Genomic DNA, 72,089 nt, shown 5'->3' with positions numbered 1-72,089 from the left:
CAAACTGTAATATACTACACTGAAGCACCGAAGAAACTGGCATAGGCATGCGCATTCGAATACAGAGATATGAAAACAGTCAGAATATGGCGCACGGTCGATAACACCTATATAAGAGAACAAGTGTCTGGCGCAGTTGTTAGATCGGGTACTGCTGCTGCAATGGCAGGTTATCAAGATTAAAGTGATTTTGAACGTGGTGTTATAGTCGGCGAACGAGCAATATGATACATCATCTCCGAGGAAGCGATGAAGAGGGAATTTTCCCATACGATCATTTCACTAGCGTACCGTGAATATCTGGAAACCGGTAAAACATCAAATTTCCGACATCGCTGCGGTCAGAAGAAGATCCTGCAAGAACAGGACTAAAGGACTAAAGAAAGCTGAAGAGTATCATTCAGCATGACAGAAATGCACCGCTTCCGCCAACTGCTGCAGATATCAATGCTGGGCCATCAACAAGTGTCAGCTTGAGAACCATTCAACGAAACATCATCGATACGGGCTTTCGGAGCCGAAGGCCGACTCGTGTACCCTTGATGATTGCAGGACACAAAGCTTAACGCCTCGCCTGGGCTCGTCAACACCGACATTGGACTGCTGATGACTGGAAACATGATGCCTGGTCGGACGAGTCTCGAATCAAATTATCTCGAGCGGATGTACGTGAACGGGTATGGAGAAACCCTCATAAATCCATGGACCCTGCCTATCAGTAGTGGACTGTTCAAGCTGGTGGAGACACTGTAATGATGTGGAGCATGGGCGGTTGGAGTGATGTGGGACCCCTGAAACATCTAGATAAGACTTTGACAGGTGACACGTACGTAAGCACCCTGTCTGATCAACGGCATCCATTCATGTCCATTGTGCATTCCGACGGACTTCGGCAACTCCAGCAGGACAATGCGCCACTCTACACGTCCAGAATTGCGACAGAGTGGCTCTAGGATCACTCTTCTGAGTTTAACACTTCCGCTGGCCACCAAACTCCGCAGAAATAAACGGTATTGAGCAAATCTGGGATACCTTGCAACGTGCTGTTCAGGACAGATCTCCACCCCCTCCTACTCTTAACAGATTTATGGGCAGCCCTGCAGGGTTCATGGTGTCAGTTCCTTCCAGCATTACTTCAGACATTAGTCAAGTCCACGCCACGTCGTGCTGCGGCACTTCTGCGTGCTCGCAGGCGCCCTTCACGATATTAGGCAGGTGTCCAGTTTATTTGGCTCTTCAGTATATTTCCACTGTTGAAACTGCTGTATGGGCACGTTCACGTCCCGAAAGCCAATAAATTCATGCTGTTGCGGCACCGCTTTGTGAATGCGGTATCAAGGAGGACGTGAACCACTTGTTCATTGGTGTGACAATCTAAGACAACAATCCGCGACTTTGATTCTATGTCTAGTGGCATTAAAATGTTCTTTCCCAACGTCTGTCCTGACACTTCTGGATACGAGAGATTACTGGGTATACAAGAAACTCTTTTTCTTCCTGTACGGAGAAAAATTAAATACGTTATGTAGATATACGCAATCAGATGAATCAGTGTTAAATTCAAGTTGAAGAAATTTGTGAGTCTGAATTTTCCTGTTAATTTGCAGTTGACTATAACTGTCTTTCCTAGGACCTTTGTAGTATGTATATTTGTAGTACATTTGGCAGTAATGTAAATTCATTAATTATTTAATCATGTAGTGTCTTCCTTCCATCAAGCTTTCATCTCTCACTGTTTAGTTTTAGCTGACGTACTATTTAATTCTAAACCTGCGCTCTAACTAGTAATATCTCTCCATATACTTAAGCAAAATTGTTGTAGCGAACCTACCTAGCCCCTGTAAAAACATGCTGAGAAACTGTAATAACTCAGTTCTAAAGATTATAAATTGTATGTAGACGGCTGTATGGGTAGAGACCTAAAATCCAACAAACAATAAAACAAAACTTTTCACACGGATCAACAGTGCAATCAGTCTTAGCCTAATCTAATAATTTTCGGCCCGAAAATTACTGGAATAAGAAATGCGCCGGGGAAATTTCAGAGGCTACAACCTTAACCTAAGCGTTGAGTTTCATTAAGACGCAGTTTCTACGTTTTTTCATACTTTGGGAGGAGCATTCTGCTGAGATACTGATGAAGAACAATAGCTTCTGAACCGACAATGAGGGGACGGCTATATAGGGTATCCCAAGAGGAATGGTCAGTGTTCAGGGATATGGCAGGAACGAGTATTCGAAGCAAAAGGGCTAGTAAACATGGGATCTGCAACAAATACCTTCAGAGCTATGAGCACTTCTTCATTTTCTAATTGTGAAACAAATCTCTTCTACTGTAAGCTCTTTGCTTTCCATATTTAGAAAGGTGGTAACATAGATCACAACAAGAAAAAAATTGTCTAGTAATATGGACTCTAAAGTGCATACTGTTAAGAGCTATAATGCTTGTCCAGTAAAACAGATGTGTTCTACAGTAGCGAAGACGAACAAATGCTCATAGCTCTTAAGTTATGCACTTCAGAGCCCAAGTTTACTGCACATTTTTTTGTTCTGATCCATAATACCATCTCTCAAAATATGGAAAGCGAAGAGCTTGAAATAGAAGTTTTTTTTTCCATAGTATCGTAGATGAAGAAGTGCTCACAGCTCTTAAGGTATGCATTTTATAGCCCATTTGTTAGATTTTTTTGTTCGAATAATCGTTCCTGTTATATCCTTGAATTATGACCATTCCTGCTGGGACACCCTGTAGACGGTATAGTAGCTCTTGCATCGTTGCCCGTCTATTGGACCACGGTTTGTAACAGAATGTGAACTCAGGTTAGGATAGTGTATGCTGTTTATCTTTTGCAGTTCATAAGCATTCTTTTATCACTTTGGTGAGTTTTAAGTTCTTTTCAACCTAATAATTGGCCAAAATTTTCCCTGTGAGACGGGGTTGAAAAGATCTTTAGGCTCACCAGGATTATGAAAAAGTACGTAAGAACTCCAAAAGAAACGCGACATTTACCAACTACACTCCACCGTAGTAAAACGGAAACCACGAAATGAAATTCAGAAAACACCGTTTTGGCATTGGATTATCCTGCAAGTATAAAGGTGCCATAAAGATTTACAAATACTATAATAATTTTAACAAAAAAGAAGAAGGGCTAAGTTAGATAAAATATGGGCGACTACTTTGGGCCAAAATAATGACGGTCGAGTACTTTTAATCGAGATCGACGACATCAGCCAAAATTTATCATGCAGTCGGCATCATGTCACAAATGGTGATGCTCTATATGTAGCTCAATAAATTCAAGGTCGCCTTGAAGCCGTGATGTATTTACGGTATTACCTCCGAAGATGTCTCCCGCAGCTGGAGACGGAACGCCAGGAATTACTTTTATAAGTTTTAACTGAAGAAACAGAAAAATGCTTCATTCAAAAATTTAAGTATTGAAGTGGCGATAAGGGTGGTTAAGAGCTGTATTTGGAACGTAGCATTTTACAGCTGTGAAACGTGGACAGAAACAAAAATTAAAACAAATATCTTTAGGCATTTGAGATACGGTGCTGAAAACGCCTATTAAAGATAAAATGGACAGATAATACCACCAATCAGGAAGTCCGACTATATAGCTAAGTAGACGCGAGTGGATTGGTCACATAATACTGTAAAACAAAAACAGTTCCTTCTAAATGACCTATAAGGAACATTAAAAGGGAATATTGTTCGAGGAAGACTACGAATGGCGTTTTTGTAACAAGCTATACATAATGCAGTAGTCTCTAATTATGCAGAAATGAATAAGTTAGAGCTTCTAATACCTCCAGATCTAGGGCTCCCAACCAAGCGAAAGGCTGATGATCAATAAGAAGTACCCACGTTAGATCCTTAATACGAAGATAGGTGAAGAGCCCAATTCCAGGAACACTTCAGAGATAGTGATGAATCCATTTGGCCTACATCATCTGGCTCTTGCCTGTCGCTCCTTGCATTTAGGCCCAATTTGTTTCTAATCAGCATTCCTAGAAATTCGGTAAGACTCTTAACTAAAGCTACCAGTGTAGATAATTTAAAGACACCGATCGTTATTGTTCACGGCATGGCTGATATGATCTTTCAGCACATCGGTACTCTATATTCCGACTACTGTATCTATAAATGTTTTTTTAGTCGTGACATAACAGTTCACATAACTGTAAGAGCCGAGAAGGGAGTAATACTAGCTATGTAAAATGCGAGAATGTATCACGGCAGATCGGTGACAAGTGGCTGGGTAAGTCAATTGGAACATCTTTGGCAAGATGGCTGCCGCGTATTAACTGCGCATGAATTCTCGTGAAATAATTCGCCGCGACTCATGGGAGCGTGATTATTGAAGTTCGTCTTGTTAGAGGACAAAAGCAAACGTTAGTCCGTGTTATATTGTTGAATTATTACACAAGAAGCACCAGCGACTGCAGTCGCAGTAAATTTATACTGCTGGTTTCCACATCCCAGCGTCGCCATGGACGGCGTGGCGTACACCGGAGAGAATATTATTTCCACGGATAAAAATAGTGTTATTGCTCCTGTGGTAAGTACTATGCATTGTCTGAACAGTGAAATAAGTAATTTTGTAGCTGAATGTGACTCAACAATGTGTCAGTATCAGGGATGTTGAAGGCTATGACAAAAGACAAACTTTAGATTTCATAGAATAGATAGTTTTACGTGTCACTCTCAGTAGCGATAATAATGATGGTGTTCGTGAATATATGATGGAAAAACAAACATGTGTAGACCAGGCATCGTTGCCGATTTGCCGATTGATTCAAATGTAGAAACATCACCACGAGAAAAACTTTCACGGGCTTTACATAAGTCCACAGATAAAAGGCCCGTACATAATGTATTTAGAAACCAAAGAAGATGAGGAACGAAGGACACATCCCACGGCGTTAGGAACGGTTGTATGCCAAGGATCCTTGGCCACATAGTCAATATCTCACAGACGGGCAGAAGTAAATTAAAAGTGGGTAGGAACTGATTAAAAATTAAAGCCAACTCCACAGCAGATGCAAATTGCTTAGCACAGTCAGAAAGGTAATCTGAGAAGAATTTTGAGATATTTATTCCAAAGCATATGGTGCTGAAACAACGAGTAATTCGAAGAGTCTGTACAGAACTTCCTGAAGCAATACCATGCAATGTTCATGTCATTAGAGTAATGCGAAAGACGAAACGTATCAGCTAGAAAGATGTACACCGTTTTATAAATTTGCGGGCCTGAATCCTGACTTTTGACTCAAATACTTCCGCAGCACGCGCTGTGTACGTTTCAGGAGTGAAACAATGTTTCCAGTGTTTACGTTTTTTTCACGTGGATAGAAAGTGTCGTTCGTGTCTATGTGGCGGTCAACATACTTGAGAACAGTGCAACAACGCTAGTATTTCTTACGTTCATTGCGAATGCAGGCACAAAGCCACGAACAAAAAATGCAGGGTTTCAGTAAAATTACGGTTAGGAAGACACCAACGGTACAAAAGTTTTAAATTACAAGCGAATGGGGAGTAACAACAAAAACTTTTTGAAGGCGCGTCAGAGGGAAAGCAACATTCGTTACTGTGGGTCGATACGAAAAGATATTGAAAAGATACCAGAATGATTAATGACTGGCTGAAAATCAAAGGTTTCAGAAATGGAAAATCAGGTAGGGAAACCATAGAGTGACAAATGCTTTTGTTAGAACCTTTCTTGGACAGAACTGTAACAGCTTCAATCAGTAACGAAGATGATTAATTTCATGGAAAGGAAACAGAGAATGAGTTGTGTAACCATTTTACAGAACAAGAATAGATTTTCCTTTAAAGCATTCCAGCCAGCACAGCACTACTTATAAATGGAGTACGTTATAACATGATCCGAAACTTGCCACCTGAGGCACTTTCTATACTACGAAGGCTGTACAATGAAATATGGATAAATGGTCCAGTTCCGCAAGAATGTCCGGTGAAATTATAATTCCTGTCCTTAAACCAAACAAAGATCCTGTTATCCCGTCGTTCTACAGCTGGGTACTACTATCTTCATATTTATCAAAGACGCTTTAATGAATGGTAAAAAACAGATTAGAATGGTGGAAGGAGGGCAATCATGTTCTTCCCAATTCGATTTAGGAAGGCAAAGAGCGCTCTAGACAGCATAGGGATTTTTGACAACTGATGTACAACGGACTTACGTAAATAAATATGCCTTGTTTTCGACATTCTGTTATACAACTGGAGTTTAAGACAATGTGAAAATTTCTGGATTGCCAGCAAAAGGTATCTGTGCAATTACATCTTTGCAGTCATAAAGACGAATCTAACTACGATGGAAATACCCTGAGGCCTTGAATAGTCAACAGTGTTCTCCCTCACTACAAGGAAGGCTATGGGATTTCCAGTATGCCTCGTTTTCATTTGTGACGTCTCGTCACCTAGGTCACTGACCTTGAGATGAAGTCTTTGACCTTTCGATGACCATAAACCAACTTCTCATGTGTGGTGTCACAAAGATGACATCACAGGTCACACCACTTTTTTGATTGCGTCATCAAGAAAGAGGGAGGGAAATTTCAAAATTGGTAGGATTTTAGAAATGAAAGACGGCTGTGGGTGGTAATCTTAGCGAGCACACACACACACACACACACACACACACACATGAATATTAGCTAGAAATTTAAATACTACATTTTTGCAACTAATCACAGCACCTCCTCCCCACCCCCTCCCCCAGTCCCCCACACCCACCCACATACACAAACACACGCATACAGACTTTTTTTTGGTGAGCTAATGAATAAGAAAACAAATATGCAATTTTGTCATATGATGACATGGTTGGAGACCGTGGCTGTTTTTTGAAGAGAAATGTTGATGGTGTTGAGACAGCAACCAGCCACAAATTTATTTTCAGCTCCTTTATTCAAAAGGTACCGTTACCAGTTTCGAATCATCACGATGCGTCTTCAGGCGGTTTTATGCTTTCGTTAAACGTGTGGTGCGTTTTTTTACAGATTAATTGTTGTGAAATGTCGGTTTGGAGTGTGTGTTATCATCGTTTTCGTCCAACAGATGTGAATACATTCCCCCTGTATTCTTATCGTTGCACACGTAAATTTTTCTCACTGAACACTTTAGATTTGTCAGAGAATAGATTTCTAACATGCACCACATGCTTTTGATACATACAATAGATAGATACAGAATAGATTTCTAACATGTACCACATGTTTTGATACATACAAAGTATACAGAATAGATTTCTAATATGCACCATATGCTATTGTATGTATCAAAACATGTGGTGCATGTTAGAAATCTATTCTGTGACAAATCTAAAGTGTTCAGTGAGAAAAATTTACGTGTGCAACTATAAGAATACAGTGGCAATGTATTCATATCTGTTGGACGAAAACTAAGAAAACAAACACGCCAAACCGACATTTCATGACAATTAATCTGTAAAAACACGCACCACATGTTGTAATGAAAGCATAAAACAGTCTGAAGACGAATCGTGATGGCTCGAAACCGGTAACGGTACCTTTTGAATTAAGGAACTGAAAATAAATTTGTGGCTGGTTGCTGTCTCAACAACATCCCACATTTGTCAGGAAACAAATATTCCCGAACAAAGACTCCTGTTTATGATAATTGACATGTCTCTGTAGATGATGACCTTACAAAGTAGCCAAAATTGAGTAGTTGGGTAATTGTGAAAAGTAGCTGAAACAGGGTAGCTGAAAGCGCAGCATGCCCCACTTTGTGCCTATATGAAACTGACTGCTTGCCAGATGCTAGACGCAGCACGGCAATGGCGATTGCCGGCTTATCACTTAGCGTGCCACCAAGCAGCGTGCAACCTGAGCTCTGCGTCTGTCAGTTCTTTAGTTTAAAAGGCATCACGCACGCTGGCCCTGTGCAATCTTCCACTAGTGTAGCCACATTTTTTCTCGAGTGCACCTTCCTGTATGTACAAATCATGTTATATCATGCAGACGTGACCAGAGTTCTGATGCCTGTGGCCACATTGAAAGAATTTGCACTTACATCTGTTGCAGTGCAAACTTGCCGCTTGCAGAAGTAACTGAGCTCTCCTGACGTAAACATTGTGCTGTTATTGCTTCTTTGCTGAAACACAACACTCCTCGCCTTCTTTTACAATGGTGGATCCGCCTCTTGCGATTTTTTTTATTCAGCTGTCTTTTGACTGGTTTGATCCGGCCCACCACGAATTCCTCTCCTGTGCCAAACTCTTCATCTTAGAGTAGCACTTGCACCTACATCCTCAATTATTTGTTAGATGTATTCCAATCTCTGTCTTCCCGCACAATTTTTTCCCACCTACTGCTCCCTCTAGTACCATGGAAGTCGGTGTCTTAACAGATGTCCTACCACCCTGTTTCCATATACTTCTTTTCTCGCCGATTCTCCGGAGAAACGCCTGATGCCTTACCTTATCAGTCCAACTAACTTCCACCATTCTTCTATAGCACCATAGCCGCGCGGGGTTAGCCGAGCGGTCAGGCGCTGCAGTCATGGACTGTGCGGCTGGTCCCGGCGGAGGTTCGAGTCCTCCCTCGGGCATGGGTGTGTGTGTTTGTCCTTAGGATGATTTAGGTTAAGTAGTGCGTAATCTTAGGGACTGATGACCTTAGCAGTTAAGTCCCATAAGATTTCACACACATTTTTATAGCACCATATCTCAAATTCTTCTTTCCCTGTTACTCCACAGTCAGTATTCCACTACCATACAATGCTGTGCTGCAAACGTACATACTCATATATTTTTTCTTCAAATTAAGGCTTATGTTTGATACTAGTAGGCTTCTTTTAACGAGGAAAGCCCTTTACTCCAGTGCTAGTCTGCTTGTAATGTCCTCCTTGCTCCGTTCTCGTGGGTTATTTTGCTGCCCAGGTAACAGAACTCCTTGACTTCCGGATCACCAATCCTGATATTAGGCTCTCGCATCTCTCATGTCTGCTGCTTCTCATTACTTTCGTCTTTCTTAGATTTACTCTCAATCCGTATTTTGTGTGCATTACACTCTTCATTTCATCCATCAGATCCTGTAATTATTCTTCATTTTCACTGAGGGTAGCTGTTGTGTTGGCTGAAGAGCCAACACCGTGTTACGAATGGAGGCCGAAATGCACGCGTTTTAGCTCACGCAGGCTGGCATGAGGAGGGAAGAACTATACCGACGTGAGGTCTGGAACATGACAAGGAATTAGAATTCAGAAAGCGGACGTAATTAGTTTGATACTTAACTTTAATCCATTAATGATGAACGTCGCTCTTGACGGTACATGATTCACAATATTATCTGTTCAGGATGCATAGTAACTGAATATGGCGCCTTGCTAGTTCGTAGCAAATGACGTAGCTGAAGGATATGCTAAACTGTCGTTTCTGCAAATGAGAACGTATGTAGACAGTGAACCATCGCTAGCAAAGGCGGCTGTACAACTGGGGCGAGTGTTATAGAGTCTAGACTAGACCTGCCGTGTGGCGGTGCTCGGTCTGCAATCACTGATAGTGGCGACACGCGGGTCCGACGTATACTAACGGACCGAGGCCGACTTAAAGGCTACCACCTAGCAATTGTGGTGTCTGGCGGTGACACCACAGTAGCAATATCATCAGCGAATCTTATCATTGATATCCTTTCACCTTGAGTTTCATTTCCACTCTTGAACTATTCTTTTATTTCCGTCATTGCTTCTTCGATGTATAGATTGAACAATAGGGGCGAAAGACTACATCCCTGTCTTCTACCCTTTTTAATCCGAGCACTTCGTTATTGGTCTTCCACTTTTATTGTTCCCTCTTGGCTCCTGTATGTACGGTCTATTATCCGTCTTTCCCTATGGCGTACCCCTATTTTTCTAAGAATTCTGAACATTTTGGACTATTGTACATTGTACAACGCTACTTCCAAGTCAACGATCCTATGAATGTGTCTTGTGTCTTCTTTAGTCTTGCTTCCATGATCAACACCAACGTAAGAATTACCACTCTGGTGCCTTAACCTTTCCAAAAGTCAAACTGATCGTCATCTTCTTCTTTCTTTTGTATATTATTCTCGTCAGCATGACCTATTAAGTTGATTGTGCGTTAATTCTCGCATTTTTCGGCTGTCGTAATCTTCGGTATTGTGTGGATGATATTTTTCCAAAAGTCATATGGTATTTCACCAGACTCATACATGCTACACACTAACGTGAATAATCGTTTTGTTGCCACTTCCTCCAATGATGTTAGAACTTTTGATGGAATGTTATCTACCCCTTATATCTTATTCGATCTTAAGTCTTCCAAAGTTCTTTGAAATTCTGATTCTAGTACTGGCTCCGTATCTCTTCTATATCGACTGCCGTCTTCTTCTATCACATCATCAGGTAAGACTTCATCCTCGTAGACGCCTTCAGTGTGCTCTTTCCATCGATACCCTCTTTCCTCTGTTTTTAACAGTGTAATTCCCACTCCAGTCTCTATGTTACCACCCTTGCTTTTAATTTCAGCCGGCCAGTCTGGCCGAGCGGTTCTAGGCGCTTCAGTCTGGAACCGCGCGACCGCTACGGTCGCAGGTTCGAATTCTGCCTTGGGCATGGATGTGTGTGATGTCCTTAGGTTAGTTAGGTTTAAGAAGTTCTAGGGGATTTATGACCTCAGATGTTAAGTCCCATAGTGCTCAGAGCCATTTTAATATCACAGAAGTCTATTTTGACTTTTCTATGTGCTGAGTCAGTCCTTCCGACAATGATTGTTTTTTCGGTTTCTATTTATTTTATTCGTAAGTGTTTTGTGTTTCAGTACTCCCGAATTTCTCTTAACGTTTTTGTACTTCCTTCTTTCGTCGATCAACTGAAGTATTTCTTATGTTACCCATGGTTTCTCCGCAGTTACCTTCTTTGTACCTATGTTTGGCTTTCCTACTTCTGTGTCTGCCGTTTTTAGAGATTTCCATTCCTCTTCAACTGACCTAACTACTGAGTTATTCCTTATCGCAATGTCTATAGCCTCAGGGAACTTCAAGCTGATCTCCTCATTTCTTAGTAGTTCCTTATTCCACTTCTTTGCGCATTAATTGTTCCTGACTAGTCTCGTAAACTTCAGCCTGCTCTTCATCACCACTAAAATGAGATCTGAGTCTGTATCTGCCTCTGGATACTCCTTAAAATGCTGTATCTGATTCTGGAATTTCTGCCTTTCCATGACGTAACCTAACTGAAATCTTCGTGTATTTCCCGGCCTTTCCCAAGTATCCTTCCTCCTCTTGCAGTTCTTGAACGGAGTATTCGCTGTTATTTTTGGAAATTTGTGGAAAATTCCTATGGGACCAAACTGCTGAGGTCATTGGTCCCTAGGCTTACACACTACTTAATTTAACGTAAACTAACTCACGCTAATCTGAAGATGGTATCTGTTCTTTCGGACATGTCCGAAAGAACAGATGCCATCTTCATATAGATAAGGCTTACGGCCAAAGGTCTACTTCAGTGCGGATGCAGTCACATAGCCCGAACTCTTACGGGAATCGGTAGATTGACTGCCGCGAGTAATGAGTATAGTGGGCAGGGACACTACAAATGTAGTGTGTGGGCAGTACGGTGGAGATATGGGTCTCTCGGGAAGCGAGCCAGAGATAAGTTCCTGCAGTTTCACTATTCTCTACGTCCTAGGTGGCTCAGACGGATAGAGTATCTGCCGGGTAAGCAGGAAATTGCGGGTTCGAGTCCCAGTCGGAGCACACATTTTTAATTGTCCCCCGCCTGTCAGCAGCTAAAGGTCCGGATTTCACTGTAATTTCATTCAACTTACGCTAAGGACAATACACACACACACACACACACACACACACACACACACACACACACACACACCCATGCCCGAGGGAAGACTCGAACCGTCGACAGGGGGAACCGAGCGAACCGTGGCAAGGCGCCCAAGACCTCACGGCTATCCCGCGCGTCCTATTCACTGTTATAGGGGGAAATGTATTGCGGAACTCAATTAGTCTTTCTCCTCTCTCGTTTCTAGTGCCAAGCCCATATTCTTGCCGGCCAGAGTGGCCGAGCGATTCTAGGCGCTACAGTATGGAACCGCGCGACCGCTACGGTCGCAGGTTCGAATCCTGCCTCGGGCATGGATGTGTGTGATGTCCTTAGGTTAGTTACGTTTAATTAGTTCTAAGTTCTAGGCGACTGATGACCTCAGAAGTTAAGTCCCATAGCGCTCAGAGCCATTTGAACCATTTGAACCCATATTCTTCCGTAACTCTTTCTTCTACTTCTTCCCCTACAACCACATTCCAATCCCCTGTAACTATTAGATTTTCATCTCCCTTTACATACTGCATTACTCGTTCGATATCCTCATATATGTTCCCTATCTCTTCATCTTCGGCTTGCGACGTCGGCATGTATACCTGAACTATCGTTGTAAGTGTTGGTTTGCTGTCGTTTCTGATGACAATAACCCTATCACTGAACTCTTTACGATAACTCACTCTCTGCCATACCTTCTTATTCATGACGAATCCTAATCCAGTTATATCATTTTCTGCTGCTGTTGATATTACCCTATACTTATCTGACCAGAAATCCTTGCCTTCTTTCCATTGCACTTCACTGATCCCCACTATATCTAGATTCAACCTTAGCATTTTCCTGCTCAGATTTTCTAGCGTCTCTACCACGGTCAGACTTCTCACATTCCACGTCCCGACTCGTAGACCGCTATCCTGTCGGTTATTCTATGTTTTTTTCATCGTCACCTCCCTCTTGGCAGTCCCCTTCCGGAGACCCGAATGGGGGACTATTCCGGAATCTTTTGCCAACGGAGAGATCATCATGACACTTTTTGAGTTACAGACCACATGTCCTGGGGATACACATTATGTGTCTTTAACGCAGTGGTTTTCATTGCCGTCTGCATCCTCATGCCGTTGATCATTGCTGAAGCTTCTACATTAAAGGGCAGTTTCGAACGTCAGGAGCAAGAGAGTGCCCTGAACTACTGTTTACTCCTCCGCCCTCTTTGAGAAGGCCTTTGGCTAAAGGAGGGTGACTTCTTATAGCGGAAGTCTTCGACCGCCATTGGTGATGATTTTTATTCATAATTTAAGCGGTGGGGGGGGTTCGAACTCGTGACCGATGACGTGTTGAATAATAATAAAAGATGCTACCCCTAAACGACGGTATAAAGGTCCTTTTGGTTATATCCAGATACATATATGTATTACGGAGTTAACCACTTGAAAACCTTCTCCTGATATGTAGTGATTCATCCCGCATTACATGTGGATGTCTGGATACTTTTGATCAGACGTAGTATATTCCCGTTTGTATTTCTTTGGTAGGGCTGTCCATAGTCTTATTTTCTAATATAATCTTTCTAGTACCTCTTCATTTCGCACTTCATCCTCCCTATCGTTCTGCAACACATTTTAAATGTTTCCACTTTCTACATCTCCGGTTTTTTGACGGTTACATTTTATTTCCATACATTGAAATAATCAGAGCTTGCCATTAAATGTGGCTTCTTCCACTCTGTTTAAAGATTATGTTTCTGCAGAGTTATTTTATACAGAAAAGGTTTCTTTGCTGGGGCAAATCACTTCCTTGTCATTTTACAACGCTTCTGTCGCTTATTTGATTCAAAATTTGTCCTAATTCTTCTTCATTTTTGTATAGTATAGTTATGTCATTTGCGATAACTGTTTCCATTGCCTATTTTTTATTAAAGGTTTGATATTTTGTTCCATTTTCTTCGTTTTTGCTTCGACTTCGCTCCAGCCTCATCTTTGATACTCCTTAAAATGACATTTTTTTCTCGGTATACCACTTCTGTTTGAAACTTTTTACATGTAGACATTATATTTCGCTCACCATCACTTCGGGACTTCGAACGTCATTTTGCACGTTACATTTTCGGTGATGTTATCTAAGGTCAAAAACTCTCATGGAAGTGTCATATTATCATCATTCTTCCCCCTGTTACTAAGCGTAATGTCGGAATAACTTCTTTTACACGTCCCGTCAGCCGATTAATGTTAACCCAGGAACTATTCAATATTTATTTCTACTACCTTATGCACGATTGCTTGAGATTACTATGAATGTTTTCGTAAACGAAGGAAAAGTACAGCCAGCTACACTTTTTGAATGAATCAATTATTTCACCGTAACTACCATAACAATTTTTGGACCTTGATCAGAAAACAGCGATGACTTCTCCTACGTGTTTCAAATTTATCCCACAATATCACTGAATATTCGCGCTTTTGTGCTTTACAGAATATGTAAGGTCTGTGAAGAACAGCTTTACTTAATACATTACAGTAGAAAATGTCTGCTTCGTTGACGTGTGATTTAGTAGCCTTGCCCGGGGAATCGAGATGGATGCTGGCATGGGTACGACAGCAGAATAGTGCAGAAGGCTGGTGCGCGCAGTATGTTCGCGAAGTGTTGTATGGGCTAGTATTTACATGCCGGCGGCAGTTCTTACGCGGATATCGACTACCTCTAACCTGGCACCCGCCTCACGCCGTACTCTGTTTCCTGTGTCCTTATTTTATTCTGTCGCTCGCGCTGGTCGCGTTGTTTGCTCCATGCTCGTTTCTACACGATGTTGGGGCACTCTGCTCTCCCGTAGGTTGACTCACACGTCTGGTTTCGTTCTCTCTTCCCGGTTTCATCTCCTAGATCTCGCATGGAACCACCATCGGCTAGCGTAGTAATATACACTGAGACAAAAAAAGACGTATCACGAAGGAATTATCCTAATGGGAGGGATATCGATAGATGTGATATGCATGTACAGACTAACAAATATAGTTTCTGAAAAACTGAGTGATATATTTACGAGTAAGAGCTTCACAAACTGATAAAATCAATAACCTATTGGTCTGCATCTAGCACTTGTGTAAGCAGTTATTCAGCTTGGTATCGATTGATAGAATTTCTGGATATTCTGAGGGATATCGTGTCAAACTCTGTCCTCAAATTCTGTCCATTTGGTGCATTAGATTGGCAAAATTCGCAGCTGATTGGAGGACATCGACCATAATGATCCAAACTTTCTCTTTTGGGGAGAGATCTGGTGAGCTTCTTGGACAAGGTAGGACTTGGCAAGCACGAAGACAAGCGGTAGAAACTCTCGTTGTGTGTAAGCGGGCATTACCTTGCTGAACTGTAAGCCTAGGATGGCTTGCCATGAAGAGCCACAAAAGGGGACGTAGAATATCGTTGACTTCCCGCTGTACTGTAAGGTTGCCGCGTATGACAACTAAATGGGTCCTGCTATGAAACAGAATGACACCCTGGTGCCGGGCCGTACGGCGGGTGACAGGTTGGCATCCCACCGTTGAATGGGGCGTCTCCAAACACGTCTTCGCTGGTCATCAGGACTCAGTTCGAAGCAGGGCTCTTGCCCTGAAGACCAGTCAATGATATTCCAGGCCGAAGACATGTCTGGGAACGCCCTGGACACGATTCTTCACGAGCGGATCAACCAGTAACACCACATACTAAAATATTTAAAATGTCTGATTGGCTTACAAATAATGCGTTTGAAGAAAATCTAGTTATTAACGCATCTCAATGTTCATGACGTCATATCTCATGAACTACGTGTTGTTAAATTATATAATTTTGCAAGTCCGTTCTGTGGTATATGTATATCCTGTCTGCAAAATGTGTTGCAAATAGAGTCAGTAGTAAAGAAGCAATAAATTAAAAGATCACGCCTGACGCTGAAATTTTGCTGCATGAACAGCGATTTTTATTAAGTGATAAACTTTTTTCCTTCCATTCTTTTGCGTGTGTGGTGTCGGGGGAGGGGGGAGGCGGGTTTCCTAACCAGAAGAAATTTCATAAACGCTTGAAAATTTTGTTGGAAGTTGTTGAGTACTGGATGAGTACAGTCTGGATAATTTGCCTACCCTGAGTTACACTGCCTCAAGACATACAGACAGTTTCCAAGTTTAACGCTTGACTTATTGCGTTAAGACTTTAATGAGTAAAGTGTGGCAAAATTTTAAATTTTTAGAATGGTTGTCTTTTTAATTGCATCTGTCCATCATCGGAGGATATTGGCGTAGCATACTTGTTTCAGAGACCGCAACGCCTGCGGTGGCTGAAGAACCCCACTTGAGAGTGGCAGTCTCTCCTGCAGTTCTGGCATGTTAAAAGACAGAAACTTCGAAGAGAAGCCACTCTCCCTTTCCACCTTGTCCTTTTCCTAATTTGCCCTTGTGTGCGTTCGTCCGCTGCAAGCTTGACACCGATCGCACAGTTAGTGGCTACTTGAAAAGTCATCAGCAGCACTATCCCGTTGACTTGGATTAACACTGGGGCCCCGGTCAGGTCTCTCTTGGAGACATTCTTGAAGCGAGAGTGCGGTCTTCTCAGTGGCGTCACGCCCACCTGAAGTTCTTTGTAAACCAGTTTTTTCGGTATTCGCTCAGGATTCAAGCGCCTGATACGCCCCAGTCGCTTTAGACGTCGGCGGCTCAGGAGTGCATGAATGCTGGTTGTACCTGCGAACTGTAAGACTTCGGTGTTGGGCACTCTATATCTCCAAGACACCTGAAGGATCCTCCGGAGACAACGGAGATGAAGGTTGTTCAGTTGGTATTCGTGCGTAGGAAGGGTTGTCCATGTCTCACAGCTGTACTGATAAGACAAGCGTTCTAAGTTTGTAATTTAGTCTTTATTCTGAGTAGTTCATTCTTCCATATTCTGGTTTTCAATGTAGCCGCGATAGCTGATACTTTGGCGATTCTGTTAGTAATCTCATGTACACAGATAAGTTGCTACGTACTGTAGATCCCAAGTAGGTATAGTCATAAACTATCTGGAGAGAATTGCCGTAAATGTTGATGGATGGATGGAAGGTTGGTGGTGCCCTGTGCTTTCATTTTAGACTTTTGGAAGCTGATGGCAAGACCAAATTTTTCACAGGCTTGTGATCATTTCTTAATTAGATAGTACAACGCACCTTCTGTGTTGGGTAGCAGTGCTGCATCGTCTGTGTATAACATCTCACGAATAAAAAACTGTATTTAATTTCGCCTTGCCCTTGAGGCGTGCAACGTTGAAAAGATTTCTAGCAGTCCTAGTATGTAAATATACTCCCTTCCTCACAGTATTCAAAGGCAAATCTCAGCGGAAGGGAAAAGAAGATCCCAAATAGGGGAGGAGTTAATACATACTCATCCTTTCCACCACAATTAATAATGAATTATTTCGATGTTTTACCGTTGCAGTAGATTCTTGCTTGCGTTTTCTCATGGAAAGAGACAGTTATTTGCAGTAGCTTTGGTGGGCATCCAAACTTCTGCAGCAGCTTGAAAAGATCATTTCTGCTCACTAAATCAAATGCTTTAACAAGATCAATAAAGTGATATAAAGAGGATTCTGCTGCTCACGACACTTCTCGCAGTTGTCTTAGAGAGAAGATCATATCCACGTTTGATCGGCCAGGTCTGAAGCCGCATTGAGCTTCTGGGTAGATTCTGGAAGCTATCATTTGTAATCGATTTGGATCACTCCTTGATATGCCTTCCCGTCTATATTTAGCAGTGAAATGCCTCGATAGCTGTAGCAGTCACTTCTGTGCCCTTTTTGCTTTTACAGAATAACAGTCTTCAAATTCCGAAAATTCAGTTAATAATTATATAAATTAGTGAAAATCAATATTTTCCCGTTGTATACGTTAGATAAGGAACCAGTGATAGTGATCGGTTGATTTTAGCTATTTAGTAATATGGACCTGCACGTCCATAGAGTATTATCCCAGCTGTGCTACTGGATTCGTGATTTACTGGTAGAAATATCACAGTTCGTAGTAACTGAGGGGAAGTCATCTAGTGAATTCGAAGTAATATACAGCGTTTCCAAAAATAGTTTGTCAATACTTCTTACATCTGTAATTCCTTCCGGATAATAAAGTAATGATAATTTTGTGAGTAGTGTGTTACCCACTTTGTGTACGTTCATACCACGTGCAGCCATTAGCCTACATTCACTTAGTTCCACTGCCAGCTTGTCGCACTGATTCGTCCCTAATGTGGCTCAAGAGATACGAGAAGACACAGAAGGCGATTTAGTAAAAGGCGGGTAGCTACATCAGAAAGCCTGCAGAAGATGACCTAGTAGTGTGTAGCATCATCTTTTTCTTTCTTGACGATGGCGACGGGAAGCCATGCTGATGCATGAAAGCTCGATCTCTGCCTTCAGTTCATGTAGACTGCTCGTAACTAGGTCCAAGGTGCACAAATTCGGTCGGCCGATGTGGCGGAGCGGTTCTAGATGCTTCAGTCTGGAACCGCGCGACCGCTACGGTCGCAGGTTCGAATCCTGCATCGGGCATGGATGTGTGTGATGTCCTTAGGTTAGTTAGGCTTAAGTAGTTGTGGGTTAGTTAGGCTTAAGTAGTTCTGAATTCTATGGGAGTGATGACCTCAGATGTTAAGTCCCATAGTGCTCAGAGCCATTTGCACCATTTACACAAATTCTGATGACTGCGTCTCACATGTACTCAGTATTATTAACGACAGAGGACCTGAGTGGTCATACAGTGCTTATTAAAACATTCTAACTCGGTTCATGAGTGATTGGGTGGAGCATTGCCATGCTGAGGGAACAGGTTACCGGAAGGCTGCTGCAAAGTGTAAACGAATAAACCTATATGTGCGGGACTGACCACTAGATATCACGACAGGCACCCCCATCAGTATAAAAGGAGATGGGAAGTGTTGTGTCGTTAGTAGATAAGTGGCAAGAGCAAGATGTGTCGGTTAGGAGAGCTGAATGACTTCGAACGTCGAATAGTTATTGCACGTCACCTTGTTCCACCTTTTGCACGTATGCAAGCAGATACTCGACTTAGCATTGATTGGCAGAGTTGTAAGATGTCCTTGTGAAGGATATCGCGCCAAATTCTGTCCAACTGACGCGTTAGATCGTCAAAATCCCGAGCTGCTTGGAGGGCCCTGCCCATAATGATCCACACGTTCTCGATTGGTGAGAGATTCAGCGACCTTGCTGATCAAGACAGTGTTTGGCTAGCACAAAGACAAGCAGTAGAAGCTCTCGCCGCACATGACCTGGCATTATCCTGCTGAAATGTAAGCCCAGGATGTCTTGCCATGAAAAGCAGAGGTGTAGAATATCCGTGACGTATCGCTGTGCTGTAAGGGTGCCATGGATTACAACCAAATGGGTTCTGCCTTGAGAAGAAGTAACACCCTAGACCATCACTCCTAGTTGTCGGGCCGTATGGTGGGCGACAGGTTGGTATCTCTGTGGCGTCTGTAGACACCTCTTCGGCGTCTCCAGATACCTCTTCGGCCTGGCAATATCATTGACTGGAGTAGAATTCTCTTCACTGATGAGTCCTGCTTCGAACTGAGCCCCGATTACCGGCGAAGAAGTGTTTGGAGACGCTCAGGATAGCGGTGGGATGCCAACCTCACTGTCACCCGTTATACGCCTCGGTAACCAGGAGTGACGGTCTGGAGTGCCGTTTCTTGTCATGGCAGGCACCCTTTTGCTTGTCATCCGCGGCTCCCTTACAGCACAGCGGTACGTCATCGATATTCTATGGCTCTTTTTTATGGCAAGCCATCCTGGTCTTACATTTCAGCAAGATAATGCTCACCGCACAGGGTGAGATTTTCTGCTGCATGTCTTCGTGCCTGCCAAACCCTACCTTGGTCAGAAAGGCCACTGGATCTTTCCCCTACTGAAAACGTTTGGAGCGTTATGGGCAGAGCCCTCCAATCAGCTCGGGTTTTTGGCGATCTAATGCGCCAGTTTGGCATGATATACTTCAAGTGGACGTCCATCAACTCCACGAATCAGTGTCACGCCGAATAACTGTATGCATGAAGGCCAAAGGTGGAGTGACGCGTTATGAACTTCCTGAATTTGTGAAGCTCTTTCCCTTGAATAAATCACCCAAATTTTCTGAAATTGTAATCACTTGTTTGTCTGTACATGTACATCACATCTATTGATATCCGTCTAATTCGGATAATTCCTTCGTGTCCCTTCTTTTTTTCCGTAGAGTGTAAGTTTAGCCAGCCGCATTTGAGGCTGGAACACAAAACATCCATCTCGCTAAATTATATTGTTTGGTAAACGGAATAGTGTGATGCTTGCACCTCTCAAGTGGATCGTCGTTGTCACCACTATCTATGAGGGTTAAATACAAGTCAACCTTACCGGTAGATCGTGTGTGACGTGGTCTACACTCGAGTCAATCCGAAAACAGAACTATGTTGTTTTGGCTGATGAGTGCGGTTGACATTCTATCGACGGTGCTAAATAAATATTTACAGGTATCACACAAACAGAGTAAGATGTTACAGTCACGCTGTAATTTCTTCTGGCTTATCTGAAACTGATATTTCATCACAATTTTGTCGCACAATATTTAACGCCTCATCTCTAACAGAAATGGAAATCATTTTTAATAATCTGAAGGGGACCGGAGAAATCTTGTCACTTTGTGCAACATCCAAATTTCGACCTATTCCTCTATAAGGCGAAGACAACACTTTCAGCGTTTGTAGTTTCTACCGTTAATAGACGATAATATGGCAATTCATATGTACTCCCAAAATACCAGTGACGCTGAAACTGCTATTTTGCAGTTAAGTACAATTTTATTTGCTGCACACGCAGCGTAAATTGGACAAGAATACTAAATCTAGAATAATTTAAACGTGCCTCTGTATCTTCAGGCGCATCATTAGTGTAGCTTCCCAATTTATGCGCCCATAAGAAAAGGAACTGAATTGTATAATACTTCTCGCATTCAGCATAAATTCTTTCGAAACAAGGCTCGTTTTCACACACCCTTTCATCTGAAGTCACGTTCACGCGCCATAATCGTGCAGCGGGCGATTGAGTGTCGATCGTATAGCTATAGTAGACAATCGGGCCTTTCGAGCACGGGATACTAAACGAGCGTGAAGGAAGTCGTGTGTAGTTGCTCTCCATGTCCAAAGTGGCAATATTGACATCTGCCGGACTTTCGCTGAAGTACATACACAGAGCAATTCGAGCGAGCATAAACGGCACATGCAGACCTCTAGTGCACATATCTGTCACCCAAATTGAGTTCGACTCGATTCCCAGCTTGGTCAGAGCTGATGTTGTTGCCAAAGGTAACAGCTCTGTGTAGTAAATTTCGCACCCTGTATACCTCAAGATAAGCAACAAATTTAATCACATATTCTTCCTAATTTATCAAAAGTTTCTGGTGTTCCAGACTAAATGGCCACCTGTGCACTAGTAGGTCTACCCTGCCACGAGTGTGAATCATCAACCATGGGTGATCTTTTCCCGCAAATCGAGTAACTAGAGCGAGCGAGATGGCACAGTGGTGAAGACTCTACACTCGTATTCGAAAGACTGTATCTGTATTACCCATCTCGTCATTCTGATGTGAATTTTTCGTAGATTCCCGATCACTTCAGACAAATTCCGGGTCAGTTTCTCCGAAAATGATACGACAAATTTCCTTCCCCATCCTTCCCCTATCGTAGCTTGTGCTCCATCTCTAATGATTTCGTCATAGATAGAATTTTAAACCCTGATTTTTTTCTTTAATGGGAATGCAGTGGGATTCGTAGGGGTAGGGGTGCAGCGATGAGACCAGAGGGCTCACATGTTGCAGCCGCAAACATTTTTCCATGAACCATGGCCCACTTGTCTCACAATGGGATAATGCATCAACAATAATGGCGATTATTTTTGAAATAACAAGCAGTTTACTTACTTTTTTTCCCCATCTGTCTTGTTTTCACTTGACTGACCCTTATAGTTTCAATTAAGTTACTGAGTATTTCATTGCAGTTGTTAAGGGACCTTTAATGTGAAATACGTTCCTATAATCAGTACGTGAGAAATATTTAATTTGTAAAACTAATGTTGTCAGTGACCTATATAGTGTTGTTGCGAAAGGTATTGGATTGTAAATGTGGCACCTTGTTGCTGCCTATCGTTGACAGCATGTTGTAAAGCCATGTAATTGTGTTGTAGGCCGGCCGGTGTGGCCGTGCGGCTATAGGCGCTTCAGTCTGGAACCGCGTGACCGCTGCGGTCGCAGGTTCGAATCCTGCCTCGGGCATGGGTTAGGTTTAAGTAGTTCTAAGTTCTAGGGGACTGATGACCACAGATGTTAAGTCCCATAGTGCTCAGAGCCATCTGAACCAATTGTGTTGTAGGCACTTGGTGGTGAATTAATGAATGACCAGCAAGTTACTGCACTTCTCTCACAATTAATTGTGTTACTGAGACACCACATAAATCTCTTCCATTCAGGAATTATTTGCACTTGTAGAGTGGGCAGCACTGAGTGGAGTCACTCACCACAAATCCACAATATATCTTCGAAGCTGGCTGTGAATATATCAGATGGAATGGAACTGATCATATCCAAGTCTAGATCAGTAATATTTGGAATGCTTTTCTTCGCTTACGTTGAACTATCTGATGTTCCATAACTCATAGGTGACCTATTTCTGTTGTAGAAGGAGACGTTTTATGCCTCTGGGCCTCTTCAGATGTTCAGAGAGCTGAGACTGGGGAGATGAACTTGATATCCCTCATGCTGTGAAAAGTATTCCAGCCAGTGGTAGTGGAGGCAATGAAATCTAATCTGTCAAATACATGTTGAAATCATGTTACAATAGGACAGACTCTTCAGCGCGGTAGGTAGTTGACAGCTCCATCTGGTGAACTTCGTTACATAATAGTTCGCTGAACAACAACAAATAAGTACCGACTTAACAAACCGAAAATACTTTGTCTCCTCGCATTAGAGAAATTGACACGAAACGCTGGGGAGGTACAGTCTTTCTGAAAAGCGAGCAATGCTTGTGCAGCGAGATTACGGAAGAAAGCTACAGGTTGATTAAGAAATGTTTTCCCGTCTTGCACTGTAGAATTATGTGCAGAGATTTACGTAGTTCGTTTCTTGCGTAAGTGTTATAGTGTTTCATGTCTGTGTTTCCAAACTCACTTATAAACCCTCTGGACATGTCTGCAGATTTGGTCGCTAGTGATTCATGACACACTCCGGGAGGTCGGTATAACTTTGAGAAACACTCTGTACTTGCTTCTTGTGACGTAGTGGGTTAGAGAGAGAGGGGAACCACCTGCACGCTCTTTAGTTTGCTAGCCTATTAAGAAGGTAAGTGCATAACCACGATCTGGCGACCTACTTTCCCTTAAGCTTCTACCTTCCACCCCCTACATCTTGCTTTTAAGGTTACGCTTGTTTATGCAAGCTAATCGGCCGCCCACTATTGGTTCACGGTAAGATGAATCTGTTGCACGGATGAGCGCTAGCAGGACCAGGTCTCAGGGCGCCCCGCGTCTGTTCCAGCTTCTGGCTAGGTGACCGGTACGAACGAGTCCAGGCACAAAGACTAGCAGCATCGCCAGAATGGGGAAAATCCCGAAGCTGGGAATTTTATGGCTGTTATCTGTTATTCGCGTGGCCTTTGTACAGGAGGTGCTCCAAGAAATGATAAAAGTTTCTGACAATCTTAAAGATAGCTAAGATCTAAGTATCTGAAAGAACTTTCAGATTCGACAATAACTCACAGTAATAGATTCGTTGCCGGAAATAGGGAAAATCTTGAAGCGGGGAATTTGTACGGCTGTTACTCAAATGGCTTTTGTGCAGGAGGTGCATCAAGAAATGGTGGATTGTCAGACAATCTTAAAAATGGCCAAGTTACAGTTCTTTCAGATTCTACAATATCTCACGGTAAAATATTTATACAAATCCCAGAAAAATGAGGTACATCCAGTGACACAAAAATATTTCATCGTCTTTAAAACTACATAAGTTAATATTTCACACTGAATAAACATTTACACAGTCAACCTCTGTATTAGCAACTTAAAACACTTCATGCGATTTCAACATACGATGTATGGGTACTCATTTTATTTACTGATTTACACGTCTTTTATTTTCCTTTTCTTACGGAAACGTTTCTCAGAATAGCGTAATCTCCACATCTACACAGTAAATGAAAACAACATGAATACCTAAAATTTTGTCGTCCTCGTGTACTTATTTAATAAACAGTTTCTATTTTGCCAGTAACATTATTTAAATGTTGATTGGAAATGCTATTAAAAATTGTGCTAATTTGGAAACGCTAAGTCGCATGTGTTAGCGGACACCGCAGTTGAATAGAGAACCAAAAGACGCTTCTGCCACGAGGAGATAAATAATTGTTTAAAAAATATTTAAAGGCAATCTGTTGTCATTTATCATGAGCGCACTTGTGCAAGAATGTTGGCTTATTTATTTAGGAATCAACTATTACATATATTTATCGTAAATGATTTAGTATACCTGAATGTACCGGGTAATCAAAAAGTCAGTATAAATTGGAAAAAACTGAATAAATCACGGAATAATGTAGATACAGAGGTACAAATTGACACACATGCTTGAAATGACATGGGGGTTTTTTAGAACCAAAAAAATACAAAAGTTCAAAAAATGTCCGACAGATGGCGCTTCATCTGATCAGAATAGCAATAATTAGCATAACAAAGTAAGACAAAGCAAAGATGATGTTCTTTACAGGAAATGCTCAATATGTCCACCATCATTCCTCAAAAATAGCTGAAGTCGAGGAATAATGTTGCGAACAGCACTGTAAAGCATGTCCGGATTTATGGTGAGGCATTGGCGTCGGATGTTGTCCTTCGACATCCCTAGAGATGTCGGTCGATCACGATACACTTGCGACTTCAGGTAACCCCAAAGCCAATAATCGCAGGGACTGAGGTCTGGGGTCCTGGGAGGCCAAGCATGACGAAAGTGGCGGCTGAGCACACGATCATCACCAAACGACGCGCGCAAGAGATTTTTCACGCGTCTAGCAATATGGGGTGGAGCGCCATCGTGCATAAGCATCGTACGTTCCAGCAGGTGCTTACAGCCAGGCTGGGGATGATGCGATTCTGTAGCATATCGGCGTACCTCTCACCCGTCACGGTAGCAGTTGCAAAACCAGAATCACGTATTTCCTAGCAGAAAAAAGGCCCGATAACGGTAGATGAGGTAAATCCAACCCATACCGTGACTTTCTCGTGGTGCAATGGAGTTTCCACGACAGTTCTAGGATTTTCGGTAGCCCAAATTCTGCAGTTGTGGGCGTTGACAGACCCTCGGAGCGTGAAATGAGCTTCGACGGTCCACAACACGTTACTCAACCAATCATCATTTTCCCCCATCTTCTGAAACGCCCACACCGCAAATGCCCTCCGCTTCACTAAATCGCCAGATAACAGTTCATAGTGCCGATGGATTTTGTACGGATAGCATCGGAGGGTACTCCTAAGTGCCAACCAAACAGTAGTGTATGGAATGCCGGTGCGACGTGCGACTGCACGAGCACTGACTTCCCCGTGGATAGACGAACCCGCTACAGTCACCATTTCTTCCTGAACTGTCTCAGCAGAATTACGCCTTGTGCTCGGACGGCCACTACGGGGTCTATCGTCTAAACAACCCGTGGCTTCGAACTTCGAAATCATTCTCGCCACAGCTGCATTTGTCAACGGACCTTTACCCGTTCGAATCCCCTTCCTAGGCGATAGGATCGTAACGCTGAACTAGCACATTCCCCGTTCTGATTATACAGCTTCACTAAAAGCGCCTTTTCAGGTAACGTCAACATGCTGCGACTGCTGGCGCATCTGATTCTCTCTCTCTCTCTCTCTTTTTTTTTTTTTTTACTTTATTGTTATTTTAAACCTGTACAACAGGCAGGCTGGCAGCAGCATTCTACGCCGCTCTTCAGCCAGAGGATACACAAAGAGAAGAAACACTGAGAAGACACATAAGTTACAGAACGGTGGGCAATAAAACAGTAGACACATAAAGACAAACACGGAGCCGTTCACACTCGACGATAATCCACACTGCAAACTGTTGATACGACGCACAAACACTGAAGAAGACGATGGCACTGGTGAACGACGGAGTGTGACGGTGAACACTAAACACTAAAACATGACGGCACACACGAAACACTGATGGCAGTGATCTCCGGCGCGCGAATGTCCACTTAGCGTGTGCGAGTCCGGGGACCTGCCAAGAGGGGAACAGGGCTGAGGTGGGGGAGAGGGGAGAAAAAGGATGTCAATGGCTGAGGAGATGGGGGCAGGAGGAGAGGGACAGGGGAGGGGAGGCCCGGGGGAGGAGGGGGGAGAAAGGGAGGAGGGAGGGAAAAGGGAGAGAAGGGAGGAAGGGTGCCCAGAGGAGCAAGCACAGGAGGAGGGCGGGAGGATCAAAGTTGGTTGGAGGGGTAGATGAAGGGGAGTAGGGCATCATCAGGGAGGGGGAGCTGGCGGAAGCCACCTTGGGAGAGGGTAAGGAGGGTGGAGAGATGGAGACCGGGTGGGACGTGCGAATACAGGCGCGGCAGCGGGCGGGGGTGGGAGAGGATCGGGGAGACGAGCGGGTGAGGAGGATCGAGTTTGCGGGAGGTGTACAGGATCCGTATCCTTTCAAGGAAAAGGAGGAGGTGGGGGAAGGGGATGAGATCGTACAGGATCCGCGTGGGGGAGGGGAGACGGATGCGATAGGCGAGGCGGAGAGCATGATGTTCAAGTATTTGGAGGGATTTATAAAAGGTAGGGGGGGCAGAGATCCAAGCCGGATGGGCATAACAAAGGATAGGGCGGATGAGGGATTTATAGGTGTGGAGGATGGTGGAGGGGTCCAGACCCCACGTACGGCCGGAGAGGAGCTTGAGGATACTGAGTCGGCAGCGTGCCTTGGCTTGGATTGTCCGGAGGTGGGGACTCCAGGAGAGGCGACGGTCGAGGGTGACTCCAAGGTACTTAAGGGTGGGAGTGAGGGCGGTAGGACGGCCATAGATGGTGAGATAGAAATCAAGGAGGCGGAAGGAAGGGGTGGTTTTGCCTACAATGATCGCCTGGGTTTTGGAGGGACTGACCTTGAGCAATCACTGGGTGCACCAAGCGGTGAACCGGTCAAGATGGGATTGGAGAAGGTGTTGGGAGCGCTGTAGGGTGGGGGCAAGGGCAAGGAAGGCGGTGTCATCGGCAAACTGGAGAAGATGGACGGGGGCTGACGGCGGCGGCATGTCCGCCGTGTACAAAAGGTACAGAAGGGGGGAGAGGATGATTCTCTCTCTCATTACAGCTCCTTTTATACACGATTGTCATGCGCAGTCACTGACGTTTTGCTGTCCAGTGCCATCTGTCGGACATTTGTGTACTTTTTTTTTGTTCTAGTAAAACCCCATGTCATTCCAAGTATGTGTGTTAATTTTTACCTCTCTATCTACATTATTCCGTGGTTTATTAAGTTTTCAAATTTATACTGACTTTTTGATCACCCGGCATGTGACGTTTCTTTGTTTAAATAGTGTTGTAACATATTAGTTTAGTCCAGGACATGGTCAACTTAAATCAAATCATGTCCGTAGAATTTAAGGACGATGTATTTCTGGTGGGGATGGCCTTCAGCCAATGGAAAAGCAGATAGCAGCGGAATACAACAGTGGAGAGCTCAAGGCAGCAATTCTAGACACTTTATGTCAAGTTCTTGAATGCAGACTTGCCTGCAGTAACGTATGTGATTCAGTCGTGGAGGTGTTTGATTCCGAGCGGTGAACGGCCGCTATCGTACTTCTGAAGGGGCTTTGTATTTTTGGAGGTCTGAATGTGCTCCAGAACAGGACTCTAACTTTTGCCACTTTATTTACGGAACCGAGAATAGAGTATTGAGTGACTCTTCTTCGTATCACGTGTAATAATTTGTGAATTATCATGTTCGACTCTCAACTGTTTTGAGCTGGAGAATATTTAGTGTATTGTGATCACGAAATTGAATTAAATTTGGCGAGTCTTTGATGACTATTTAGTTTGGCGATTTTGCTATCATTGTCATTACGCTCTCAACGGAAGTTGATAAGGCTATTTTCTAACTTTATTTTAAATGAATATCGTAGGACCACTCCCCATTTCTTTTATATGTCCTTTCCTAAATAAACGTCGCTCAACATAATTCTCTGTCGCCTTCATCAATTACAAACGTTAGAATACGGCCCTTTTTATTGAATTATTCTTTTATCTTTCATTTTATATTTCTGTATATTCCATTAACTCGCTATTCTAGACTGCAAGATCACAGCTGCACGTTACTATCTGCAGCGAATTAACTGCGGGGCATGAAAGCAGATATACGCGGCTCGAGCCTATGACAACATCGAGCTATTCCTTTTAAACAAAGCTGTGCACAACTCCAGTACCTAAAGCAGGTAAGACGCAATTGGTTTGCACGTAGGGATGCTGTTTGGGAGAGCAACTCAGTAGCAGTAACCGTTAGATACCGTCTCATGTTGTACCCCCAAAACACAGTTTATACCTTAACACAGCTCTGCTACACATACCTGAAATATACAGGTTCAATATTTGTTCTTAACCCACTTCATTTAACAATAAACATTAATACTACACCACTGAATCACTGTTTTCAATAATCTGCTATTTTTCCATTCTCTGCAACATGCAAACTGTAATTCCTGGAGAAAATAAATACGACCTTAATGAAGTTTAATTTGGTACTGGGGTAAATTTTTGCTAGAAGCGGCGGTTTTCGAGTTATTTTACAAAAATTTACGTTTTAACGATCTTCCGACGCTCACTCTCGCCCCACCAGTCGGGATTTTTAGTAAATTGTTCTTGCCACTACTTCTACCACTGCACAAAAATTTTCGTCTACAGGAATTTTTACACAATTTAAATTTTTTTGTCTTCGTTGACTTGGCTACTAGCCATGTTTTCAGTTCGCTATACTGGAAATAATTCAAAATCCAGTGAGTTTTTCTTCTATAATTTCATTATAGTCTAGGTCATTTTGACAGGCCAAGCGATTAAAGGCTATCACTTATTCGAAAATCATGATAACCGCAGGCAGTCTCATTTGCACCATATGTTTCTCCAGAAAGTGATCACTTTACTTTCTGCTGTAAAGATCTCGTATTACGTGCATGGATCATAAGTAGTTTTCATTTTACTGCAGTATTTAAGCAACATCTATGTATTTATTATTTCATTGTATTTAAAATACTGTGTTCTGATATCGTGCTATGAGTATACTTCGCATATAATTTATCTTAGTGTCCTTAGCCTCGATACTGAAATCGCTTTCAGACGCTCTTTTCGTACTCCTGCATGTATTAGAATTTCATCACTCTTTGTTTTTCTTATGTTTGTTATAAATTTTGGTTTATTGGTTTTATTAATTTTCTGGGGTATCCATTATTGGTCATATTTATTGCTTTTCACATTGCCGAAGTCTATAAAAGTTGCATGTGTTCATGGACTGAAGGTCGTATTTTTTGTGACTTGTCTGTTGTTAATATTTCTTTACAAATCCAGTCTGTACTCATCCATGATTCAACTAAATATTGTTAAGGATGCTATTTATTAGTCCTGCATATAACTGATTTGGGAAAACACATGTCTCTGTAATATTCTCGGTCACGTTTCCAGGAAAAAGATGTTACTTCTACTCTTGTCCAAGCATCGAGTGTTTACCTTGTTCCCTAGCATTGACTGATTATGCGTTATAATTTCCTGTGGAGCGCGATGCCTGCACATTTTAGTAATTTCACGTTTAGTTTACCTGTTGTGGTTGTTTTTTCATTTTTATTTCTTTAAAGGATTCTTGCAGTTATTCTGTTGTTACAAAACAAAATTCGTCAAGCTTATCGTCCTCTTCTCATGAAATGCCTCCAGTTCCTCTCTGCGGGCATCGCAGATCTTAATAGTGCTTAATCCACTAATCTATGCACGTGACATTCGTTCACTCTCGTCCATAAGTGAGGTTTATGCCACATTACGGATATTAATTTTATTTCAGTACTGAGTTATACTCATTGTTTTCGGAATCCATGTTGATTTTTAAAGAGGAAATTTTCATTCTCCTAAAAGGTAACAATTCATGAGCATAAAATATTTTCCATAATTCTATAACAAATTTACGTTAGCGATATAGGTCTAGGACTATGTGCGTGTCTTCTATTATCCTTCTTCAGAATGGCAATGACCTGCACTTCTTTCCAGTCGTTAGGTACCCTTTGTTGTCACAGTGACGAACGATAAACTGCAGCTAGAAGGGAAAGAAACTGTCTCGTATGATGTGTGCTCAATCTCACAGGAATCTTATCAAGTGCAGAATCCTGTCCACTGCAGAGTGACCTTTGATGATTTCCTATTGATGTCCACTTATGTCAATACCTGCCATTTTGGTGTTTGTGCGATGACTGAAAAGAGGAAACGTGTAACGATCTTCCGCAGTGAATCAGTTTCGATATACTGAGTTCAGTGGTTTGGTCTTCTGTTTGTATTTCTATCCGCTTACTGACTTTATGTAAGACCAAAATTTCATAGGAGTTTGGTCAGATCGGTTGGCAAACTTTTACTTTCATATGCACTGAACGCTTGTCTAATTTCTCTCCTTCCTTTTGGCTTTATTCATCTTTAGGCTAGGCTTAGACTTCGCTTAAATTAGAGATGAAGCTTTCATTGCTTTCGTAGCAACTTTCTTTTACAACTACTGATCCAGGGCGAGTTTTTTCTGTTCCTCACAACATTGCTCGGCACGTACTAGTATATCGCGCATTGTATAATGGTTTTGAGTTTTATCTATTTGTGCTCCACATCTTCGTCCTCACAGCTGATTAATTGCTATTGACTACGTAGATACTCTGCAATTTGCATCCTGTCAGTCTCGCTGAACAAAAATTTTTGTCATCTTTCTTTTTTTTTTTTTAATTTGTTGTAATACCCGTAGCCAGAGATGCTACTAGCCTCACAATCACTGATGACATCCTTGACGTTAACTGTTTCGAAAAGTCGGAGTCTGTTAGTTACTACTGCTCTCACGTGTCACTATTATAAGTATCCGATCTGTGGTGCCAGTTTTAATTGCATGAGTCTCCTGCTCCATAACTGGCAAGTTCGTCTCCCCCTTCCAATAGCGTGATAAGGAATTTCACTTGTGATATTCTCCGAGTTGTCTCTGAAGCGCTCTGCCGCTACAGCCCCTGAGGCAAGTAGTCTATAAAAGCATTAGATTACGATGTTTATCCTGTTTTTGATGCCTGACTTCACCAAAATTATTTCACATTCGGAATGCGTGATAATCTCACTACATACTATATAGATCTTTACTACAATAAATACGTTGTTACATGTACTTCGGAATTTGCCGAGAGCTTCTTGCACGCCTTTCCTTACGTTCATTTCGCTTCTTTCGGGGTATGTTTGTTTTCGAGGCTTTTAGTTCGCTTAAATCTGGGATAAAGCTGGCGTACGCTGGCGCCAGAACACCATGCGACATAGAGGTTACGAGAGTATCGATAGAGGCCAACGACAAGACTCATGGAAACACGCCGCCAACGCTCTCTCAGCCGCCAGTATTTAGGAACGCGCCGCGGCTTTTCGGAGGGCGAGTTTAGCCAGTTGGTTTAGCCAGTTAGTTCGAGCCTGTTACGCCGCTTAGTTCGAGTCTGTGTGCCGTGGAATTCCAGTGTGTCACCGAGACGGAGCCGCTGACTTAGCCTCTAGCACAGAGATAGGCAGCACATAGCAACCTTACTGTGAACATAACGGACTTCTACTTCAACTGCGTTGAGACTACGTGGACTATACAGAAGGGAGCTTGTACCACATAACATGGAAACTTAAGTAGCACTTTGTTTATGAATAAAGAACACAGTAATTAACTGCGTGGAGTTTCTGTTACAGAACGAGGAAACCGGCCACCAACCAACATCCTCTCCTTGATTCCCATGGTACAGCTCTACAGAGACAACGAGACGACATTAAAGCAGCTAAAGAGAATACAACAAAGCTCTCTTTCTGAATTGGCTACTGAACATAAATGCAGGTCATTCCATCCCTCACATCCTTTTCTTGGCACATGTTGTTATTGTGCTCTTCAGTCCTGAGACTGGTTTGATGCAGCTCTCCATGCTACTCTATCCTGTGCAAGCTTCTTCATCTCCCAGTGCCTACTGCAACCAACATCCTTCTGAATCTGCTTAGTGTATTCATCTCTTGGTCTCCCTCTACGATTTTTACCCTCCACACTACCCTCCAATACTAAATTGGTGATCCCTCGATGTCTCAGAACATGTCCTACCAACTGATCCCTTCTTCTAGTCAAGTTGTGCCACAAACTCCTCTTCTCCCCAATTCTATTCAATACCTCCTCATTAGTTACGTGATCAACCCATCTAATCTTCAGCATTCTTTTGTAGCACCATATTTCGAAAGCTTCTATTCTCTTCTCGTCTAAGCTATTTATCGTCCATGTTTCACTTCCATACATGGCTACACTCCATACAAATACTTTCAGAAACGACATCCTGACACTTAAATCTATACTCGATGTTAACAAATTTCTCTTCTTCAGAAACGCTTTTTACTTGCCATTGCCAGTCTACATTTGATATCCTCTCTACTTCGACCATCATCAGTTATTTTGCTCCCCAAATAGCAAAATTCCTTTACTACTTTAAGTGTCTCATTTCCTTATCTAATTCCCTCAGCATCACCCGACTTAATTCGACTACATTCCATTATCCTCGTTTTGCTTTTGTTGATGTTCATCTTATACCCTCCTTTCAAGACACTATCCATTCCATTCAACTGCTCTTCCAAGTCCTTTGCTGTCTCTGACAGAATTAAAATGTCATCGGCGAACCTCAAAGTTTTTATTTCTTCTCCATGGATTTTAATACCTACTCCGAATTTTTCTTTTGTTTCATTCACTGCTTGCTCAATATACAGATTGAATATCGGGGAGAGACTACAACCATGTCTCACTCCCTTCGCAACCAGTGCTTCCCTTTCATGCCCCTCGACTCTTATAACTGCCGTCTGGTTTCTGTACAAATTGTAAATAGCCTTTCGCTTCCTGTATTTTACCTCTGCCACCTTCAGAATTTGAAAGAGCGTACTCCAGTCAACATTGTCAAAAGCTTTCTAAGTCTACAAATGCTAGAAACGTAGGTTTGCCTTTCCTTAACCTACCTTCTAAGATAAGTCGTAGGGTCAGTATTGCCTCACGTGTTCCAACATTTCTACGGAATCCAAACTAATCTTCCCCGAGGTCGGCTTCTACTAGTTTTTCCATTCGTCTGCAAAGAATTCGCGTTAGTATTTAGCACCCGTGACTAGTTAAACTGATAGTTCGGTAATTTTCACATTTGCCAACACCTGCTTTCTTTGGGATTGGAATTATTATATTCTTCTTGAAGTCTGAGGGTATTTCGCCTGTTTCATACATCTTGCTCACCAGATGGTAGAGTTTCGTCAGGACTGGCTCTCCCAAGGCTGTCAGTAGTTCTAATGGAATGTTGTCTACTCCCGGGACCTTGTTTCGACTTAGGTCTTTCAGTGCTGTATCGAATTCTTCACGCAGTATCATATCTCCCATTTCATCTTCATCTACATCCTCTTCCATTTCCTTAATATTGTCCTCAAGTACATCGCCCTTGTATTGACCCTCTATATACTCCTTCCACCTTTCTGCTTTCCCTTCTTTGCTTAGAACTGGGTTTCCATCTGAACCCTTGATATTCATACAAGTGGTTCTCTTTCCTCCAAAGGTCTCTTTAATTTTCCTGTAGGCAGTATCTATCTTACCCCTAGTAAGGTAAGCCTCTACATCCTTACATTTGTCCTCTAGCCATCCCTGCTTAGCCATTTTGCACTTCCTGTCGATCTCATTTTTGAGACGTTTGTATTCCTTTTTGGCTGCTTCATTTACTGCATTTTTATATTTTCTCCTTTCATCAATTAAATTCAGTATTTCTTCTGTCACCCAAGGATTTCTACTAGCCCTCGTCTTTTTACCTACTTGAACCTCTGCTGCTTTCACTATTTCATCCCTCAAAGCTACCCATTCTTCTTCTACTGTATTTCTTTCCCCCATTCCTGTCAATTGTTCCCTTATGCTCTCCCTGAAACTCTGTACAACCTCTGGTTTAGTCAGTTTATCCAGATCCCATCTCCTTAAATTCCCACCTTTTTGCAGTTTCTTCAGTTTTAATCTACAGGTCATAACCAATAGATTGTGGTCAGAATCCACATCTGCCCCTGGAAATGTCTTATAGTTTAAAACCTGGTTCCTAAATCTCTGTCTTACCATTATATAATCTATCTGAAACCTGTCAGTATCTCCAGGCTTCTTCCATGTATACAACCATCTTTCATGATTCTTGAACCAAGTGTTAGCTATGATTAAGTTGTGCTCTGTGCAAAATTCTACCAGGCGGCTTCCTCTTTCATTTCTTAGCCCCAATCCATATTCACCTACTACGTTTCCTTCTCTCCCTTTTCCTACACTCGAATTCCAGTCACCCATGACTATTAAATTTTCGTCTCCCTTCACAATTTGAATAATTTCTTTTATTTCATCATACATTTCTTCGATTTCTTCGTCATCTGCAGAGCTAGTTGGCATATAAACTTGTACTACTGTAGTAGGCGTGGGCTTCGTATCTATCTTGGCCACAATAATGCGTTCACTATGCTGTTTGTAGTAGCTTACCCGCATTCCTATTTTCCTATTCATTATTAAACCTACTCCTGCATTACCCCTATTTGATTTTGTGTTTATAACCCTGTAGTCACCTGACCAGAATTCTTGTTCGTCCTTCCAGCGAACTCCACTAATTCCCAATATATTTAACTTTAACCTATCCATTTCCCTTTTTAAATTTTCTAACCTACCTTCCCGCTTAAGGGATCTGACATTCCACGCCCCGATCCATAGAACGCCACTTTTCTTTCTCCTGATAACGACATCCTCTTGAGTAGTCCCCGCCCGGAGATCCGAATGGGGGACTATTTTACCTTCGGAATATTTTACCCAAGAGGACGCCATCATCATTTAACCATACAGTAAAGCTGCATGCCCTCGGGAAAAATTACGGCCGTAGTTTCCCCTTGCTTTCAGCCGTTCGCAGTACCAGCACAGCAAGGTCGTTTTGGTTAGTGTTACAAGGCCAGATCAGTCAATCATCCAGACTGTTGCCCTTGCAACTACTGAAAAGGCTGCTGCTCCTCTTCAGGAACCACACGTTTGTCTGGCCTCTCAACAGATACCCCTCCGTTGTGGTTGCACCTACGGTACGGCTATCTGTATCGCTGAGGCACGCAAGCCTCCCCACCAACGGCAAGGTCCCATGGTTCATGGGGGGGGGGGGGGGGGGACATACAGGCCTAATATGTCTAGTATAATTTTACTCCATTTTCTTCCATGGCCTCGAATTGAATAGTAGACCATACAATAATTTTTTATGTCATGATCACCAGTTACCGGTTTCGAGATATTAATTTCACATGTGCCGCTAATCGACGAATATTTTCGTCATAATCTGCAAAAACTATTAAGATGGACACATAACGTTATGAAAAATGGTACAAATATGTTAGTACAATACACACACATCTTGTCGACACAGGGAAAAAGAGGCTGAAATTTAAATATTGCCCTGTGGGCTTTATGTAGAACTTAGGGATGTTGATTCTCAGATATTCAGCGATTTGTTTCTTGCCACTTTTGTTAAGCAAAAATATTCTCCTATCTTTTTTAGCATCACTTGTAACATCTATAGTCATTGATGCTATAACTGCCTTATGGTCTTCTAAGTTCACTGTTGCAAAAATTCGAATCTGTTAGTTTCTAGGAGGTGTGTGAGACGTTGCTCCACACGCCAATACTCTAACTGCTAGAAGCTTTTCTCAGAAAAAAAAAAAAACATTCAGAACCATCTCAGTCGAATCTCTGTCTCTGGCAACAGTTTTTATCGCATGATTCTTCCATTCTGTCGCTGGTAAACTGCAGTCTCCTTCTATTGCAGTAGGGTGATCAGGAAACTTATTCGCCTATTCTTCAAGATTTCTCTGAATCGCTCTGTCGATACAGCTCCTTAGGCAGGTGGCTTATGACAGCATCTAATTACCATGTTTGGTCCACCTTCGACGCTGACCTTCACACAGATTATTTCACATTCGAAATCTATAATAACTCACCAGGTACATCTGATTTCCATACGATATATATTCTAATCTGAACTAGAGATTTTACTGCGATTCTCCTCCCAGTTCAACTCGTTTAATAAAGTTGACTTTATAGTCTATTTATGCTCGAGTATTGGAACCATAACATGGATGCTCCTACAGTTCGATAACATCACATTACTATTTTCTCTTTCTGATTTGCAAGGAGGAACGTTCTCCTCCGAGAGTATTGTAGCTAATCTTTCTTTGATTACGGCATGTACTTCGTTACTGACGCTATGGAGGGATTTGTCTAAACTAAAAAAATCCCTACGTTCACATCAGCGTACTCTGCTACCCGAGTAGCCCTTTCCATAGTGCAGAGACCGTCTGACCTTTTGGGACGAGACCTAGAATTCTCCACCAGTAGCGGAATTCAAGAAATCAGAGATCGTTGCGGATTCACCCAAAACGTCTAGTTTAGACCTCCCATTCGGTTCCAAACCAGAGGATCCGCATCGATGATGCGTATGACACTGCAAAGAGTGAGCCATGCTTCTATTCCGTGTGCGAGACAAACTGTGTTCACCACTACCTAAAGCAGCCGATGAAAGCCTCAGTAACCGCCGCCGGCAAGCGTCATTCGTGTCGACATAAGCTACGATTTGCAGTCATTTTCAGTCAGTGCGTTCAGTAGTTCGGACGACGCAATGACACTGAGGTTCCAAGGGGATTCCAGCAGATTTATTGAGGTATCGCATCTATCGTCACAGATGATTCATTGTAAGAATGCTCAGGAAGTGCACGTAAACCACAAAGTACTCTCCGCTACAAACCGTAAGGTCTCTTGCGGAGTGTAGAGGTGGGTGTAAAATAACTAAATAAATGTTCTAACCAAATAAGCCAGGGACTAACTAAGAAACTACAAGTAGACCGCTCCAAGACATCAAACCACCGACTATGGAGTTGTACAGGGTATACCACAATTCATGGTACACACTTCTAGAGGTTGAAGAAGGGGCTTGGTAGATAAAGTTTTACGTATGAACGCACGTCCGGATACGTCAACCAACGACGCTACACAGTGTCAAAATCATTAGGCGCCGGCACCAGTAAATGTATGTATATGCAGGGTGATTCCGTGATGACCTTACAAACTTTCTAGGATGATGGAAAAGGACACATATATCAGCTTGATGTGAGGATCCCTGTTCCGAAACGAACGAGTCGAAAGTTATAAGCGAAAACCGTTATGATACATCTGACAGTGGAATACATGTACTGGTACTATTGTTGCTAATATTTTAGGATAGGCAGCTTTCAGAACTGGTAGTGTGGACCACAACAAGGAAAAAATTTCCAGTAAACATGGGCTCTAATATACATACCTGAGGAGCTATGAGCAATTGTTTTTCTTTGCTGATGTGAAACACATCTCCTCTACTGAACAAGTGCCCATAGCTCTAGACATTTTTCCCTTGTTTTGGTCCATATACCATCTATCCACCTATGAAAGTTGCCTACCCTACATTCTTAGCAACAACAGTACAGAAGTAGTATATTCTTTCAACATGACCCCTGTCATAATAGGTCAAAATGTTCGGGTTCGTAGCCGGCCGCTGTGGCAGAGCGGTTCTAGGCGCTTCAGTCGGAACCGCGCTGCTGCTACGGTCTCAGGTGCGAATCCTGCCTCGGGCATGGATGTGTGTAATGTCCTTAGGTTAGTTAGGTTTAAGTAGTTCTAAGTCTAGGGGACTGATGACCTCAGATGTTAAATCCCATAGTGCTTAGAGCCATCTCAACCATTTTTTGTTCGGGTTCGTACTATTGATTGGCTTAAGTAAGAAACTAACTTCATGAATCTAGATTGTGCTCTTTCTAAGAGACTCCAGTAGCTCATTCAAACCTTTCCACAACTATTACATTATCCCATCTTCATCCACACCAATACGACTATATTCCTCATTCTTGCTGGCCCACGAGCTAGCTAATCAGAGCACGCTCCCATTGGCTGAAAGCTGAACGAGGTAGTCACTTGAGGCAGTTGACCCTCAAAATAAACAAATTTGAATGTAGAAAGACCCGTTGTTATGTTATTACAGGATTACAGGACTCTCGCTGGAATCAGTCGCATTCATAAAATATCTAGGAGTTAGCGTACGAGGCGATTTAAAGTGGAACGACCACATAAAACATATGGCAGGTAAGACTGATTCCAGTCTGATTGATAGACTCCTTAGAAAGTGTAATTATCCCACAAAGAAGACCAAGACTTGAATATTGCTTGACAGTCAGGGATCCGTACCAGTTAGAACTGATAGAGGAATGAGAGAAGATCCAAAAAAGAACAGCGCGTTTCATTACAGGTTCATTTAGTAAGGGCTAAAGCATCACGTATATGCTCAGATAGGTCCAGTGACAGACGCTGAAAAACAGGCGTTCTACATCACGGTATGGTTTGCTGTTAAAGTTTCGAGAGCGTACGTTCCTTGAAGAGTCAACCAGTATACTGCTTCCGCATGTACATCTGTAGGAAAGACCATGAAGATAAAATTAGGCAGATTCGAACTCACGCGCATTCTTACCAACAGTCATTATTTCCACGAACCATTCGCGACTGGAACAGGAATGGTGGAAGAGACAGTGGTACTCAAAGTACTCTCTGTCACACACCATGAGATGACTTGCGGAGGACAACTGTAGATGCAGATTAGATGAGTGCAACAGAGATTTAAGGCTAGAGCCAGTATGTGTGAATTACTTCTGTAAAAGTTATCACAAAGTGTTAGATTTACATGGCAAAATTCATGTCTTTTACATAGGTCATTTCAACTTTTTTTATTCTCATTTCGTGCTCATGTTCGTTATACCCTGTACACAGCTGCATCTTTCGTAAAAAGCGCATATTCTTTAAAGGATCAGTGACTGTCGCTGAAGATAAACTCGAATCGCTTGCATCCTTTTTATCTCTGATGTCAAACATCTTTATTAGTTTTACTAAGATATTATTTGAACAGTCTGTCAAAACTGTTTGTGCGTCCGTAAACAGACAAGTAAAATATTTTTTGTTGAAATGAGGAAAATCTATTTCGGAGGTTTTTTATTATAAAGGCATTTTATTATAAACGGTTATTCTTTCGTAGAAAAGAGTAAGTCAATGTAGAAAAAAGCATTTGAAAATATAATATTTTGAGTCTTCTCTGTCTCATGAAGTGAAGCGCAAGTGGATAACTGATTTTCGTTGTGGTTGTGCGAGCATGCGGAACATCCAATGGGGTGATACCAGAGTACAGCGTCAAGAAACTCGGGTCGAACGACAGTCAAGGGAAGATTCGCGGCGTGATGAGCACAGAATGTATCTCAAGTGAGCGAGTATTTAAACACTCTGCGCAGAAATTTAGAATGTGTTAACAAAGTCGCCACAATTTTTCAGATGTCAAGGCAACGTCTTAGGCCTATTAGAAGACTTGAAGTTGGAAATGCGCTTAATCAATCGCATTAGGCTAAAAGGACACTATGGTCAAGAGTAAATTGGAATGTTCTTTTTTTTGTTTTAAACAAATTGACCTTTCAGTTGTATCCCGTAAGTATTTATAATTCTATTTCTTTTTACTTTTCAATATAAATTATTATTATAAATTTCATTAATGGTGATAATTGATATCTAACCCTTATGCTGGTATCTTTGCCACAGAAAAAAATATATTTGGTCGTGTAGAAAATTTCATACCTTTGCTACTGATTAAAACTTTAACACAATGATGTACACACTACTTTACACGAAACAATAAGCAGTTTTCGATTGTTTTGAAGTAAAAATAGAGGTATGCGTGACATTACGTGGCTGGTCCTAGATCCATTCAAATGACAGCATTTTCCAGAGTTTAAAGTATAGTGGAAGTTGGTACAAACTAAACTGATCATAATAGTGTTGTTACAAAACACTTTTTTCGAGATTTTTCCTCACCTATCGATACCGCTTTTCCGTGCTTACTAGTTATTGGTGTGACTACGAGTCAACGAGTCCTGAGATCTGTGACAGTTATTTCACTACCGACTGTTTCCCCCATTGCGTAAAATATGCGTACCGTTTATGAACTGCTTCTAATAACATGTTTAGTGACACAGTTAACAACGAAAATAAGTAATCAGAAATTACACGGTTGCATCGGGTACGGTCTTCGGACAAACAAACGCTACCTAGAAGCAGAAAACATTGAAAGATAGAAAAGCTTGAAAAAAGAGATCTTTGCCGATTTCTCACGTTCTTTACGCTTTCATCCACATTAATTTCATGGGACAAAAGAGAAATTACTAACACCGTCCACGAAACACAATACTAAGTGCGAAATATCATAAACAACAGAAGTTCAAAGTGTAATGATCTGGCATTATGCTGTTCACCTGTGAGAGGTGTCGGCCGGTCGGCAGCAAGACGACAGTGCTTCGCCCACAAATTTTGGCTAAGATGGACCAGTCCATGCGGATCTTCTCGATGCCACGCCGAATCCGCATCTAAGCCGACGTGGACGCAAGCACTGCTCAGCGTATCGAGTGCATAATCTTCCGTATCCATCAGCTGTCAATGCTAGTTACACAGATGACGCTATCGGCTTCACGCTGGAAATTCAGATTTCAGCTTCGTCTGAGGTGTTGATTTTCTGTAATATCTTTATTAATCTCAAAATAAAACTCCAGTTGACTTCCTTTTGGATCTTTAGTTTCCTGTTTTTCCTGCTTTCTGTTATTTCAGACAGAAATACGTGAATATTACACAAAAGCAAAGATGAATGCATTATGTGAGTCCGAAGTTCATTGACTGTCATGGAATACAAAGAGCGTAAACACAGACATTAATAAAAGCTAATATTTGACGAAGTGAACCGAATTTATTTCTTGAAATTAATACACTGTAGCGTAATAAAAGATACTGAATATCATGAAGTGCCTTTATTCTTACGTACCGTTCGAGGAAACAGAAAGTGGCGGCGAACGCATTTACACACAAATAGCTGTAATTTTCTGAGGTATGGTAATAGTACACTTCCCTCCAGGCTGTTCTCATACACCTTTTACTTAATCTGATGCTAAGAACAAGGTAATAAAAACAAGCAACACGAAATTAACCGCAATATACGTTATATTCAAATCGTTAAAATAAATGAATCAATAAATTTCGTTAAATAAAATTCGATTTTGGGTTCTTTCAGCATGACTGTTCATTCATGTTTGAAAGTACTACGTACGAACCTTTTTATTGGTAGTAATTCAATCGTGGTCCTCCAGTAATTGAGAAGTAGTTTCTTTGAAGCAATGTCTTTACTGCTTATCATGATAGGATCATCTGAAATGATAAAACGAACTGTATTATATGAGTTAGGCAAATAAATTTAATTTCAAGCAAATAATCAGATTCACATAGCCTCCTCGAAACAATATGCGTCGAAATATTACATTACACAGCTTGCTTTTGCCATCGGTTTTCAGTTTTCTTCAGCTGAATGATAAAGAGAACTGAAACCAACATTGTTCCTCAGATATGCATAAAAAATGCCTCAGTTAACCCCCAATCGATAGATTTCGTCTTTTTCCGTATTCTGAAATTATTACAGTATGCCAGAAAAACATGGTAACGTAAAATTCATAGACTATAATGAAAATTCACTAAGTGAGCTGATGCAGAGGTTAGATAACTGTAGTCATATTTCTGAGGGCATGTTTGAGTGTTTCATTTGTCAGTCCTGACTGAAATGTTTTGTGTTTCCGATAGACAATTTAAAGAAGTTGTTGGAAAGTTTCCTTCAACCACACCTTGTGTCCATAAGAAGCTTTCAAGGAAGAACGGTATTTGTAACTTGTAATAGTGCAGTTATATTCACTTCCTTTTATTTCCCCTATAATATTAACTTAAAAAGAAAGAATGTTTCAAAAATGGTTCAAATGGCTCTGAGCACTATGGGACTTAACATCTGAGGTCATCAGTCCCCTAGAACTTTTTAGAACTACTTAAACCTAACTGACCTAAGGACATCACACACATCCATGCCCGAGGCAGGATTCGAACCTGCGACCGTAGTGGTCGCGTGGTTCCAGACTGCAGCGGCTAGAACCGCTTGGCCACACCGGCCGGCAAAGAATGTTTCTAAGTGACAGGAAAAAAGGGGAACACGTGGTGAAAATCCTTTTATTTTTCTATGCGTTTAAACAGGTTTCGTTTTACTGGCTGGGGAAGAACGTCAGAGCTGGTACCCAGCATCGGATGTCGGAGGACTGAGTACACGGAAAACCAAAGTGGATGCGACGGAGACAGTGAAGAATGCGCACAGAATACGAGAGGTTCTCTGCAGAGGCCAAACACTCGGCATTACGTAATCAGCTGCTTAAAGGTAGCGTATTTTACGCTGGAAAAAATAGTTGTTCTAGGGGTTTGTTAGTCATGTACGTACAGAGCGGTGGTTCATCCGAGAAGAATTATGTGGGCGGATATATTTCATTCCGAACATTGATATTTGGGATTAGTGTTGTCTTCTGCAATGGAATAGACTTGGGTTCGGCCACTACCGCCGATAGATAAACAGGTAACCGTGTCCTAAGAGATGTTAAACGCACGGAAATGTTTAACCCAGTCGAGATCAGTTGTAGAAACAAGTTGAACATATTGGTGTCTTCTTGTTTCAAACAGGTTATTAACACAATATTTTTAGTTACTTGTCAAATTTCCGGCGATAGAAGCGTTGGCGTGGTTAAGACACTGAAAACTTATTTGAGAGGCGCGATGTTCAGATTCCCGACTAGTCCTACTGATTTAAGTTTTCTGTGGTTTTGCTAAACCGATTAAGGCGAATCCTAGAATTTTGCCGCGCGTGTTAGCCGCACGGTCTCAGGCGTCTTGTCACGGTCTGCGCGGCTCCCTCCCGTCGGAGGTTCGAGTCCTCCCTCGGGCAGGTGTGTGTGTGTCGTCCTTAGCGTAAGTTGGTTTAAGTCTGATTAAAATAGTGAGTAAGCTTAGGGACCGATGACCTCAGCCGTTTGGTCCCATAAGACCTTACCACAAATTTCCAATTTTCCTGGAATTTTCTGATTTCTTTCCCATTATTGTCGAATCTGAGCCTGCACTCCGTCTCCAAATATCTTATCATCAACTAGATGTCAGACGTTAAAGTTTCTTTCAGTTTTTTGACATTCTAAATAATTTATCATGCGTAGTATCATTCTGTCATGACTATTTGTTCATTTTGACGAAACCTCGTTAATAAGTTCCATGTTTTGTCGTTAAAATCGCTGATATTTTCGTTATTGAATTTTGCAAATGTGTTTCAAAGCCCTTGAAATAACAGTTCTACTTCGACACTGTTCAATAAAGCGTTCAGGACATCGTTTCGTTTTCCAGTGCGTTCCTTCTTTGCCCCACAGCCGTTCTTCTCCTACTTATTCAATTTTCAGTGATGTGGCGTCCAGTTATGTTTGTCCATTTGCTTGTAAGCAGTTTTCCAAGAAACCTCTGACAGCTAGTGGACACGTGTACTCGTCACATCGTTTTCCACACTCAGAACTCTGTGCACTGCCAAGCTCTGCAACAGGAAGCTGGTGGTGTATGTAGGTGTATATGGCGCTAGGCTGAACGGTTTTTTTTATACTAACTCTCATACGACTGGAGATAGTAAGTCTCTAAACACATTTATGATTACAATACGTAAAACACTGATACTTCCAGTTCTCTACAAGGAAATGTGCTAATAGGGAAGTTTTAACACTTTTGATGTCAGAAACGGAGAAATGTAGCTGCTGCCCGTGTAACATCTTGCCCACTGCGAACGAAAAAGTGATCACAAAAAGAAAATCTATAGGCTTCAAAATATGAGCTAGACTGAAATAAATATTATGATACAAATATTTTTTTCCTGCTAAAAGCGCACTCAGTATCGTCTAAAGAATAGACCAAAACAGTACCATACATACACCGTGTAATCTTTGATATTTACTTCCCATTTGTTTCTTCTTTATTAGAAGAGCAGTTGCAATGTATCTGTGACCGACAGATAGTACGCGAAAAGGAACGGCCTTAACATCGTCCTTGAAATTGCCGCTGTATGTCACATTTATTTTCAGGTAATGTTTTTATCTTTCGCCTGAGGATCGAGGTAACGGAGTTATGTTATTGGAGACGATCATATCGTTTTGTAGAGAAGGTGGGTGCCAAAGTTCACGGAAACTCTGCTTCGTAGCAAGCCCTTATTTTCAACTAACCATCGACAGATGAATTTTTAAATATAATGTCAACACAACTCTAGAATACCTTATACAGGAAACAGAAGGAGGGCTTAAATCATTCCAAAGCTACCATGAACCATGCGTAACCACGAATACATAAGCTTTAATACGGTCTACATCTATACTACAGCCCACCTTATGGTGTCCGGTGGAGGGTACTTTATCTATTACCGTCATTTCGCACCTTTCCTCTTTCAATATCGAATGCTGTTATGGAAGAGAGATGGTTCGTGAGCTCAAATTCCTCTAGTTTTACCTCACGGTGTTTCCACGAGATATTTATAGCACGAAGCAAAGTATTAGCGACCCTTCTAGGAAAGTGAGGTATCTGATTTCAACAATAAACCACTCCATGATGTGCAGCACCTCTTTTGTAACATCGCCACTGCAGTTGGATGAATACGTCCTTGCTATTTACGCATCAGTCCTTGATGAAAAGTGCCGCTCTTAAGTTCCCTTATGGTCGTGTCGGTGTGATGTTGACTATAAACCTGTAACGAGGGCAGTCAATAGTAGGTTATTCTCTCTGATGTAACCGCTTCCAGCGTGTGGCCGTGTCGGTCTGATGTTGACTATAAACCTGTAACGAGGGCAGTCAATAGTAGGTTATCTTCTCTGCTGGTGAACGTGATTGGGGAGTATTGGAGTTGCCTTCCTGGTCGCTCGATTTTGACTCAAACAGCGGAGTACAGAGCTGTGCCGCAATTCAGTTAAGAGGAGTGCCGCTTTCTGCTGCTAACACTTAACGGTTCCGGAGTATTCCAACAATGTGGTGGTTCCCTTCCGCTGTAGTGAGGAGTTACCCTGTTAAAGGTGGAGTTAGATGATTATTGTCGAATCTCTGGTGCACGGCTTAATGAGGAAAAAAGTAAAATTCTCATGCTCAGGGTGTTCGATGATGTTGCTGTTCGGTTGACTACTGCTGTAGACCAGCATACGTGATTGGGGGTCATCGTCGATCGTTGCCTTCTTAAAACGGCAACTGTAAAACTGTCATTGACAACATGCAAGGGACCAAACTGGAACTCTATCGTTGTCAAGTTACAATTCTCCGAAACATTCTCATTTTGGACACACATGTGTTTCGTAAGGCATCTTACATTGCCCAATTGTACCCGCACCCTGAGATGGCGCCAAAAAAAGTGGCGCCAATTATCTGGGCGATTTTCATGGAAACGTTACATACTAAGGTTGTGCTATACGATGACGGCTATACCAAATATGTTAGGAGGTTTGAGGCTCTCTGATATCAAGACTCAAGTTTCACCTCTATACATTCGGTGCACGCTTTTGGTTATTACCCTGGAATCACATATTTTTACAGATCGGCTGTTCACACTTGTACGTCCACCAAGTCTCGCTACACCAGTTGACGTTGGTCGCCTTCATTTTAAACTACGGCACGTTAAAGAATTTTACCTTGCCGTTAGCTATTTGGGTGCCGATGTACTGCGGCTGCTGGTACTTACGACCTGGACTCTGCTCGCTTGCTGGGAGGCAGTGGTCTGTCCCAATCCCACAGAACTATTGTTGCCGCCTGTACCCTGGCAGTCAATATGGACCAATGATAGTCTCACGGTTGATTCCTGACAGTGGTTTCTTCTTGATGCAGATAGTAAATATACTGAAGTGGTACACGTGCATAATACCGTGTAGGGCCCCCGCCAGCACGCAGTGTCGCAACACTCGACTAATGTCTGTAGTTGTGCTGAAGGGAACTGACACCACAAATCCTTCAGGGCTGTCCGCAAATCCGTAAGAGTATGACGGAGTGGAGATCTCTTCTGACAGCGCGTGGCAAGACATCCCAGATATGCTAAATAATGTTCATGTCTGGGGAGTCTGGTGGCCAGCGGAAGAGTTTAAACTCAGAAAGGCGTTCCTGGTGCCACTCCCTAGCAATTCTGGATGCGTCTGGCGTCGCATTGACCTGCAGGAATTGCCCAAGTCCGTCGAAATGCACAATGGACATAAAAGGATGCAGGTGATCAGATATGATCCTTACGTACGTGTCACCTGTCATAGTCGTGTCTAGACGTATCTGGAGTCCCATATCACTCCAACTGCATACACCCCACACCATTACAGAGCCTCCACCAGCTTGAACTGTCCTCTGCTGACGAGCAGGGTCCATGGATTCATGAGGATGTTTCCATACTCGAACACGTCCATCTGCTCGATACAATTTGAAACGAGACTCATCCTATCAGGCAACATGTTTCCAGTCATCATCAGTCCAATGTCGGTGTTGACGAGCCCAGGCGAGGCGTAAAGCTTTGTGTCGTGCAGTCATCAAGGGTACGCGAATGGGTCTTCGGCTCCGACAGCCCATATCGATGATGTTTCGTTGAGTGGCTCGCACGTTGACACTTGTCGATGGCTCCGCATTGAAATATGCAGCAATTTACGGAAGAGATGCGCTTCTGTCATGCTGAACGATTCTCTTCAGTCATCATTGGTCCCGTTTTGCAAAATCTTTTTCCAGCCACAGCGATGTGGGACACTTGATGTTTTACCGGATTCCTTATATTCACGGTGTTCTTGTGAAATGGTCGCACAGGAAAATCCCCACTTTATATCTACATCGGAGATACTGGGTCCCATCGCTTGTGCGCCGACTATGGCTCCACGTTGAATCTCACTTAAATCTTGATAACCTGCCATTGTAGCAGATGTGAACGAAATAACAACTGTGGCGGACAATTGTTGTCTTATATAGGCGTTGCCGACCGCAGCGTCGTGTTCTGGCTGTTTACATATCTCTGTATTTGAATACCCATGTCTATACCAGTTTCTTTGGAGCCGGCCGGTGTGGCCAAGCGGTTCTAGGCACTTCAGTCTGGAAACGCGCGACCGCTGCGGTCGCAGGTTCGAATCCTGCCTCGGGCATGGATGTGTGTCATGTCCTTAGGTTGGTTAGGTTTAAGTAGTTCTAAGTTCTAGGGGAATGATGACCTCAGATGTTAAGTCCCATAGTGCTCAGAGCCATTTGAACCATTTGAAGTTCTTTGCCGCTTCAGTGTATAGGCTCTAATTTAGCAGTTACCTCCAGTGGTATAAGTGACTACTTCCTCAGAATGTGTTGTTAACTCACGCATCTCAGTGTTTATGACGTCATATCTCCTGAACTACGTGTCGTCAGTGACATATTTTTGTAGACACATTCACCAACACATGTGGATACTATCAGAGAAATGTCTTGCTAATAAAGTTTGAAGGAACGAAACAATAAATTTAAATGTATTGCATAATGCGGCTGTTTTTCATGCATCTCAGTGTTTATGACGTCATATTTCCTGAAAAATGTGTCATGCAATCATACAATTTTTCTGATCCAGTCGGTGGTACACGCCAATACTGTCTCCAAAATGTGTCAGGAATATAGTTACTGCTAAAAAAGTACTAAATGAAAGCGTCATGCTTTATGCGGCAGCTTTACTACATGAACAACGAAAATGTAGTAGGCGATAAACTATTTTCCTTTCATCATTTTGTGGGGGTCTTCAGGGACAAAACGTTTCGTGAAGGTCTGGAAATATGTGTAAAGTTCGCTGCAAGTCCTTAGGTGCTCTCATTCTCAAATACCGGATGAGTGATGTGTGGGTATTCGCACGTTGTGAGCTACACTGCTTTTTCATCCACACCCGGTCCCGTTTGTTTCGTAGATGGTTCGTATTCTCCACAGACGTGATTTCCAAAAGTGTATGTATACCATGTTTGCTTGAAATACGACATATATATGAGTGAGATCGTTCAAGTCTGAGAGAAGCACATCCGATCCCAGCCACACTACTCTGCCCTGCCATGCCTACAGCCACCCCTCAGAGGCACCCTTGCCTTGTCTCCACACAACATCATGCGGAAATCAAACGCCGCAGCCGACCAAAATTAAACATCAGTATTCAGATATGGCACATCGTGTCACAGATGGTTGTCGCAAAGTCTGTGTCTTAGCTCTAATTTCCTGCATTTTTTCATCTTCGTACGAGGTGCATTCAAGTTCTAAGGCCTCCGATTTTTTTTCTAATTAACTACTCACCCGAAATCGATGAAACTGGCGTTACTTCTCGACGTAATCGCCCTGCAGACGTACACATTTTTCACGACGTTGACGCCATGATTCCATGACAGCGGCGAAGGCTTTTTTAGGAGTCTGTTTTGACCACTGGAAAATCGCTGAGGCAATAGCAGCACGGCTTTCATTGTTGGAAAAAGCCAAAGGTCGCTAGGAGCCAGGTCAGGTGAGTAGGGAGCATGAGGAATCACTTCAAAGTTGTTATCACGAAGAAACTGTTGCGTAACGATAGCTCGATGTGCGGGTCCGTTGTCCTGGTGAAACAGCACACGCGCAGCCCTTCCAGGACGTTTTTGTTGCAGTGCAGGAAGGAATTTGTTCTTCAAAACATTTTCGTAGGATGCACCTGTTACCGTAGTGCCCTTTGGAACGCAATGGGTAAGGATTACGCCCTCGCTGTCCCAGAACATGGACGCCATCATTTTTTCAGCACTGCCGGTTACCCGAAATTTTTTTTGGTGGCGGTGAATCTGTGTGCTTCCATTGAGCTGACTGGCGCTTTGTTTCTGGATTGAAAAATGGCATCCACGTCTCATCCATTGTCACAACCGACGAAAAGAAAGTCCCATTCATGCTGTCGTTGCTCGTCAACATTGCTTGGCAACATGCCACACGGGCAGCCGTGTGGTCGTCCGTCAGCATTCGTGGCACCCACCTGGATGACACTTTTCGCATTTTCAGGTCGTCATGCAGGATTGTGTGCACAGAACCCACAGAAATGCCAACTCTGGAGGCGATCTGTTCAACAGTCATTCGGCGATCCCCCAAAACAATTCTCTCCACTTTCTCGATCATGTCGTCAGACCGGCTTGTGCGAGCCCGAGGTTGTTTCGGTTTGTTGTCACACGATGTTCTGCCTTCATTAAACTGTTGCACCCACGAACGCACTTTTGACACATCCATAACTCCATCACCACATGTCTCCTTCAACTGTCGATGTATTTCAATTGGTTTCACACCACGCAAATTCAGAAAACGAATGATTGCACGCTGTTCAAGTAAGGAAAACGTCGCCATTTTAAGTATTTAAAACAGTTCTCATTCTCGCATCTGGCGGTAAAATTCCATCTGCCGTACGGTGCTGCCATCTCTGGGACGTATTGACAATGAACGCAGCCTCATTTTAAAACAATGCGCATGTTTCTATCTCTTTCCAGTCCGGAGAAAAAAATCGGAGGCCTTAGAACTTGAATGCACCTCGTAATTTCACGAGACGTATACAGTCTGATAAAACATATCCGACACTGCAATATAATGCAAAACTAATCACTAAAAGTGTCGAGAGGTACGTCCACCAGTACAAAATTGTACTTTCGGTAGCGAAGCAATAAAAGCAGGATAGGTCGGGCAGGAGGGCTCAATGACTTAGAACTTGGACTGGTCATTGGATGTCACGTGAGTAACATATCTATAAGTGACATATGAGCCCTTCGAACGCTGCCAAAGTCGACTGTTGGTGATGTGATAGGAAGTGGAAGAGCGAACGGACAACCGCAGTTAAACCAACAGCAGGCAGACTTCATGTACCGATGGACACGGCTCTTCGGGCGTTGCAGAGGATACTTGTAAAAAAACGCAGAAAGATAATAGAAGGAAAATCAGTCACGACTTCCAGAGTGCTGCCAGTAGTGCAGCCAGCGCTATGATTGTGTGCAGGGAGTTAAAAAGAATTGGGTACTATGGTCGGGCAGCTCGCTATAAGCGACTCACATATCTGCGGTCACTGCTAAGCGACGCTTAAGGTGGCGGAAAGAGCGATGTCATTGGACAGTGGATGACTGGGAACGATTGATTTGGGGTGATGACTCACTCAGTACCCTGTCGCAATCCGATGTAAAGATTTGGGTTTGGCAAATATCGGAGAACAGTACTTGCCGTCATGTATAGTGCCAACAGTGAAGTACAGAGGAGGTTGTCTTATGGTATGACTGTGATTTTCGTTGCTAGGCTGTGATCCTCTGATAGCGCTTAAGTAAACTCTAAATGCAGAAGGATCTGAACACGTCTTACGTCATCGTGTACAATGTACGGTAGAAGAGTAGTTCAGAGATGATTATTTGTATCAGCATGACAATGTAAAAATGGTTCAAATGGCTCTGAGCACTATGGGACTTAACTTCTGAGGTCATCTGTCCCCTAGAACTTAGAACTACTTAAACCTAACTAACCTAAGTACATCACACACATCCATGCCCGAGGCAGGATTCGAACCTGCGACCGTAGTGGTCGCGCGGTTCCAAACTGTAGCGCCTAGAACCACTTGGCCACTTCGGCCGGACTTTGACAATGTAACCTGTCATAAAGTAGCATCTATGAGGCAATGGTTTGTGGACAAAAATATTCCTGAAATGTACGGGCCTGGGCAGAGTTCCCACCTAAACCCAATGGAACACCTTTGCGGTGAGTTAGAACGACGACTTCGCTCCAGACAGCAGCGTCCAACATCTCTACGTTGCCTGGTTTCCGCTCTAAATGAGGAACGGGCTACCATTCTATCACAGACATTATGACACCTTATAGAAAGAGTTGGTTCAAATGGCTCTGAGCACTATGGGACTTAACATCTGAGGTCATCAGTTCCCTAGAACTTAGAACTACTTAAACCTAACTAACCTAAGGACATCACACACATCCATGCCCGAGGCAGGATTCGAACGTGCGACCGTAGCGGTAGAAAGAGTCCCCAGCAGAGTTAGAGCAGAGTTCAAGGCGAATGATGAACACTCTCCATATTAATGTCCACTAATATGTGTCTAGGCAACGGCCTTGCCGCAATGGATACACCGGTTCCCTTGGGATCACCGAAGTTAAGCGCTGTCGGGCGTGGTCGGCACTTGGATGGGTTACCATCGAGGCCGTCATGCGCTGTTGCCATTTTTCGGGGTGCACTCAGCCTCGTGATGCCAATTGAGGAGCTACTCGACAGAACAGTAGCGGCTCCTGTCACAGAAAACCATCATGACGACCGGGAGAGTGGTGTGCTGACCACACGCCCCTCCTATACACATCCTCAACTGAGGATGACACAACGCTCCCGATTGGCCACTTGTGGCCTGAAGACGGAGTGCTGCTGCCGCTGCTAATATGTGCCTGGATGTTGTTGATCAGATAGTGCATGTGGGAGTAAATAAGATGTTACTCAATACCTCCCAGAATTTACTCTGTCAGAATGTCAATAGTAAACGTCTCCGTCATGCACTTCACCTCTCTTGTAGCGTCTGCCACTGGAGTTTGCTGAGCAACTCCGTAACGCTCTCGCGAGGATTAAACGATCCCGTGACAACCGCACCGCTTCTCGCTACTGTTCTCTGGCTCATTTAGAACATTACAGATTGTTGGCAATCGGTCGAACAAATGTTTTGTAAGCTGCTTCTATCGTGGCTGAATTACATTTCCTATGTGAGAAAAGTATTGAGACTGGCAATACTGCAAGTAATCCGGCAACCCTGTGTTGTTCTAGAATGAGATTTTCACTCTGCAGCGGAGTGTGCGCTGATATGAAACTTACTGGCACATTAAAACTGTGTGCCCGACCGAGACTCGAACTCGGGACTTTTGCCTTTCGCGGGCAAGTGCTCTACCATCTGAGCTACCGAAGCACGACTCACGCCCGGTACTCACAGCTTTACTTCTGCCACTTCCACTTTATGTTGTTCTACTTGTGCAGACCGATATGTTCATTACTTGCCGATGTTCAGTCCGAGTTTCAGCTCCGTAAGCGCATCATGTGATTTTTGAGAGCACCGTCAGCGAAGATGTGTTTTGTTGTGTGTTACGAAAATGAAACAGTGGAATTTAGAGCAGCGTTATGCCGTCAACTTTTGTGTTAAATTTGCGGAATCCGTGAGTACGACATTTGAAAAGTTAGAAACGGCCTATGGGAAAAATGCCTTGTCAAGAGCACGAACTTTTCGCTGGCAAAAAACATTTTTGGAAGGCCGAGAACACGTTGAAGGTGAATCTCGCTCAGGGAGACATTAAACTACAAAAACCGACGAGAACGTCGAACATGTGCATGCTCTTGTGAGATTGTTCATCCAGAACAATCTGCCAACCAAGTGTTTGACAAAAATGTTCTTGAAAGGCTAGAAAAAAGGGTGAATCGAGTTAGACCGGACATTGCAGACAAGAGGATGCTGCACCACGACGACACCCCACCACACATGGCATGGAATTTTTGACCTCAAAAGTCATTCCTGATGTAACAGTCCTCCATTCACTTGATCTGAGTCCTTGCGATTTTTTCCTTTTCCAGGAGTTGAAAAACTCTTAAAAGCTTTTCATTTTGGGACTCTGGAGAACATTAAAAAAAAATGTGACTGACATATTACACGTGCCATCAGTTGAAGCCTTTCACCGCTGCTACCAAGACTGGGAAAAATGACTCCGCCGGTGTGTAGCTGTCGAAGGGAACTAGTTTGAAAGAGACAATACTGCTGTTTGAAAAAAATAAAATAAAAACCTTTCTCTCATACCTTGTCAGCGAATCTCAAGCCCGGTGTCTGTTTTTCCTACAATTAGTTTCTTGTGATCATTCCACTTTATGTCGCTCCGAATGTTACTCCCTGCGAATTTTACTGTAGCTACTCGTCCCAGTCAATCATCACCAATAATATAATCGAACAGTAGTGAATTCATTCGTTTATTTAAGCACAGTAAGTTATGTTTATTTACGTTCGGCGTCAAGTACCAGTCCCTGCATCAATCATCTATCATTTCCCGGTCTTCCTGCAATTCGGTACATTCTTCTGACGTTGCTGCCTTCAGAGAGATAACTACATCTTCTGCGAAAAGCGTCATGAATCTTCTGACATTATCCACTTGACCATTTATACATGATAGTCAGAAACAGTCTGAAAAGCATGTAAGGGTATTCAAAGGTTGTTTGTGCTGAGAAATAACAGTTAAGAAAAAAAAATTCGATACGTTGCCCATTTTCCGCGTTAATTACCATCGAAGCTAGCCAAACGGGCCGTTGCTCGCTTAAATTCAAGAGACCCGACACAGGGTGTGTCTCCATACGTTCTCATCGTTTCACGATACAAAAATTGGATATGGAACGGTAGTAGGGACGAACCCGAGCCAAAGGCTGAGCAACCTCTGCGCTATCATCGACTCTGTGAGAACAACTGACGGTAATTGTATCTGGCGGCCGCTTCATTCTGCGCTCGCAATTGCCTGTTGACTAACTTCAAAACTAATTAACTCGGAAACGGCGCAACGAATCGATTTTTTTGACAGTTATTTGTCAGCACAACCTACTCTGTAACAGCCTTAAAAACTTTTCCGACAGTTTCTGACAAACTTATAAACAGGGTTATTCTTAAGTATCTACGGGGTTTCAGAAGACGAATGCGCAAAAACTACAGCACATGCCGGTGGATAGAGCATCTCTGCAACTTTCGTTTCGTAATCGCACAGTGGCTTAGCTGCAGTAGTGGACAGATGTGTCAGACCGTGTGGAAAATCGTCCGCTCCGATTTGTCGTATCGAATTAGTTCGTGCTTGCAACGGGGCACCATAATGAACAGATTTCCAAAGCGGGTAACTGGCGTCATCGGCTTAAATGAGCTGCACGCACATACTGACTTTGCCGTGTCACCAAATGTGCGCACATAGACGTGAGTTAAAAAATTGGAGAGATTCTCTCTCCACTGAGGTGTGTCTATTTGCTGTATGCTTTGCAGTCTTTGCGTAGTTATTTTTGCGACAGTCTGGAAGTCTATCATATGCATTCCTGAAGTCAGGGAACACGGTATTAGCTGCTTGTCCTCATATGATGATTCCAGCCACCATTTCAGATCGATGATATTTCCTTTTTTTAGTTTTTACGTGATTTTCTAGCGTGCTTCATGCCATTAAACTGTGTCTCTTTAGGTCTGCGAAACATAAAAGGACACTGAAATAGGAATTTTATTTTACAAGTTTGGTAATAGGAAATATAGCATGAAACATACAGTATGCTAGTGTTCAGTCTGAATAAGAGTGAAAAAACTACTTTGAAGCTAAACTGACGAATTTGAGTAGTGTAACGACGTGCAGCACTCAAAAATATTTAACGTATTGAGAATTGCCTGAACCCAAGTGCTCGCATGTTTTCTAATAAGAGGCTAGTTATGATATGGTTCGTTACTTCTGTTTGGTGACTGAAAAAAAAGTTACCATTTCCATTTCACAGCCGAGTCTAACAATAACAAACTAGCACGTCAACACCTAGAATATTCTTGAGGTGCGAGGGGTAAAACACAGGTAGCGAAAGGCTATTTACAAGTTGTACGGAAACCAGATGGCAGTTATAAGACTCGAGGGGCTTGAAAGGGAAGTAGTGCTTGGGAAGGGAGTGAGACAGTGTTGTAGCCCACACCCGATGTTATTCAGCCTGTATATTTAGAAACCAGTAAAGAAAACAAAAGAAAAATTTGGATTAGGAATTAAAATGCCGGGGGAAGAAATAAAAACCTCGAGGTTTGCCGATGACATTGTAATTCTGTCAGAGACAGCAAAGGACGTGGAAGAGCAGTTGAACGGATGATATAAAATGAACATCAACAAAAGCAAAACCTGGATAATGGAATGTAGTTGATTTAAAATAGGTGATGCCGAGGGAATTAGGTTAGGAAATGAGTCACTTAAAGTATTAGATGAGTTTTGCTATTTGGGCAGCAAAATAACTGACGATGCTCGAAATAGAGAAGATGTAAAATGTAGACTGGCAATGACAAGAAAAGCATTTCTGAAGAAGAGAAGTTTGATAACATAAAATTTATATTTTAGTGTTAGGAAATCTTTCCTGAAGGTATTTGTCTGGAGTGTGGCCATGTATGGAATTGAAACATGGATGATAAACAGTTTAAATAAAAAGAGAATAGAATTATTCGAAATGTGGTGCTACAGAAGAATGCTGAGGATCAGGTTTGTAGATAACGTAACTAATGAGGAGGTACTGAACAGAATTGCGGAGAAAAATCTGCTGCACAACCTGACTAGAACAAGGGGGCGGTTAGTAAGTCGCATTGTGAGACATCAACGCATCACCGTTTTAGTACTTGAGGGAACCGTGAGGTGTAAAAATTGTAAAGGGAGACCAAGAGATGAATAAGGCAAGCGGATTCAGAAGAATGTAGGTTGCAGTAGTTACTCAGAGATGAAGAAGCTTGAACAGGATGGAGTAGCATGGAGAGGCGCTTCAAACAAGTCTTCGGACTGAGTACCACAAAACAGTAACATTATCTTACTTCATTGAGCTGTGGTATTGTAAATACACTGGCTTACAGAGATGCTAAGCACCCAGAAGATATGGCCGGATGTCAATTTGACTTCGTACGCGAACACTCTATAGGTGCCTACAGTTGCAATTCTCTGTAACTGGTAGAACGCCCACAAGAAAACGTTAGAGTTGTTCGTGGCTCTGAGCACTATGGGACTTAACATCTGTGGTCATCAGTCCCCTAGAACTTAGAGCTACTTAAACCTAACTAACCTAAGGACATCACACACATCCATGCCCGAGGCAGGATTTGAACCTGCGACCGTAGCGGCCACGCGGTTCCAGACTCAAGCGCCTAGAACCGCACGGCCACACCTGCCGGAAGAGCTGTTCGTGTTTAGTGTGTTACTAGGTCTGGTAGGGTTCATACGGGGCGTGAACAACGTCGCATGTTGAGAGACCAATGTGAGCGACACGAAAATGGCATGTACTCGTGTGAGAAAACGTTTCGAGCATCCGACAGTGTTTGAAAGTAGCCTCTTTGTGGGCCTCCATTATTTGACTAGCTTGTCGAATCGTGCAATATCGAGATTTGTGGGTCACTCACGTGTGACTGCACCCCATGTACGGTGTCGTCAAGATTCCGGTAGACGTCGCCTGACCAATACAGGAGGAGAATGACCGCATTATCGACAAGTGGATCATAATCACTTTACTACAACGCCCACTATCCGAGAACACGTAATGGATTCCCTGCAACATTCTGGGTCAGTGCGCATGATTGATCTCAGTCCACCAGCAACGACGTTTGGGATTTGCTGTCCCATGCATAAGCTGCGGTTAACACCACAACACAACCGGCTGTATCTCGAGTGTTGCCATGATTGGAATGCGTGGCGTCGCATTGTGTTCGGTGAATTCGAAAGTAAAATTCTATGTACCGACTTGACAGAAAATCCTAGGAAGTTCTGGTCTTACGTTAAATCAGTAAGTGGATCGAAACAGCATATCCAGACACTCTGGGATGATGATGGCATTGAAACAGAGGATGACACGCGTAAAGCTGAAATACTAAACACCTTTTTCCAAAGCTGTTTCACAGAGGAAGACCGCACTGCAGTTCCTTCTCTAAATCCTCGCACGAACGCAAAAATGGCTGACATCGAAATAAGTGTTCAAGGAATAGAAAAGAAACTGAAATCATTCAACAGAGAAAAGTCCACTGGACCTGACGGGATACCAATTCGATTCTACACAGAGTACGTGAAAGAACTTGCCCCCTTCTAACAGCCGTGTACCGCAAGTCTCTATAGGAACGGAAGGTTCCAAATGATTGGAAAAGAGCACAGGTAGTCCCAGTTTTCAAGAAGGGTCGTCGAGCAGATGCGCAAAACTATAGGCCTATATCTCTGACATCGATCTGTTGTAGAATTTTAGAACATGTTTTTTGCTCGCGTATCATGTCATTTCAGGAAACCCAAAATATACTCTGTAGGAATCAACATGGGTTCCGGAAACAGCGATCGTGTGAGACCCAACTCGCTTTATTTGTTCGTGAGACCCAGAAAATATTAGATACAGGCTCCTAGGTAGATGCCATTTTCCTTGACTTCCGGAAGGCGTTCGATACAGTTCCGCACTGTCACCTGACAAACAAAGTAAGAGCCTACGGAATATCAGACCAGCTGTGTGGCTGGATTGAAGAGTTTTTAGCAAACAGAACACAGCATGTTGTTCTCAATGGAAAGACGTCTACAGACGTTAAAGTAACCTCTAGCGTACCACAGGGGATTGTTATGGGACCTTGCTTTTCACAATATATAAAAATGACCTAGTAGATAGTGTCGGAAGTTCCATGCGTCTTTTCGCGGATAATGCTGTAGTATACAGAGAAGTTGCAGCATTAGAAAATTGCAGCGAAATGCAGGAAGATCTGCAGCGGATAGGCACTTGGTGCAGGGAATGGCAACTGACCCTTAACATAGGCAAATGTAATGTATTGCGAATACATGGAAAGAAGGATCCTTTATTGTATGATTATATGATAGCGGAACAAACACTGGTAGCAGTTACTTCTGTAAAATACCTAGGAGTATGCATACGGAACGATTTGAAGTGGAATGATCATATAAAATTAATTGTTGGTAAGGCGGGAGATTCATTGGGAGAGTCCTTAGAAAATGTAGTTCAACAACAAAGGAGGTGGCTTATAAAACATTCGTTCGGTCTGTACTTGAGTATTGCTCATCAGTGTGGGATCCGTACCAGGTCGGGATGACAGAGGAGATAGAGAAGATCCAAAGAAGAGCGGCGCGTTTCGTCACAGGGTTATTTGGTAACCGTGATAGCGTTACGGAGATGTATAGCAAACTCAAGTGGCAGACTCTTCAAGAGAGGCGCTCTGCATCGCGGTGTAGCTTGCTGTCCAGGTTTCGAGAGGACGCGTTTCTGGATGAGGTATCGAATATATTGCTTCCCCCTACTTATACCTCCCGAGGAGATCACGAATGTAAAATTAGAGAGATTCGAGCGCGCACGGAGGCTTTCCGGCAGTCGTTCTTCCCGCAAACCATGCGCGACTGGAACAGGAAATGGAGGTAATGACAGTGGCACGTAAAGTGCCCTCCGCCACACACCGTTGGGTGGCTTGCGGAGTATAAATATAGATGTAGATGTAGATCACAGTTCTGCATTATTCCTGATGATCATCGTTGGCGAGTATGGCCGCGACGTGGAGAGAGATCCCATTCTTCCAATGTTTTCGGAAGACACAGCGCTGTTTCTCTTGGCGTCATAATATGGGGAGCCATCGGATGTGACTTCAGGCCACGGCCAGTAATAACTGAGGGAACTCTCACGTGACTACGGAACTTCACGGGCGACCTGTGTCCTCATGGGCTACCTCTCAACTTCTCATGTGACAATATTGTTGTGTCACTTTTCAACAGGGCACTGGTAGTCCACACATTGCGCGTGTCTCTGTGACCGATCTCTTTGGTGTTGAGGTATTCCTGCGGCTAGCAAGTTCCCCAGAATTGTTTATGATAGATCGTGTGTGGGACCAGATCGGATGTCAGCTGTGTCCCATTGCCAGAATGCTGGATATCAAGGACCATGTACAATATTTGTGGGCCAGCTTGCCTCAGGGGAGGATGTAAAGGCTTTATGACAGCCTGCCCAACCGAATCAGTGCATACATCCAGGTTTCACTCGATTTTATAATCACTGAAATAATATCACACACCCTCTCAAATCTTGAAATCTCATTTTGTTTGCTCCACTCCTGTAGGGGGACTAGGGGGATTCACTGTTTTCCCTTTTTTTCCGCATTATATTTTTGCACTGGCTGACATAGCTCATTTCACGGAAAAATGACAAGCAGTAACGCGTATTTCGGCAACACAAACATTTTAGCGACTTGTATACTTGTTGCGATGTATTACCTGCTGTATCTATACTGCAGCCCTGGCCATATTTCAGTAATATGCGCTTTCATAACGTACACGGCGTTCGCATATTCATTAACGGGGGTCTGGTTCAGCCGCAAGCCCTTAATGGAAGCCATAAATGTACCACCCATAATGCATAAATTACGGTCGCCCGGGGTAGAATGAACCGACGCCAAACGCAGACCCCCAGCAGCACTCAGCTATTCGAATTTAAAATTTGACAGGGACTGCTCCAGAAAGTTTTTCATATAAATTCATATTTTCTCAGATACCTTCCCGCTAAGGCTTCTTCATCATAGGACGAGTCGCTACACGCCGAGGCTACACGTACGGGTTGTAATAGAAATTACGCTACAAACTTCTGAAGGGTATTTATGGGACCAAAAGCAGAAATACTTTATGCACAGGATGTGCCACGCATCTCTGACAACAATACGAAATATGTTAATTTTGATGTGGTGAGAAAATGGTTAATAAAAAGGTTTTTTTCCACGCTTCTGTCTGCTTACCCAACCGAAAATCGCTTTAATTACACACTGATAATATGAAAAATGCAACGATCCCTAGCGCTTGTTGAAATAGAACTGTGATATTTGTAGAACTGTGATTATTTGTATGAGGCAAATTCAGTTATATAATTCTTTTGTAGTTGTCAGAAAAAATCCGAACGAGCACAACACTGGCACAAAATTCCCGTATTTATCAAGGTTTAGTAGACAGGGCTTTGGTATAAAACAGCCGTTCTCTGAACCTTTTTCATGCAGTTTTTGCAGATACCAGAGTTAGGTGGGATACATTATATAAGCATAGCTGACAAAAACGCAAATAAATTTCCGATATCTTCGGGCAACTATTAATTCTGTGTTGGGTTTCAGACGAATGTTTAATTAAGAAGATATGTTATCACGTTAGTGAAGCAGCAAAGTTTACTACGCATTACTGCAGCTCAGCTAGACGACAGTTTGTGTGTACTCTCGAACTGTAAGTCAGGGGTGGTTATAGTTTAAGTGTAACTACTCTTGGAGGTCCAGTGTGGGCTGCAATTATAGTATGGGACCGAAAACTAGCAGATATGCTGATGCGTTAACGCGGGATCGATTTACGCTGGAAAAAAATTGTTACAATGGTGACCATTAGGTGAAAATGTGGTGCTGTATACTGTTTGTATGCCGGTATGACATCCACGTTGTCATTTGACAAGCAGTCAATAATATGGCTATCGAGAAAAAAAACTGCGCGCTGTTAGTGAAACTGTTTTATGTGAACGGCAACAGTTACAATGCTGTACTGAGAGGGTATCACAGACTGAAAGGTCTGAGGAGGAGGCCCCGATGTCATTTAATGGTTTAAAGATGATAATGAAATGCGAAAACACGGGTGAGCTTGGTGTGGCATCTGTAACAGGAAGGCGTCCTGTCCCGGTGGTAATTATTGACGAGGTTGCTAGTGCCCGTGCTCGTGCACGGTCACGAGAATTGTCCATCTCAAGGTCAGCAGTACGGAAAGTTTTGCGGTCTGTTTCACACCAGTAACCATACAAGATCCAGACGGTGCAGCAACTGAAACCTCATGATGCGCAGCAACATTCCGGATTTGCTTTTGGTTTCTGGCACGGACCGAAGTTGATGACACGTGGCTGGGCCGTATTCTGTGGTGTGATTAGATTAATTTTGCACTACAGGATGCAGTGAATACGCAGAAGTTACGAATTTGGGGTGCTGTTAAACCACGTGTTATGCACGAAGATCCATTATGTGACTGTGTGATGTCGGATCACAAGTACCTTTATTCTTGGTCCGTTCTTCTTTGAACAGAGTACACCCACAGGGCCTGTCTGGTGTACCATGACGTGTGTGCGTGATAGAGACCTCCGTGCACAGCATGCGATCCCTGTTTTGGAAGAGCGCAACTACGTCTTACCCCCTGTTATTTGCAAGTAGGTGAAATGCCTCGTGTCGCTCTCCCAGGGAAAATCTGTGTAATGCAACCTACAATGAACGTTTTATCTCTACACCTTTTCCAGATGCATAGCCTGCATGTTAACCTGATCTCAATCCATATGACTTTGTCGATACCCAAAAGAACACATTTGCTAGTGACACGTTCAGTCTCTACCTGATCTGGTGGTCAGTATATAGGAGCACGTTGCTCAGATTCCACCGGATCTGCTGCCAACAACTGTTGATCACAATGTTTTACATATGCACCATTACGTCCACGTCTCCTATGCTCAAACTGAACAAACTGTGTGATCGGCGGATTATAAGATAATCAACATTATGCCTTTCTCACTTGTTTGCTTTTCTGCCTACATCCCCTTCCTAACCAATCACATACGGACAAATGTCGATACGTCTTTCTTGATTTTCTGATTTGCACCTAGTGGTCAAAAGTGAAACTATTTTTTCTCCGGCACATATCGGTCCCACATTAATGCATTAGAAAATCTTCCAAGCTTTCCTGATTTACATAATTATAGTCCATACTGGACGTCTGTGGGTAGCTGCACTTTAATTATAACCACCCGCTATGTCTACTGATGTAGCGTTCCCATATGGAAGTACTTGTGAAATAGTGTAAAAAACCGCCCACAAGAATAATTATAACGTGTGTATGACGTGCAGTTTATTGCGTGTGATGCAAATTATGTAACGTTTATAACATGAGATTAAATGAATGCGTGGTGTCTGTTCTTTGGGACATGTCCGAAAAAACAGACACCATGCATTTATATAATTGATTCGCCTCGATGGGCTATAAATTCACCAACTTCATTGAGGATGCACAATGAAGTTTGACTTCAAAGTAGCGAGCATGGAGTGATAGGACGGCGGATAGGTGGCGAGGGGTGGGAATGAGGGTGGACCGAGACGCGTGTTGAGGTAGCTCGTGCAAGTGTGTTCAGGAGGTGCAATGGTTAACGCAGTTGCCTAGTGAGTAGGAGATCCTCTGTTCGAAACCTGGTCCGGCACACATTTTCGTGACATCGTCGCAGATTCCAGATAAAGTCCCGTTGCAGCTGACATTAATAGCTCCTTCCCTTTTATTTCCCCATCCTCCTACCTTCAAGTTACATAATATAATATGAGAGACGCTTTTGAGCGTAAATAACGAAACACACCAAAAAAAGTTTTGCATCACATCGGTTCCGAGAGTTTCGGAACCTGTACAGAAAATTGGAATGGAGATCAACATAAATATCATTTTCGTCCTTTTTATTGCTCATGAAAACCACACATTGCATGTTGTACCACCATATAGCGATACCTTCAGAGGTGGCGATCCAGATTGCTACACACTCCGGAACCTCTAATACCCAGTAGCACGTCCTATTGCATTGATGCATGCCATGCATGCCCGTATTCGTCGTGGCATACTATCCACATGTTCATCAAGGCACTGTTTGTCCAGATTGTCCCACTCCTCAACGGCGATTCGGCTTAGATCCCTCAGAGTGATTGGTGGGTCACATCGTCCATAAACAGCCCTTTTCAATCCATTCCATGCGTGTTCGATGGGCTCCATGTCTGGAGAACATGCTGCCTACTCTAGTCGAGCGATGTCATTATCCTGAAGGAAGTCATTCACAAGAAGTGCACGATGGGGTCGAATTGTCGTCCATGAAGACGAATTGGTTCAAATGGCTCTGAGCACTATGGGACTTAACATCTGAGGTCATCAGTCCCCTAAAACTTAGAACTACTTAGACCTAACTAACCTAAGAACATCACAGACATCCATGCCCGAGGCAGGATTCGAACCTGCGACCGTAGTGGTCGCGCCATTCCAGACTGAAGCGCCTAGAACCGCTCGGCCACAACGGCCGGCATGACGACGAATGCCTCACCAATATGCTGCCGATATGGCTGCACTATGGGTCGGAAGATGGCATTCGCGTATCGTACAACCGTTACTGCGCCTTCCATGACCACCAGCGGCGTACGTCGGCCCCACCCCAAAACAGCGGGGAACCTCCATCTTGCTGCACTCGCTGGACAGTGTGTCTAAGGCTTTCAGCCTGACCGGGTTTCCTCCAAACACGTCTCCGACGATTGTCTGGTTGAAGGAATATGCGACACTTGTCGGTGAAGAGAACGTGATGTCAATCCTGAGCGGTCCATTCGGCATGTTTTTGGTCCTATCTGCACTGCGCTGCATGGTCTCGTGGTTGCAAAGATGTACCTCGCCATGGACGTTGGGAGTGAAGTTGCGCATCATGCAGCCTATTGCTCACAGTTTGAGTCGTAACACGACGTCCTGGAACCGGGGTGATACAAAACTTTTTTTGATGTTTTAATAATCATTACTATATGAAGTTCTAGAAGTACTAGAGAATAAAAAATGTTCCGCTAATATACTGAAGAGCCAAAACTTTGACCACCTCCTTAATAACTTGTTGGTCCTGCTTTGAAACGTAATACGACACTGATTCTATGTATCATTGATTCGATAGTTCGTTGGTAGGTTTTTGGAGGCATGTTGCACCAGATATCCACGCACAAGTCACTTAATTTCCTTAAACGTCAAGCCGCTGATTTGTGTACGTGGTGATGGCGCCTGATAGCGACCCAAATGGGCTCCATTCTATTCACATCAAGTGAATTTTGTGGCCAAGACATCAACATGAGTACACTATCATTCTCCTCAAACCACTGTAGTACGGTTCTGGCTTTGAGGCACGGACCGTTATCCTGCTGGAAGATGACATCGCCAGCAGGGAAGACATCAGGCATGAAGGGGTGCAGTTTGTCCACAGCTGTCAGCGTGTCTTCGATTACTTCCACATGTCCCATGCGAGCGCAGCGGAATGTCTCCCATAGCATAATACTGCTCCCAGCAGCCTGCTTCCTTGGCGTGGTGCATATTTCGAACCGCAATTGCCGTGGATGACAGCGTTTCTGGTGTAGCAAAAACGTGATTCATACGATGAGGCAATACGCTTCCGTTGGTCCATGGCCCAGTCTCGACGATCCCGTGGCCACTACAATCGTTATTGACTATGTCGTTGCGCCAGATGTGAACACACATGAATCGTCCCATGTTGAACAATGTACGATGAGCGGTGTGCACCGAAGCACTTACGCGTGCGTCAGCGTTGTGGTCTTTCGACAGAGATACCTCAGACCGCCATCTATCCTTAATTACATAGCAGGCAAGCCTCCAAATACCACGTTCTGTGAAGAGTCGTGGATGTCGAACCTCTTATTGCCCAGCGGTAGTGTCACTGTCGTTCTACCACTTTCCACAGATGATCACTACAGTAGCACGTAGACATTCGACCAGCTACGCTGTTTTGGAGATACTCGTTCACAGACTCTGGGCAATAATGATATCACCTTTGTCAAAGTCGCTTCTGTCAGTAGATTTCCCCTCCCGCCGTAGGTTCGAGTCCTCTCTCGGTTTGTGTGTCGCTCTTAGCGTAAGTTAATGGGCATCGGTGTGTGTGTCGCTCTTAGCGTAAGTTAAAGTAATGTGTGAGTCTAGGGACCGATGACCTCAGCAGTTTGGTCCCTTCGGAACTCACACACTTTTTGTACTTCTTTACCGTGTCACGTTCCCGCAACACCGCCAGGTGACGGCCAATCTCTCAGTCTGCAGTGGTCATAATGTTTTGGCTTATCAGTGTGTGTTAACCGGAGAAAGAACGATTGGTTATTTTTATCTGAGATCTACATGCTACCCATATTAATAAGAGCGCCATTAAAAATTTCGCTCTCTCTGTTAGTAGCTGCCTCTGTGATCGGCCGAATGTATAATTAGCAAAGACTACTGTAGAACAAAAGATACCTAAAAGTTACAGTTATTTTAAGACACGAATTAAAATACGTGTTGAAATTGTTTAATATGTGTGAATCAAGGAAGTCAAGTGATTGTCAAAAAAAAGACGAAAAAGAACTTCGTGAGGTGATTAAACATTACTTTATGAAAGGCAAAACGCCTCAAGAGGCTAAAGAGAAGCTTGATAAATATTACGGTGACTCTGCACCTTAGATTAGAACAGTTTACAAGTGGTTTGAAAATTTTCGGAGTGGCCATATGGGCACAAGTGATGCTGAACGTTCTGGACGCCCTAAGGAGGTTACGACTCCAGAAATCATTGATAAAATCCATGATATGGTGATGGATGACAGAAGAGTTAAGGTGCATGAGACTGCTAGTGTTGTGGGTATCTCGAATGAACGGGTACATAATATTTTACATAAACATTTGGACATGAGAAAGCTATCCGCAAGATGGTTTCCGCGATTGCTCATGCTTGGCCAAAAACGGAATCGTGTGAAGTGTTGCAAGGATGGTTTGCAGCTGTTCAGGAAGAATCCGCGGGACTTTAAGCGTCGTTTCGTCACTATGTATAAAACACGGATACATTACTATACTCCTGAGACCAATCAGTAATCTAAACAATGGGTTACCAAGGGAGAATCTGCACCAAAAAAGGCGAAGACCATTCCTTCTGCCGGAAAGGTGATGGCGACTGTCTTTTGGGATTCGCAAGACATAATCCTCATCAACTGTATGGAAGAAGGTAAAACTATTACAGGTGCATATTATTCATCGTTATTGGACCGTTTGAAAACCGAGCTGCAAGAAAAACGCCGGCGAATTGGACCGCAAAAAAGTCCTTTTCCATCACGACAGTGCACCAGCACAGACCTCAGCAATTGTGGTCGCAAAGTGCATGGAAGTAGGATTCAAACTCGTTTCACATCCCCCCTATTCTCGAGACTTGGCTCCCTCGGACTACTATTTGTTCCCCAATTTGAAGAAATAGCTGGCGGGACAAAGATTTTATTCAAACGAGGAGGTGATTTCAGCAGCTAATAGCTATTTTGCAGACTTTGTCAATTCCTGTTATTCGGAAGGGAGCAACAAATTAGGACAGCGTTGGACGAAGTTTATAAGTCTAAGAGGAGACTATGTTGAAAAATAAAAAAGGTTTACGCCAAACACGTAAGTAGTTTTTATTTTTGCACGGACGTTCCAAACGCCCCTCGTACACGACATTTTCTTTAAACTATTTGGGGAAGACAGGGAAAAAATCGAAATATAGCCGAATGTGGACTTAAACCGAAGTTCTCCTGAATGCGAATTCAGTGTCATATTGCTGCGCAGCGTCGCTCGATCGACAGTGTTTCCGAATTGCAGTGCAATTGGCTGTGACAGTCGTGTCCTGTATTGAGACACCTTTTGGGAATCCACAGAAATACGACAGAATATCAAACCATAAAACATAATCGAATCCAAACTTATCAGAGCAAACAAGCGTTCGCGTGTCATTGGCACTGACCTGCATGCGTATCGTGATGGCTAAAACATCAACCTGTTCTACAGTGATGACCGCATAAGTTTTAAACGATATCGTGGTGAGAGAAATATGGCAGGTTTATTCATGAGTGGCATGTGTTTGGGCGCCTGTACTTTCACCTGACGTAAACTGTCTGAGGGCAGTAATGAATCGTCGATCACAGACGAACGTTTTCAGAGAGATAACATCGATGGCGAATGGAAGCCAGGAGAGCTGAGATGAAGTTACAGCCCTGCCTCATGGAATCTGCTCTCAGTGTTCAGACTGGCGACCCACACTCACACCTGAAGATGACTATCATCTGCTTCGTGAATATGTTGTGCAATTTAGATAATATCATCCGACGCTACACCTAAGAATCTTCCAAGCAGTTTTTATGTCGGTAAAAGCTCAAAAAGTACGCTATGCGTTCCGTCTAACTACTTATCCAAATCCTTTACCGTTCCTGTCAGAAGTGCAAGGTCGTAGACAAATCTCAAAAGTTTTTATTTCTTCTCCCCGAACTTTTATTCCGTTACCAAATTTCTCAGTTGTTTCCTTTACGCTTAGCTCAATATATAGATTGTATGAGACGGTATGGGCTGCAGCCCTGTCTCACTCTAGTCTTAGTTGTAAAGTGAGACTAGAAGACTGCAGTCAACAATGTCGACTCGCATCGCCAGTTACAAGGGTCGCCTGAACCTGCCGATATTGGACTTCGGCTTTGACCAATACATGATGGTACTGCGACGTCATATATGCGCAACAAAGGTAGCGTAGAACACCAATAATACTTATTTTGCTCCTTCCTTATTTTTTCGGAAAGTGGGTTGTGCTGATTGATTTGTAGCGTAGGTTTGGTTGAAAAGTCACAGTTTATCGAGAGTAGGCGTAGCAAAGGAATATGATTCATGAAAATAACTGTAATCCGTGTTACGGTGCGTATTTTACGCATCTGAATATCAATGAGTGCTTTATGACCGACAGAACGGAACTGCCTTGGATGAAAGAAGACGGTGTCGGTAAGTTCATTACTTCCGGTTACGGCTGTAGGCTCTAGACACTCCCAGTTCTACTGGAATAGTGTACAGATGCACGTATCTGCTCAGTGCAGTTTTCTGATAATTGATAATGCTATTGCCGCAGCATTGCCAACAGTATCGATAGAGGAACACATATCAGCCACAAGGGTCGATAGTTCATATTCACAGTCGATTTACTAATGGTAATATGGATTAAAAATGGAGCTTTTGGTAACAGTTGTTCCTTAATCAGTAGACAGAGCAGCAATCCATACGGCTTTTTTGAGGTGCCACTACTGCAGACAGGCGATGGCGTGACACTCGCCCGTGCTCTCTATTGACGGGACGTCGTTAAACTCTAATCTCCCTTCTTCCTCTCTTGTGGCACGCGCCACAGTAAAATGGTGGTAACTGCCGTGCCAAATTTTGTGAGACCTAAAAACCATCATCGACTAGTAGAAACTGGATTGCAGCAGTAGAAGCGATTGCATACTTTTAGTAGGGTCGTTTTCTCCGGTCTTCCGGTGCCGTATTCCATAAACGACAAAAGACGTACCAATTCTCTCATTCTATTTCTTATTACCTCGCGCGTACATTAATTTTTTTAAAGCGAGGATGATTCGCGTTAGCTGTCGTTGGTTAGGATTCTAAGCAGACATGATCAGTAGAGACGGCAGCAATATGACGATGCCCTTGGGAACATCGATGTTTTCCGCAAGTAATAGCGACATTGCACGTATTTTGCATCCGTCTTTGAAACTACAAGAAAATGTTCATATTTTTCACTAACTGCGTTTCGTTTTATTGAAGACATAGTATTACTACACGATTCACAAATGCACAAGAGTTATTTAGTGTTAATATCTCGCAAAACCGGTAATACTATGTCTTCACGTGACACATGTCACATAGAGGGCGTGTCAAGCCCCGTCACACCGAGGTCTGCTGAACAAGTGCATGTAAACAGCGACCTCAGTCTATGTGATCGCCGTAAGCTTATTGACACCAGTGCTTACTAATTTAAGTTATATATTACAGGTATGTTCCTAACAAGTGTTATGTTCATATGCAGATTTAATTGTGATTTTCTGTTTTATACTCTCTGATCGTAATGTGAAAAAATTTTTAACTTCTAGCACTGAAGATGGTCACTAAGTGACCGAAAATCGATTTTGCGATAATAAACAAAAATATACGACCAATGCTGTCTCTCCTTCCAAGTATACTCATTGAAATATGTTAGTATGTATTTATTTAATGTGTAAGAAAACTGTAGGAATAGTGAGAGGAGTGATGGAGCTGAAGATTTAAGCAGTGAATGCGAAGTAGGGGACGAAGAAGGAAGATTAGAGTTTAATGTCCTGTAGATACGAGGTCATTAGTTTCGGAATATGGATTACGAAAGGATGGGGAAATAAATCGGTAGTGCGAATTCGTAGGAACCATCACGGCATTTTCTTGGAGCGATACAGGGAAACCACAGAAAACTTACATCTGGATGGCTGGGGTGGGGGGGGGGGGGGGGGACTTTTAGCTGTCGCCCTCCCAAATGTGAGCCCAGAGTGCTAACCACTGCGCCACGTTGTTCGGTGCAAAATGGTGCAAAGGAGAGTGAGTTGGTAACAAGACAGATAAAAGGGGTGTGGAGGAAGAGATGAAACAAAGGGTTGTCGGGAGGTACGTAGAGTGGTAGCTGGGAAAGGAAAAGCTGTTTTTCTGTTGTTTTTTTTTCTAAATACATAGCAACATATTTAAACGACAGATGTTACTTTCAATAATTGCAAACGAACTTTGGACAGTAAGTTAACACACATGGGAAATTCACAAATGTATATACTGTGGTCGATACATCGATAATGTCGGCTTGTTTTCCAGATATATGTTGGTTCAAATGGTTCAAATGGCTCTGAGCATTATGGGACTTAACTTCTGAGGTCATCAGTCCCCTAGAACTTAGAACTACTTAAACCTAACTAACATAAGGACATCACACACATCCATGCCCGAGGCAGGATTCGAACCTGCGACCGTAGCGGTCCCGCGGCTCCAGACTGTAGCGCCTAGAACCGTTTGGCCAACCCGGCCGGCGATATATGTTAGTCTAACTCGTTTGTTGTATACAGTTTCACTCGGTATTAGACATAATTAATCACTGTTTTCACATACATTTGCCTAAATAAACTTAAAAAATAGAGATTTATTAAGTATTTTGAGAATCAGATTGACATATAACAATAAACAAGATTACAGACATTGTTAAATTGACAAAACGCTCAGTAAATGGCAGAGATATAAACTGGAGAAGTCCTCCATGAGAACGCCGTGGTATGAAACTATACTCATGTTGTGGGGGATAGTCCGTCCGAACATCCCTCGTTATGTTTCCTGTGGTTAAACTAAGTGCCGTATTGCTTAGTTTGAGAAGAACAAGGCCGATTTCTTCTTCCATCTTTCTCCAATATGAGTTTATGCTCCGTTCCTGATGACACGTTGACGGGACGTTAAATCCTAATCTTCCTCATTTTTCGAGGAAGAAATTTCGAAGATGGTATATCAGCGTGCGTTGGAAGTGCAAATATTTTTTTTTTTCAGTACGTGTAAGCAGCATTCTACTTTGTAGGTCGACATACCCATGTTGACTGCTATTGGAAGTGGAAAAATGCTCTCTAATACCGGCCTGTTTCTCAAGAAGATAATATACACATCGCAGTCAGCTTATAGTTGTACTATATCATTTGCCGTGACATTGGTCCCTTCAGACATAATCTTGTCGCTATCCAAACCTCCTAGAAACAGAAAAGACATCTTATAAGCATATGAATAAATTATTGTTGTAGGACGACTTTTCATGAATTACTGCTTATGTATATGTTCTTCAACAATCAGAGTGCAGCCCAGCGAACTAATGGCTGAGAATGGCATCACGGAAAGTCTAGCCAAATCCCCATCATACACACAACGGCTGGGTGCCTTAGCATCCTGGCCCTCTGGAAACTGACTGGCGCTCATAAACGTGCCCATGACGAACCGCAAGATTTGTGATTTTTGGTTTGATATTTCTAAGAAAATGACAACGGTAAATAACTATTAAGTGTAAATACATTCACGTAAGGACATATATATGAAGAGGAAGAGAGAGAGAGAGATGTTACTCACAAGTAACATCTGCAGCTGGTGGAGTGGCCTCGTTCTAATTAGGCGTAGTGCAAACTGTACGCACAGCCAGTGGACTTGGCTCGGTCATAATGCTTTCACAGAAGTCAGTCTGATTGACATAATCAAAACTCCTGGAGAAAAACAGACAAACATCAAATAACCATTGAAAAACTATTTTGTCATCACATTTAGTGCAGTCCTCATTGGTTAGTGGATGTAGTTGCGTCATCTCAAACGATACTCACGCGCTCCTATAATTTCCTTTAGGACGGTTAATGCATCGTCACACATCAGAGGTGACGGTATGCTGTCATCTGTAACATAAAAATGTCATTAGATCATGTCTGTACATGAACAAACAAGTAAGTACGCACACACACGTACTTACTCGAAAGTAATCATGCAGATGCGAGTGCATAAGCTCCTGATCACCGCCAGCAGAGACATCACGAGAACACTTCATAGCGGTTGATACAGATAGTGAATTCAACATGTGCAACCGTGTCCTATTTAGAGCCGATGAGGAGGGAGGGAGGCACAGCGCTCCCCCGTCTGCCTTGTGGGTGGGGCTAAATCCCATGCATCTGGCTAATAAGGTGGCAGCCTACCATTTTTCTGGCCAATAGGAGAATAGCCAATAGGAGAACAGACCGCCACATTTTTATTAAGTAGGAGAAGAGACCTAGAAGGGCGATGGTGGGGACACATCTATCTGCTGGCCTTGACTGTCTAGGCTCTATGACCTCCGAATGTCTGAATGGAATCTTGTCTAGACAGTGTAATCGTTACATGTGTGGTGTGTGTAACTCAACGACTCTCTGTCGGTGCCCGTGGCAGGCTGCCTAAGGAAAAACAGAAATGTCTTGGGGTGAACTGTCACCACTGTTGGGTGAGGCACGTGAGGCGCGAGGTTATACCTCTTTTACTACTGATAATGTCGTATTGTGCACGCACAAGCTCCTTACGGCGACTACGTTTGAAACGTCTCTGTGAAGTCGTTTCATAAGACGCTTGTCTAATTCGGTACAAATTATTCACTTTACTGCCTGATTTTAACTCAGTTCATGAACTCTTCCAGAAAGACTGAGTACTCAAATAAGGACTATTGAATATTATATATGTGTTTTAATGTGGGGTGTCGGTTTTGTTTTGTGGGAAACACTGAGTTGGTCATCGTCTGCTGGGAGCAGACGATGTTGCTTCTCGTTCGAAGGAGAGCACAAGATGACCAACTTAGGTTTCCAATACCTGAACAGAGAGGTTTACCCATCTTAGTCGAAGGCTGTTTTTGTGTGTGAGGTTGGTGGCGGAGGGCTCCCCCTCTGGTAGCTTCCGCTGCACGGGGAGCTAGGTAATCTCGATAGAGAAAGCGGGACTCTTCGGTGAACATTTGTTGAGTACGGATCGTAGCTCTTAAGGGGGGTTTCAGGTGATAGGAAGCAGATTGAGGTAGGACTTCGTTATGTTTAAGTGTTGAAATACTTAAGAACTTCAGCTTAA

This window comes from Schistocerca nitens, chromosome 7, assembly GCF_023898315.1.
Source record: "Schistocerca nitens isolate TAMUIC-IGC-003100 chromosome 7, iqSchNite1.1, whole genome shotgun sequence".
Lineage (NCBI taxonomy): Eukaryota > Metazoa > Arthropoda > Insecta > Orthoptera > Acrididae > Schistocerca > Schistocerca nitens.
This window is presented reverse-complemented; position numbering follows the sequence as displayed.